The sequence below is a fragment of the Schistocerca americana genome, chromosome 9 (genome assembly GCF_021461395.2).
Source record: "Schistocerca americana isolate TAMUIC-IGC-003095 chromosome 9, iqSchAmer2.1, whole genome shotgun sequence".
Taxonomy (NCBI): domain Eukaryota; kingdom Metazoa; phylum Arthropoda; class Insecta; order Orthoptera; family Acrididae; genus Schistocerca; species Schistocerca americana.
In genome coordinates, this window is record NC_060127.1 from 59,155,150 (window position 1) to 59,227,238 (window position 72,089).

At 44.9% G+C, this 72,089-nt stretch overlaps 1 protein-coding gene across 1 annotated transcript; it reads right to left on the bottom strand.

Annotated features, from left to right (window-relative positions):
* Window positions 1-19,133: 19,133 nt before the first annotated feature.
* Window positions 19,134-42,149, bottom strand: LOC124550630 (UDP-glycosyltransferase UGT5-like). Its single transcript, XM_047125353.1, has 4 exons — window positions 41,316-42,149; window positions 32,673-32,895; window positions 30,245-30,464; window positions 19,134-19,413 (listed from the first exon to the last, which is right to left on the bottom strand). Exons 1-4 carry the CDS (start codon window positions 42,147-42,149, stop codon window positions 19,134-19,136), a joined length of 1,557 nt encoding a protein of 518 aa, XP_046981309.1.
* Between the last annotated feature and the right edge of the window lie 29,940 nt (window positions 42,150-72,089).

A 72,089-nucleotide genomic window follows, 5' to 3' on the forward strand; every position in this document is an offset into this window, starting at 1 on the left:
ATGAAATTGGAATTCTAAGCCGGCCCGAGTGGCCGAGCGGTTCTAGGCGCTACAGTCTGGAACCGCGCGACCGCTACGGTCGCAGGTTCGAATCCTGCCTCGGGCATGGATGTGTGTGATGTCCTTAGGTTAGTTAGGTTTAAGGGGGGTAGGACGTCAAACGGACCGCCTTGGAGCAGGAGAGGCACCACAGGACATTTTATTTTCTACTGTCTATACTTTTACAAATAAATTAATAAAACTTTGTCAGCATGACCAGGAAGGATTCAGGTTTCACACTCATAGCAGTGGAAGTGCAAAAACATAACAAAATAATTTTTTTACATGTGAAATTTCATCATTTTTTCACTTACTGTTGTCTGCATTTGTTGCTATAGGTACACTTTTCTTCATAAGTAGGAGACACTGTTCGATGAATTTTGCACAGCGTACAAACAATACTTGCAGGTGTCTGAAACTCTAGAATCTATTTAATTTATGAAAAAATGAATGAGCTGTTACGTTTTAAACTTTATGTTTAGAAAAAAATCAAATTTTGTAGTTAATTAATTTTTCCCACAGTTTTTAATAGATTTGGAAAATTCTTGACTTTCATACACCTGTATGTATGGTTTGTATGCTGTGCAAAATTCATCACAGAATCTCTCTTACTTGTGAAGAAAAATGTACCTATAGCAACAAATGCAGACAACAGTAAGTGAAAAAATTATGAAACTTCATATCTAAAAAAACGCATAGTTGGGAGTGAGCACGGCTCAGCACCCTGTCGTTATTCCTTCGGCACATTGCATGGACATAGGCGGGTCTCCCCGACCCCTTTCAATGTATGACCGCAATAATCCGCCAAAGGGATTTTATAACTGGTGAACAATACCAGATTTAACCAGAGCACTAACTAAAGGAAACGCAACAAGAAACCTGACACGTACAGAGGAGGTGAAGCTAACAAATAAATTTTTGCAATCAAAATCTTGGACATGGTGCAGATTCTAAACCTTCCCAAAGAGCTAGGAAGTGCTATGCTGTCAAGTGACATTAATGTGACCACCTGTCAGAAACCTGAAAAACAACCTTTTGCAGTGTGAACCACCGTGAAAATGAAGAAAGAGTGTTCGTTAGCTTCTGGGAGGTACCGGCAGGGGTGTGGAGCCTTGAGGAGCTCAGTGCCGTGCCCAGAAGCACTGGGTTTCTCGTTTGAGCAAGCCCGATCGAGGTGGTCACACAGATTCTCGATTTGGTGTAAATCCCGGGATTTTAGTGCCAATGTTGTTGTTGTGGTCTTCAGTCCTGAGACTGGTTTGATGCAGCTCTCCATGCTACTCTATCCTGTGCAAGCTTCATCATCTCCCACTACCTACTGCAGCCTACATCCTTCTGAATCTGCTTAGTGTATTCATCTCTTGGTCTCCCTCTACGAATTTCACCCTCCACCCTGCCCTCCAGTACTAAATTGGTGATCCCTTGATGCCTCAGAACATGTCCTACCAACCGATCCCTTCTTCCAGTCAAGTTGTGCCACAAACTCCTATTCTCCCCAATTCTATTCAATACCTCCTCATTAGTTACGTGATCTACCCATCTAATCTTCAGCATTCTTCCGTAGCACCACATTTCGAAAGCTTCAACTTTCCTCTTGTCCAAATGATTTATCGTTCACGTTTCATTTCCATACATGGCTACACTCCATACAAATACTTTCAGAAACGACTTCCTGACATTTAAATCTATACTCGATGTTAACAAACTCCCCTTCTTCAGAAATGCTTTCTTTGCCATTGCCAGTCTACATTTTATATCCTCTCTACTTCGACCATCATCAGTTATTTTGCTCCCCAAATAGCCAAACTCCTCTACTACTTTAAGTGTCTCATTTCCTAATCTAACTCCCTCAGCATCACCCGACTTCATTCGACTACATTCCATTATCCTCGATTTGCTTTTGTTGATGTTCATATTATACCTTCCTTTCAAGACACTGTCCATTCTGTTCAACTGATCTTCCAAGTCCTTTACTGAATTACAGTGTCATCGGCGAACCTCAAAGTTTTTATTTCTTCTCCATGGATTTTAATACCTACTCCGAACTTTTCTTTTGTTTCCTTTACTGCTTGCTCAATATACAGATTGAATAGCATCGGGGAGAGGCTACAACCCTGTCTCACTCCCTTCCCAACCACTGCTTCCGTCCCTCGACTCTTACAACTGCCATCTGCTTTCTGTACAAATTGTTCCCACTATATCTGACCTATCCATTTCCCTTTTTAAATTTTCTAACCTACCTGCCCAATTAAGGGATCTGACATTCCACGCTCCGATCCGTAGAACGCCAGTTTTCTTTCTCCTGATAACGGCGTCCTCTTGAGTAGTCCCCGCCCGGAGATCCGAATGGGGGACTATTTTACCTCCGGGATATTTTACCCAAGAGGACGCCATCATCATTTAATCATACAGTAAATCTGCATGCCCTCGAGAAAAATTACGGGTGTCGTTTCCCCTTGCTTTCAGCCGTTCCCAGTACCACAACAGCAAGGCAGTTTTGGTTAGTGTTACAAGGCCAGATAGGCCCATAGAAGTATGATTAACTAATTCTGTGGTCTTCGAACCACGCATGCACACAAAGAGCTGTGTAACACGTTTTGTTGCCCTGCTGGTACATGCTATCATACTGAGAAAAAACAAATTCCATGTAGGTGTTGGCATGGTTCCAAGAATGGCCGTATACTTGTGTTGATCCATTGTGCCTTGCAGACTGATGAGATCCCCCAGGGATTGCCCCGAAAATATTCCCCAGACCATAACTGTTGCAGGATAGTTGCTTTCAAAGGTCTCACGGCGTGCACGCCAAAGTCCATTTCTCCAGCGCAGTATAACGCGTGCTTCATTTGAAAAGGTCACCTGTCGCAGCTCATTGGACGCCCAGTTATGGTAGTGACGTGCAAATTCTAGCCTTTGTCACCAATGAAGAGCAGTCAGGATAGGTGTTGATCCAGTACGGCTCGCTATTTAATTCTTTATTTGCTTTTGAAATCACCCGCCTTCTCAGTACTCTCCGCGATCTCAATATCGAGATCGGATTGGAATCTCTGGTCGCTGCTTATCTTTGGCGAGTTGGCTTCCTGCGCGCCGCGAGGCGACAGAACGAGGAAGAAGAGAGCTGCTGTGAGTTGGCTCTGGACAGTGTATGGGTAGTTGGTTCAAATGGTTCAAATGGCTCTGAGCGCTATGGGACTTAACATCTGTGGTCATCAGTCCCCTAGAACTTAGAACTACTTAAACCTAACTAACCTAAGGACACCACACACATCCATGCCCGAGGCAGGATTCGATCCTGCGACCGTAGCAGTCGCGCGGTTCCGGACTGAGCGCCTAGAACCGCTAGACTACAGCGGCCGGCAGAACTACTTAAAACTAACGAACCTAAGAACAGCACACACATCCATGCACGAGGTAGGATTCGAACCTGCGACGGTAGCGGTCGCGCGGTTCGAGACTGTAGCGCCTAGAACCGCTCGGCCAGTCCGGCCGGCCCCATGCACGAGGGAGGACTCGAACCTCCGACCGAGGGAGCCGCGCCGACCGTGACAAGGCAACCAGACCGGGCGGCTACCCCGCGCGGCTGCAACAGTTGTCGATTTGTATCTTGTCTACCCCACCGTACTGCCGTCTGGTACGGTGCTGTAGAGTCGAAGTGTTCAGTAGTACCGCATCTACTCTCTCACACGTTTTAAGATCTGCGATCCGCGTCCATATCGAAGTATAAGACCAGTATGCAAGTTGTGTAAGTTGGTTGCGCCCTGTTAACGTTTTGTACATCGTGGTAAATCTTTCCCGTGGCGCATGTGATCCTGAAGGACGGCACGGTGCACAACAGCGCATGACGACGACGAAATCAGAAGATACGTATTTTATATTATTTTTTTAATGGATGTAACCACTGAGCTTAAGAGTTGATTTGTGTGTTTTTTATTTATTTTCAAAGGAAAAGATTTACATACCTGGTTAATTATAACATCAATGCTTAATTATTTGTCATAATTCGTTGGGCGTCGTAAGCATCACATGTAGGGAGGTTTGTGGTGTAAAGCTTTTAAAAGGAAGGAAAATATTTTGTGATACGGTCCTTATCGTAGAGGCTACGGGTTTTGAGTGTACGTTGATAGCAATCTGATTTTATTATATTTAAGTTGTTGTTTCAATTAAAATTTTGTGATCAATGTTTTATTGCCTTTAGAGATCCCAGCTGATGTCTAAGAAAATTTTGGTATTGCCATGTGACGTTAGAATCTTTTATTTAACTTTGCGTTGTGCAATTCGTATTTCTTCCTTTGCTTAAAAAGGGAGTTTGAGTTTTAAGCGTTGATTCTGAGAGCTGTTCTTTGATCTGTTATTATTCAAAAAACTGTTGGTTAAATAATGCTTCAAGAACTTTCACGAAGAAACTGTATTGAGGATCTTGCTGTTTTTGATAACGTATGTTATAAAAGTTGCAAAATTTTAAAATTAAAAAAAAACTTTATTAGAGAAACGGTGCCTACCTGTACTCTTCCTCGTATTCAAGGTATTGGCCTTCGGGCGTTGTCTGATGTTTTGCCCTCTATCCATCGCAGCTAACGCCTGCGGGGCCATGTCAGGTGCGTGAAACAGGCGCCTGCTGCGGAGGTCCATACACAGCAACATCCACCAAACCGTCGTTCAGGAGACACTATTGGTAGCCACTTGGTTCATCTGGGAGGTCAGCTGCTGAACAGTTGCCCGTCTATTCACCTGTACACATCTCTGCACCCGCCGTTCACCTGTCAGCAATGGACCGCTTTTTGGACAGCGCCATTTTGCACGAACGGTATACTTTAACCACTATGGCACACGAACCTTTTACAAACTTAGGCGTTTCGGAACTGCTTCCGCCGTTGACCCGAAAGCCAATGATCATGTCTTTGGATATCAGACAAATTGCTCCGTTTCCTCGTGTCAACAACGAATTCACTGTTATCTACATCTGCTCGACACGCTTTATACGAGGGTTGGAACTTCAATAGTGGCAAATTGTTATTTGCAGCTCGTACAAAATAGATACGTGTTTCAAAGTTTTACCGACCTTCAAAGTAGTCACAAGCCTTGTGTATAACCCGTTGCCAGCGATGTGGAAGTCGTAGGGTATTCTTTGCAATGCCAGTTGTGTTGACAGTTCGAATTTGTTGCCCGACGAATTTGTAGCGGTTCTGAAACGAATGCCGTGAAATCTAGTTGAACTCACGAGGGCTTAAGTCAGGGGAGTGCAGTAGGTGGTATAGCACTTAGCAACGCCAACACTCAAACAAATCAATAACAGCTTGCACTGTACGTGCTTGTGCATTGTCCAGCAAAATGATGGTCAGTTCCTGCAAAAAGTATCACTTCTGTCTCTATGCTGTTCATTTTTGTAACACAACCTACGACCAGCCTAGAGACAGAAGTAATGACACTTTCTGCGGGACCTGACCATCATTTTGCAGGACAATGCACAAGCACGTACAGTGCAGGCTGTTACTGATTTGTTTGAGTGTTGGCGTTGCTAAGTGCTATACCACCTACTGCACTCGCCTGACTTAAGCCCTCGTGAGTTCAACTAGATTTCTAAACTGAAGAAAACACTTCACGGCATTCGTTTCAGAACCGCTACAAATTCTTCGGGCAATAGACCGCGCCACTCGAACTGTCAACACAACTGGCATTGCAAAGAGTATCCTACGACTTCCACATCGCTGGCAACGGGTTATACACAAGGCTTGTGACTACTTTGAAGGTCGGTAAAACTTTGAAACACGTATCTATTTTGTACGAGCTGCAAATAACTATTTGCCACTATTGAGGTTCCAACTCTCGTACACCATCCACTGTTAGTGCTGCCACCAGCTGTTTCTGACAGTTTGTCGCACGTTGAGGTCGATCAAAGGCGGTGTTGACATTAGTGTGACTTGACCGTGTATAACAAAAGCAGTCCCGCGGCTGCCGAGGCGCGCATACATATTTAAGGTCTGGTTCGATAACAGTACCCATGGACCACACAAAGATTCTATCAACAGTCGGCTACATGCGAAAATGCAGAAGAGCTGCATAATAGAAAGTGCTCTCAATTCCAAACACAGAAAAGCAAAGAAACTATGTGATGCTGTAAGAGGCAACCCACTCAAGAATGTCACTTAACCGAAATTTCCGCAACACCTGGTATAACTTCTATGGCAAAATGTCACGGGACGTTTCTTACCACCAGAAGTCCGTAGCACGTGGTATAAAGCCGCAAACCTGACGATACCAGCCAAAGACAGTCTGGCAAGCGTACACCTGATCTCAGCACACGCCTGCGACAGGCAAGCTCTCGAGCACAGTTTTTTGTATTTGTATTTGAACCGTCACGAACGTTTCACAAGCTAATAAAATGTAAAATGTAAAAAATTTGAAATAAACCCATCAAACGTGAAATGTGACATGATTTGTGTCAGAAATAAAAAAGATTATACAAACATTTTACATGCCTTTGAATGATGCTCAAAATCATTTGCAAGAAATGTTCCGATTGTGAATTTACAGTTCTAATTTAAACCTGAAATTTAAGCAGTACTAGAGGATATTTGTCTAGTGGATTATGTGGACCATCCAGTATGTAGGTATGTGGTTTTATCATATTGTTGCTGTGTCAAGTCAAACAATAAGATGTATTTTACCAGCTGAAATATTATTGCTATGGAAAGTCAAGTGGTTAAATATCTAAATAAATGAGTTACTATTGGAAACAAAAAGCAAAAGGAAATCCTGCAATCAGGCCATGATAACCACGTGGCAGTCGAGTGTCCTCCGGTATCATTCTCAGTTATTCATCATGCGATGCAGCATGGAGATGCATGAAACCGCACTCCCGGCCGCTGTCGAAGTTTCGACATTGTAGCTGCTACCTCTGAGTCAAGGAGCTCCTCATTTGGCATCTCGAGGCAAAGTGCACTCCTGCCCAATCCTTGCACCAAGGAAAAATCCATGGCAGTGCCGATAATTGAACCTTGGTCCTCAACGTGAGGGAACTATAAACAGTGTTATAAGAAATGCACCAGATCAGCAGATAACGTCAGAAAATGCGAATGCGGAAAACTGACAGTTCCTTGTAAGCAGACTGAAGGTAGGAATGATGAGAGATGCGTACATGTAGGTCACCTCCAGCTTCATGACAAGGTGAGAGGTGGAATGAGCAGGGGTCTAGCACTCGAGGCCTGGACATGTCGTCCCCCATTACCAAGCAGCTGGAGATTGACAAGAAGGGACAGTCAAGAAAGAAGATAGTCAATTATAAATTTCATCGAGTGACACGGTAGGTATGGAAGAGGAGAAATGGAAAACTGAAACGTCCCCTTTGAAAAATTATACAGGACTGTGCTTAACCTGACACACAATATTTTTAGCGCAACGCAATCTGACTTTCAAAAAATCCCTATAGTGGCGCTCGCTGTATTGCAGTAGTTCGGGTAACCAAGATATATATATATATATATATATATATATAGCAGTTCATGACAAATTTCAAAACTCCGCCATCTCTCTCCCCACATCCACCACTGCTGGCGGCTCACCTCCAACTGCGCAACGCTACGCGCTGTTCACATCCAGCTGCCACTGCCCAACACTACAATGGCAGACAACAATGCAAACTAGCCACAGACTGCACGCAGCACAGCCAGTGATTTTCATACAGAGGTGGCGTTACCAATTAAAAAACCTAAACAGCATGACACTATTGAAATGAGCAGTCAATTTTTTTTAAGTTTTGAAACTATTGCAGAAAGCTACGACGTTTTTAAGATTTGACTGAGGTGTAATGATATTATTACGATGACGATGTGTATTATGCTGCTGAGGTATGTTTATGATCAATAAGATGATGCTGCCGTATATGAGTTATTCGATTATGCTACGTATCTATTGTGATGAAATATTGAATAAGTGTCGACGAATATTTATATGTGTAATAAGGTAAGGAGTAACGAATAGTGGTTAGGGACTCTGATTTGTGGAAAAGGATGTTGGAAATCAAGAATCGTACTTTAACCCTTTGTTGCCTGACGGTACTTAAAAGTACCAGTAAGTTTTGACTTTCATTATTTTCTCGTGGTGCAGTTTCGTGATCTGAGAGCCTGTCGGTACGTAACAGTAACTCTGCTCTACTGTTTCATAGATGTTATTGTGCAATACATAGACCTCTCTGGCGGTCAGAGCTTGAAATTTTTTTTCGCGCGCTGCTGTGAAAGCAGAAGATTGTATGTGCTTGTTTCCATGGTGTTGCCTGAATTTGTGCGCAATTTATTGAAACTTCAGGTGAGTTTTCCATTGTACGTACTTACCTTCTTTGTTTTTTTATAATAGTTTGAAGCATTACGTTACATGTGAATGAGATAAAGTGGAAAATATAAGGCGGACTTATTAGTACCGTCAGGTTGTGTGAACACTTTATTGTAGCAACAATGCATTACCTCTCACTAGTTGTTCTGTCCACTTTTTCTCACACAGAAATCGGTAAATACATTTGCCTGTGGAACAATTAGAACAAACAGGAAAGGTTTGCCAGGGAATTTACCTAAAGAAAAATGTCTAAATCAAATCACAGAGAATCATCTTTAGACCTAACAGTATTTCAATGGAAGGAAAATAAAGTAGTGTATTTTGCGTCAAACTTCCATGGCACTGAACAGAGCGTACTGACAAAAAATCAGAAAGATGGAACTAAGAAGACTATACCATGTCCAGTTATTGTATGTGATTACAATAAAAACATGGGTGGTGTGGATCATCCAGACAGATTACGTTCAACTTATGGTCTTGACAAGCGATGAAAGAAATGGTGGCACCGTCTCTTCTGTGGAGCAATAGAAATTGCTTTTGTCAATGCTTGCGTCATTTTCAGTGATCTACATGGGGCACTGCCACTGCTGGAATTAAGGCGTGCAGTGGCACTAGGGCTAATGAATGAACAGCAAGTGCCAAATCTCAAAAAGAGAAACTCTGGTAAAGATGAAATAACTCTCCCAAAGAGAACGAAGGATAACTTTTCTGTTCCAAAGGATGTACGTCTTGGCAACCGAGGAAACCATTTTGTAGTGTTCAGTTGTAAAAGAGGACGATGCGAAAAGTGTGCGAAAAATAAAATTCAGTCGAGACCACATTCACAATGTAGTACATGTAAAGTATATTTGTGCTGCAATGAAAAAAAGAACTGTTTCCTACGATTTCATGAGGTATCACTAAATATGTGATATGTATACACTGTCAAAAATGTATAGCTAAGTTACTATGCATTGTGAAGTTGCTCTAGAATAAATTTATGCGAAATTAAAAAAAAAAAAAATCTGAAATATCATATTTCTGTTAATTAATTTTCTAATGTAAAAATATTTAATATTTACGTGGAATAAAGTACAAGTTATAAAAATTGGAGCATTTTTCTGAGCGTGTTGTGATTCTGTCCATGGAGTCTGACGGTACTTCTGAGTACCAGGAGAGAAAAAAGTTGTGTAAAATAAAATAAAATTTTACAAAAAATTCTACCGTCATTTGAGGCCACAATAGCATAAATTCTGCAAAGAAAATGTTAAAAAGCAAATTTTTTCTTATGTCAGGAAACAAAGGGTTAAGAGTTATGAAATGTATGTAAATGCGTGAATGTATTACAATGCCGACGAAAATTTTTTTGGACACTGTTATATTTATAGGATTTTGTTTCTACAGATTTGTAACCCAAATTCTTGACCTGTGAAATATTTTTATATGAAACGTCCCCTCTGAAAAATTATACAGGACTGTGCTTAACCTGACACACAATATTTTTAGCGCAACGCAATCTGACTTTCAAAAAATCCCTATGAAAGAATGGCCCTGACTAACATTAACCTATGCATTTCACAAATCGCTTACCTCACAAAAATCTTGGTTACTCGTACTACTGCAATACAGCAAGCGCCACTACTGCCAGCTAAATAAAAGATTCAAACTACGGAAGGCACTAACTACTGATAGGGATAGTTAGCAAATGAAAGATATTAATAGAGAACAAACAATGTATTTACCTTAATATCATCATATATATAAATATATATAGCAGTTCATGACAAATTTCAAAACTCCGCCATCTCTCTCCCCACATCCACCACTGCTGGCGGCTCACCTCCAACTGCGTAACGCTACGCGCTGTTCACATCCAGCTGCCGCTGCCCAACACTACAATGGCAGACAACAATGCAAACTAGCCACAGACTGCACACAGCACAGCCAGTGATTTTCATACAGAGGTGGCGTTACCAATAAAAAAACCTAAACAGCCTACTTACAAAACAAGGACAGTGTGGTACCTGGCGCTGCACCTGCTGTAGGCCTCAAGTAACGTGATGGGGTGTTAACAGAGCACCTCGACACCAGTCGAGTTAATAGCGCCAGGCACATTCCAGCTGAGTGGGGGTTTGCGCTAAACTCCATGAAGGTAATTCACAAAAAAGGTTCTGTAGCGTGGACGTCGTTCAATCACTGTATATTCATTCTGTAGGAGGGTCTAAAAAATCCCACGACTTGTCCTCACCAACATAAAGACTATTGTCCATCCTTTGACCCAAACTACGGCATGAGTCTTGGCTGCAGGGAAACAAACGTCCTCTGGGCGAATAAAAGTCTACAGTTCAACCACAGATCGACAGACACGGAGGAAACAGGCGACCATTAGCTGCCCCATCGGTGCAGGTCAGTCGGTTGGTGTCGTCGTTCACTAAGTGACCAGTGTAGTATAAAAAAGTGTAAACTTCAGTTAGTGACGAATTTTCCACCGGAAATGTGACATCATGTGACTCGCAATGATGTCGGGAGATATGGCTGATATAGGTTACACCACACCACAATACATCCTGGTAATGAATGTTTGATCCCAACGTTGTTGCAAGGTGCACCGTGAAGTAATTGAATGTAGAAACCCTTCAGATGTGGTGGGCGTGCATATGGAAGACCAACGCTTGCCTAGCTAACGTTCACGAAAAAGATAGACAGACGCACAAATAGAGGTGCAGCTTGTCCTACCTACAGTGATGGGGAGATGGTGACCGATGTGTAAATTTCCAAGAGTTGTCATGTAGCTGAGTTCCCTGTGCCCGACCACAGCTTTTTCGTGGTGTTCACATAAAAGGGCGGACATTGGTGAGTCCAAGTCAGTCTGCCTTCCGGGCGAGGGTGAGAGTATCATATCTGACCTTAAAAATGTTACCAGCCATCAAGAAGTAGCGCAACACAGCCTGTAGGCTGCGACCAATCGCCAGTGAAATAGAATGCATCAGCGACCAAACTACATAGATAGTAAGATATTCCACATGTTTCAATGTATCAAGACAGATGTTGCCAAATTGGTTGCATGGGTGACCTATAGGCCATGCCAGAAGCTGACCATTGTAGTGCAAAGGGTGGTCGATGTAAAATCAGTACCAAGGTATTGGAAGCTCCATACACAATGTAGAGAGCCAATTCTTCTCGTGTGAGACTGCACGAAAGCAGTATCACTGTATATTTGGCAACACTCAGATCAATGCCAGTGTGTCTCTGTACTTGGAGATCACATTAAGTATGCGCGTAGTCTCTTCTCGTGGCCGTACGAGCACCAACAGGTCGTCTGCATTGACATGATAGTGGAACATGTATTGCTGCAGGTGGAGCCTGACAGTATATCGTGACTCTCGCAATAACTGTCTCCTGGCTGAGAGCACAGAGGAGCATCGACAGCAATCATCTCTGACGTAAGGAATTTCTGCTGAGTCTGGAGATTCGACAATTAGCCTGTACAAAGGAGCAGATACTGGCATAGAGTCGTCACAGAGTACCAGTCAAGGGGGCTGGAAAGCTCATGCACTCCGTGACAATGTGGAAGGGTTAACCATTCACCTCGAGATTATCGTGAATTACAAAAATGTTTTGAAAAATTTTAAACAATACTAAATTTTTTCGAAATAGAGATGCTAGGTCACGAAATTCATTATCACTGATTTTAAGTTTCTTCATTCCCTTGTATCTCAGTTTAATATAAACATTTTCAAAAAATTGAAAATCCCAACCACTAATTATTTTAAAATATCTGTCTGAGAAAATAATTTTAAATTCGTTATTCAGTTCCAAACATATTTTATCTGCTTATTATTTTCTCTCCTTGTCTCAACATTCAAATATTCACAATCAGTAATGTTACATAAAACATTTACTTGTAGATCACTAATCTTTTTAAACAAACTGGTATTGCTAGATTTATTGAGCTTCTTGAGTAGAGCCTCCGTTTAGGTGAATAAATTATTTATCATTATATTTTGAAATTTTTATACTGTCGGTAGTAATGTGTAATGTCCATCTGATGGTGTGTCTGTTCTATTTTTCAAAATAAATCTTTTCTTATCATGTGGGATAAGTGGCTTTTTATTTACATCAACTGAATAAATTTCATGCTAAATGCATCGTATTACGAGGGCTAGCCACAAAGTACATTACGTTTTGGAATAAAAAATATAATATTGGAAATTTTTTTTATTATATACAGATGAAAGCCACGCTTAAATAATACTTTTCTACATAGTTGCCATTTAAATTAAGGCGCTTATCGTAGCGATGGACGAGCTTGGAAATTCCTTCGTCGTAAAATTCGGCCGCCTGCGCCTTCAACGACGTGGTTACCTCTTCTTGAAGCAGTGCGTCGTCATCAAAACGCTGCATAGCCAACCACTTCTTCATTGCTGGGAATAAGTGGAAGTCGCTCGGTGACAGGTCGGGACTGTACGGCGGATGAGGAAACAACTCCCACTTAAAAGATTCGAGAACTTCACGAGTGGCATTTGCCGTGTGGGCCTGGGCGTTGTCGTGAATCAGTAAAATCTTTGAGCCCAACTTTCCCCTGCGCTTGTTTTGTATTGCTCTTCTGAGGTTGTGCAGAGTTTGGCAATACCTTTGAGAGTTTATTGTAGTGCCTCTTTCCAGGAAATCCACAAAAATCACACCTTTTCTGTCCCAAAAGACAGTCGCCATCACCTTCCTTGCCGACATTGTCTGCATGCGTCTCTTGAGTTTTTGGGGGGAATTTGTGTGCCTTCACTGCATTGACTGCAATTTTGTCTCGCAGTTCACATACTTAACCCATGTTTCGCCACCAGTAACGATGCGATCGAGTAATGAGTCGTCATCTTTCTCGTAAGCGTCCAAAAACTTTAACGCTGCAGCCATTCGCTGATTTTTGTGAATCTCTGTCAAGATTTTTGGTATCCATCTTGCACAAAACTTGTGGTAACCAAGCTTTTCGGTAATGGTTTCGTGCAACAAACTTCGTGAAATTTGTGGAAAACTCATAGAGAGTTCCGTTATTGTGAAATTACGGTTTTCACTGACCGCGGCATCGACTTTTTCGACAAGTTCGGCAGCCACTATGCTGGGTCTTCCACTTCGCTCTCCGTCGTGAACGTTAGTTCGGCCATTTTAAAAATGGCCCATTGACGCACTCCACCTTCAGTGATTATGTTGTCCCATACACTTCACAAAGCTGCCGATAGATTTCTATCGGTGTACAGTTTTTTGCAGTCAGAAACCTTATTATAGCACGCACTTCACACGTCGCGGCATTTTCAATTAACGCTGACATTTCAAACTGTCACAGTAACTCAACGGAGTACAGCACGAACCTCTCACTAGCACGGCAGGATGCCGACTGAGCTGCGGAATGCCATGACACCAAGATGGCCGCGCTAGCCCCACCCCTAACGGACACAAACGAAAATGTACTTTGTGGATAGCCCTCGTACATTCATAGTTGTTTACTGCAACCTTCTGATAAATAAAACAGTCTTTATAATCTTCTACAATCTGCTACATCTACCTTTCTCCAGAAAGTGACGTACCGCACCGCGTACTGGCTGCACTAGCTTTCCAACTACCCACACCTTTTACACTTCTGGTTGATTTTAATGCCTATAACCCTTTGAGGAGTAGAGCTGAGATAACTGGCTGTGATTAAGATATCGAGAATCTACTAACTAAACTCGACCTTTGCCTCGTAAATACAAGTGTCCCTACTCATTTCAGTGTAGCACGTGGCACATACCTGCCTGTTGATCTCTCGATTTTAGTGTGTTGCAGAGCGACTGGATCATCCTTTATTATTCTTGCAATAAGCCAGCTAAGGTCATTTGCTGTATTATTTTAATACCTTTATGTTATTACAAATATTTTGAATGGGGGGAAATGGAGAGAGTATTTTGCTGTTAACTATGATACCTGATGTTTTAGAAGATGTCGCTTTTGAGCCTTGTGCGACTACGTCGGATTTCGATATAAGCACAACTTGTTCCGTGCAATGACGTGTCAGGTACTTGAAAGAAGAGAGCAATAATTTTGCTACACTTTTCTGGGAAACAAAAACGGGGATTGTAATCAAATTTTCGCCGGATAGCTTCTGATCCTGGATTTCAGAAAGATTATCGAAGATCCTACATTTGGAAATAAAGTACAGCGAATTACCATTCAGTGACGAATAGTAGTTTGCTGATTATGTCAACTTCTTTCAAGTTCCTTCGTCCTGTGGAACCGTCGATGATTTCTCTGAACATTTGTACTAAAATGAAAATTAAACATTTATGAACATAGGGAAAGAGAAATTGACTGGTGATTGCTATTTAAATAATCAAGTCAAATAACTGCATTCAGTTTAGAATTAATTTTTAATAAGCTAAAGAGGAACTTACTTTAAACATTTTTTCACACATTATCGTGGCTGACAATGCCACATAAATCAGCTTTTGTGCTAATAATTACAATTCCTCAGAAACAGGCAAATATACATTGCTTTTTATATGTCGTACTTCTTGATATATTGAGACCTTTCACATCGAAACTATTGACATTACATATTTTTAATTATAAATTACAATGAACTGTAATAACGTGCGTCTGCACATACAGACAGACAAAACAAGAGTGGTATAGGATTTAGTATACATTTTGTTTTCACATTCTATCTCATATTTTGTTTCACCGCGGTCGGGCTTAAAAAATGTCTTTGACCACTTTGAGTATATCGGATCGCAATAGCAATCTTTGGCGCTCTGCGTCAGAACAGGTCACGTTGTATCACGCGACTTCTACAATTTCACTCAGTCTTTCATTCTCTGGAGAACTTATTCAGCTAAACTCGGTCTATGGACGCACATAATATTACACCTTCCACCGATTTTTTCCTTTTAGTGCACGTTTCCCCCTTTACAGTCACATCTTGACCATGGGAGCACGGCATATGGTTCAGCATCGCCCTCCGCGTTGTGGATAATGGATCCTATACGCCACTGTGGACTTAGTCTTGCAACAGGAGCTTTCTGAATAAGCCCAGTGAACAGCCTACTCATGGAAGCTGGAGTTCCTCCATTGTGGAGCAGGCGACAACAACTGCTTGCCAATTACACTGCACATATTTGCAGCTTGCTTAAACACCCAGGGTATCGTCTCCTTTTCCCGACTGCAGGGATCCACCCCCTCCAACGGCGGCCCCGATCGGAGAATTCCAATTGGATTCCATGTCTGGTCCCTTCTTACTGAACCCGTGACTTTCCCTCTACCACTTTTCTGCGGGTCCCCTCACGTACACCTCCATGGTCCATGCCGTGACCACAGATTCGTCTCGACCTAATGCAATTCCCAAAAGCCTCAGTTCTTACTCACGCCCTCAGCCACCAGTTTTTCTCTATTTTCGGTTAATTCCAGGGCTCAGAAATAGCCTACACAGATAGCTTGGTGGTCGACGGTGACGTTGGCTTCGCCTCCACTCACGCTGGGTATACTGAACAGCACTTCTTGTCAGATGGCTGCAGTGTTTCCACAGCAGAGTTGGTAGCCATTTCTCACGTTCTTGAATACATCTTCTGTAGTCATCATCTGACCACAATCTATTGGTTATGAACTGTAGATTAAAACAGAAGAAACTGCAAAAAGATGATAAATTGAGGAGATGGGACCTGGATAAACTGAAAGAACCAGAGGTTGAAGAGAGCTTCAGGGAGAGCACTAGGGAACGATTGACAAGAATGGGGGAGAGAAATACAGTAGAAGAAGAATGGATAGCTTTGAGAGACGAAATGGTGAAGTTAGCAAAGGATCAAGTAGGTAAAAAGACGACGGCTAACAGAAATCCTAGGGTAACAGAAGAGATATAGAATTTAATTGATGAAAGGAGAACGTATAAAAATGCAGTAAATGAAGCAGGCAAAAAGGAATACAAACGTCTCAAAAATAAGATCGACAGGAAGTGCAAAATGGCTAAGCAGGGATGGCTAGAGGAAAAATGTAAGGATGTAGAAGCTTATCTCACTAGGGGTAAGATAGATACTGCTTACAGGAAAATTAAAGAGACCTTTGGAGAAAGGAGAACCACTTGCATGAATATCAAGAGCTTTGATGTAAATCCAGTAATAAGCAAAGAAGGGAAAGCAGAAAGGTGGAAGGAGTATACAGAGTGTCTATACAAGGGCAATGTTCTTGAGGACAATATTATGGAAATGGAAGAGAACATAGATGAAGATGAAATAGGAGATATGATACTGCGTGAAGAGTTGGACAGAGCACTGTAAGACCTAAGTCGAAACAAGGCCCCGGGAGTAGACAACATTCCATTAGAACTTATGACAGCCTTCAGAGAGCCAGGCCTAACAAAACTCTACCATCTTGTGAGGAAGATGTATGAGACAGGCAAATACCTTCAGACTTCAAGAAGAATTTAATAATTCCAATCCCAAAGAAAGCAGCTGTTGTCATATGTGAAAATTACCGAACTATCAGTTTAATAAGCCACGGCGGCAAAATACTAACATGAATTCTTTACATACGAATGGAAAAACTGGTAGAAGCTGACCTCGCGGAAGATCAGTTTGGATTCCGTAGAAACGTTGGAACACGTGAGGCAATACTGACCCTACGACTTATCTTAGATAATAGATTAAGGGAAGGCAAACCTACATTTCTAGCATTTGTAGATTTAGAGAAAGCTTTTGACAATGTTGACTGGAAGACTCTCTTTCAAATTCTGTAAGTGGCAGGGGTAAAATACAGGGAGCGAAAGGCTATTTACAATTTGTACAGAAACCAGATGGCAATTATGAGTCGAGGGGCATGAAAGGGAATCAGTGGTTGGGAAGGGAGTGAGACAGGGTTGTAGCCTCTCCCCGGTGTCATTCAATCTGTATATTGAGCAAGCAGTAAAGGAAACAAAAGAAAAATTCGGAGTAGGAATTAAATTCCATGGAGAAGAAATAAAAACTCTGAGGTTCGCCGATGACATTGTATTCTGTCAGACAGCAAAGGACCTGGAAGAGCAGCTGAACGGAATGGACAGTGTCTTGAGAGGAGGGTATAAGATGAAGATTAACAGAAACAAAACGAGGATAATGGAATGTAGACGAATTAATTTGGGTGATGCTGAGGGAATTAGATTAGCAAATGAGACACTTAAAGTAGTAAGGGAGTTTTGCTATTTGGAGAGTAAAATAACTGATGATGGTCCAAGTAGAGAGGATATAAAATGTAGACTGGCAATGGGAAAGAAAGCATTTCTGAAGGAGAGAAATTTGTTAACATCGAGTATAGATTTAAGTGTCAGGAAGTCGTTTCTGAAAGTATTTGTATAGAGTGTACCCATGTATGGAAATGAAACGTGGACGATAAATAGTTTAGACAAGAAGAGAATAGAAGCTTTCTAAATGTGGTGCTACAAAAGAATGCTGAAGATTAGATGGGTAGATCACATAACTAATGAGGAGGTATTGAACAGAAATGGAGAGAAGAGAAATTTGTGACACAACTTGACTAGAAGAGGGGATCGGTTGGTAGGTCATATTTTGAGGCATCAAGAGATCACCAATTTAGTATTGGAGGGCAGCGTGGAGGGTAAAAATCGTAGAGGGAGACCAAGAGATGAATACTGCAAACAAATTCAGAAGGATGTAGGTTGCAGTAGGTACTGGGAGATGAAGAAGCTTGCACAGGATAGAGTAGCACGGAGAGCTGCATCAAACCAGTCACTGAACTGAAGACCACAACAACAACAAATATTCCAGTGCCTGCTTTCTTCTGCATTTCTAAATTATGCCCTTTTTGTTCTTCTAATTCTTTATCATCTTTTTCTTTTCTATTACTATTTTTGCAGTACCAGCTGCTCCACCAGCTGGTGAACCAATGGTTGCAAGATCTGTTAACACTGCCAGTAACAAAGGAAGAAATTCTCCTTCATTTTTTGTTAGTCCTGAACCTTCTTTCTTTTTCGTTAGGTATTCGATAATTTTTTTCACAACAGACAAACCTATTGTTATGAGTAAATTCCCACAGTTTGTAATTCTTGTTTTTATTTGTGCATCAGTTAAAAATTATCAGTACTACTTAATTATTCATTATTGGGTTTAATTATAATTGATTTTGGTTTAATTTTGCCACTAGGTAACTAAGTGTAATCAATGCTGTAGTTATTCAATTATAAAGACCAAAATGTTTATAACATTGGTTTTTTTATAGTACCTCACCACTATCATCAAGTTCAATACCGATTCCTAATATTCTCTTTCCATACATTATTCCTCTAACTGTTGTAGTAGCTAATTTTTCTCTGACTGATGCAACAGAAGCATGCATTCATTCTTTTGAAGCTAACAGAAGTTGTTCATCTGCTTCATGTCTTTTCTATAAATCTTTATTATATTCGTATGCAATATCAGGTTCTTTATAAGCTCTATCTATTGGTTTTATTCTTTGATCTCCTGCAGCTAATCTATCATCTAATTTGGTCCACAGACCACAAAACCTATAGCCAGATGGATGAATTTAAAAAGGTAGTTTATTAATTAAGGTCTTATGTAATCCTTTTCCATAACATTTATTTTGCTGGATGTGTCTATTAAGTTATTAAAAAACTTAATCATATATGGAATTCCTAGAAATCTAAGACAGTGAAGCAGGGGAATGGGACAAGGTTCAAATGGGGTGCTGTATGTGCCACGTAGTTCCTGATTCTGATACACGTATTGTTTGATCCTGAGTTTCCCGTAAAGTGATGATGAGAGTCCCACATGGTCACCCACCTATCAGGTGGTCTTGAGCTTTCTGCCCTTGGCCTGGAGCGCAGAGAGAAGTCTCCTCACTATAAGGTAGGCAGCGGTGCAGCCAATGATGGCGACCACCAGGACGAGTGCGGTGACGTCGAGCAGCCAGCGCTGGAACCAGTGGAGGTCCAGCGAGGCGCAGCGCAGGTGTGGCGCCCCCTGGTGCCTCAGGGCGTACTCCGTCCACCAGACGGCCGACTCCAGGGCTGTCTGCGGCCGGTCCCGGTAGATGGCCGACAGCCGCTTCATGCGGTCTCTGTAACTAAACATGGATACATGTCTTATTACCCACTCCCGACCGAGCTAAGCTGCTCCTCATGTGGAGGTACCATCTCACCATCAAACATAGGAAATCTCATACAGTGACTCTTTTAACGGTTCTGTTATGATGAGTTCCAATAATTTTTCAACAACTATCCTCATTTCATACACTGAAACATATCAAAGGGATACCAACAAGGAAAGGTTCCAGTATTTTATGCAGTACACACCGAAATGGCTGAGCAGTATTCAAAAAGCAACAAGAAAGCTGCATTAGGAGGCAATTAAAAATGAGGCATTTCCTTTATTATGTAAAACCTTTCCGCTATTACCCATTATAAATAGTAAATAGACAAGTCACCCACTTCACCCCGCCCTCCTCCCCTCGTTGGGGTCCTTAAGGAATCCAGGTGTCATATAGAAACAGCTGTGAACGTCAGATTACCTCTCAAATGCGTTAACACGTTACATTTTTGACGTTAAGCACCTGAAACCCTTATGGTTCAAGACATTGTAGTTTTTCGCACAGCACAATGCCTATGATGTCACATCTCCTGAACTATGTGTCGTACAATGTCTGCAAAATGAATAACTACTAGCATTAATTACAATAAATAATAAATTAAAACGTCACGGTTGATGTCAGAGTTAACTGCAGGAACAAGGAACATTTAGCGAGAGATAAAACTGTTTTCTTTTCATTATTTTGTGCGTTGTAAGTAAGAAAACGTTTACAACACGATAGAAATCATGTTTAAAGTTTATCTCAAGTCTCTAAAATCTCTCATTTATCAACCACTGTATGAGTGTAGTCTGGGTAATTTGCAATCTGCTTTAAGAGAACCTTGTCTTTCATTCTGCTCAGTGTTTACAACGTCATATCATCTGAACTAGGCGTGGTAGAATGATATAATTTTTCAAATACATTCACAGGTATATGTGGATACTGACTGGAAAGCATGTTATGGATAGAATTAGTAGTAAAGAAATAATGAAAATAGTGAAAATGTTGTTCCAGATGCAGATGTTTCCTCTCCATCAAAAGCGAACATGAAGTAAGCGGTAAACTTTTTCCATTTCATTACTTTGTTGAATGTCAGCTATAATAAGTTTGTAAACTGTTTGAAATTATGTGTAATGTTTGTTGGAAGTCGCTAATAGGTCTCGTTCTTAAATACTTGATGAATATGGCTTGGGTAATTTGACCACTTGAGTTATGCTGCCTTAAAAACGTATATACAGTTAGTCATACAGCAAGATCCACTTTGGCCCACTTTGTTTACATTTTTGACATCACATGACAGTGATGTCATCATCATCATCAGCATTTATATATGAGGCGCTCAGTGCACAATCGAATCAAATCACATTAAGAAAGTTCTGTGAAAAATAAACATAAAGTGTGTGCTGAATCACTAATAACAGGAACAAGTTTAAAAAAATCTGAATGGTAGAAAATATTCCGTATACTGTCTTTTCATATTAAAGTAGGACTAATTTAACTGCTGTTATATGGTATTTCGAACAGGAAATATAATTTCGGACTTGAGTCTTTTGTGCACAGTATGTATTTTACTTGTAGCTTCCTCTTTATTCCAGAGCTCAGCTTCTATTACCGAAACAGTAAGGAAAACACATATTTGATTATGTAATTATATTCACTGTGTTTGGTTATAACAAATATTTCCGAACAGGAAGTTATGCAACTTGGACTCGAAGGAAAATATATTCACTTCTATCTGCTTGCTTTTGCGAAAGCTGGGGAAGCTCTTGTGGCATTTTCACGTGGAAGGCTCTTGAAAACACTTTCGTTACTGGTCAATGTTTGGTAGAACGAGGGCCCTGAAAAATTTTACGTAAGTATGTCTTGGGATGGCTCGACTTCTTTCTTAAGTCAGCTTCTTAAACTTCCACATCAGGGTTCAGAGACTGCTTAAACATTATGGTAAAGGAACATCCCCTCCCCTCCTCTCCCCCTTATCTCCTGCCACAATTAAAATCAACCAACCAATCAAAAATTCGAGATGGCGGAAATACCCTAATATTTTGCTTTATGCACCATATGTGCTCCATCGAGGTGTAAAAAGAGTGTCAAGTTACATTTTTTCTGAAAGATATTTGCGGCTGTCGTAAAAATTGTGTCAAGTTGCAGCTTAAAAAGGTTATTAGGTTACATTATTCTGAAGGATAACTGCATACTTCTGTCTTAAATCATTCTTCTATTAAAATCATGCATAAAATGGATGCCTGCTTTTATGGCTTCGATACCACGTTTTCTTGTTGCTGTCATTTGCATCACAGATGTGTGGTTCTGGAATTCCAGCCTGAACCGACATTCCCCCGCTTCTGGAACGCCCTTCGCTTTGTTTCGGCGCTGACGGGCTCTCGAGAGCAACATTCAGATCTGCAGTGAGGTTTGCAGCTCTCACTCTCTTATGTGCCGTCACAATCTTCTTCAATGATCGTTTGTCACGATCACTAAAGACACACGTGTTGTGACTCAGCGCCTCTCGTTTTCCCGCTTTCCCTCTATTCGCCACTAATCTCTTCAAACAGCAAGAAATAATATGAATTGAAAGCCGCTTGTCTGACTTTGACGAATAAATACGGCACTGCAACTATTGTGTTGTTCAGAAGTACGATGCATCGTCCTTCCATCCAACACAGACACTGCGGTATCGTATTTATAAACCGAAACCGGGCAAGTGACTCTAAATTAATGTGTCTCCCCTGTACAGACATATACATAATGGATGTAGGAGTTCAGGTTGCAGACACATGGTTTACAACATACGGCAGTTTGAATCTGGCCTTGAGTCGTGCACGGATAGCCTAACGGTGAGGGGACCGCTCGTGATAGGCGGGAAACCCGGGTTCGAGTCCCGAACCGCACAAATTTTCACCGTTACACACCTTATGGTTGCCTGTATTCGCAACTGTGAATACATTTCCCACGTACTTCATTGACTTGTAACTTTTGATCTTGTCTACTGGGACAGCGGTTTCCAAATGTGCTCCTCATGGGATGTAGCGCTAGCAAAAATACCTCATGAGCGGTCTGATGGGGAAGCGGTGAAGATAGCGGATGGAATAGGCAGCACCAGGACGCGAAGCCAGGGCCATGCAACACCAACCATTACGATCCGCGATTGCCCCCCCCCCCCCCCCCAAACCAGAGACCACGATACCACTTCCGGAACGAGCGATTGGCCCAGCTGTTGCAGAGGAGCCCGCAGTGCGGCCTCTATAAAGATACGAAATTGACAAGAACCCGACATGTCGCCTGAAGGTGACGAGTAGGAATCTTGTCGAAACGTTGCCGCAGAACGACGCCTTGACTCGGGTGATAATCGGACAAGACTTCATCATCGAGAATGGCTGGCAGCTGGTGGCCTAGTGGCTCAGTGTCGCCTTGCGCGTCCAGTGAGCAGGTCGTAGTTAACTTCCGGTTGTGCCGCAACGCCGCTTGTGTAGAAACTACTCAGTCTTGTTGGTGTATCGACCGATGTCACACCGTAGTTGCGCAGCGGAGTTGGTTGTCGTTGTCCTCTTGGAGGCGGTGTTTTCTGCCCGAGCCATGGTGTCTCTCGAGTCTCCTAAATCTGTTCCTCGTCGAGCTACTGTTCGTTTCAGTTTTGACAAGAATATGCGTCGTGTTCAACCCGGCTCCTTACCAACGCCTGGTTGGCTGATGTTATCCGTGTTACACATGATCAGGTAGATACTGCTTACTTTCATTCTCATTTGTATGCATTCGTTGTCAAGTTTTATGATCCCCTTCAAGTAGAACGGCTTCTCACTTGGGTTGGTTCTAAAGTGTTGTTTACAAATCGAAATGGTTCCGTTAGTCAAGTCCTCCTTGGAAATGCGACAATAGAGTATACTCGTTTCTTAAAACAGCGTTGCTTCCGTTTGGAGTAATACGGCATATCCGATCGGAACGCTGGTCAGCACAACATCACTTCCAGTGTTATAATGGTATCCGGACTGTAGACATGTGCGTTAAAAAGAATATTCCTTCCCACTGTTTGTGATTACCGGATCCATGTTACGTATGCAGGGCAAGAAGGAACACGTTTTGTCTGTAACAAAAGCGGTCATCTCAGATCCGACTGTCCGCGCCGTACTACTGTTCTGACGTGGTCTTATCAAAAACGTCTTCCTTTAATATTAGTAGACGTAGTGTCATCGCAGTCAGCTGTCAGTCAGTCTCCAGCTCTAAGCGATGTAGGGGCAACATTACCCCCTACTTCTTGCGTATTTACACCGTTACCGGAGCGTCCCAGTGTGGGACGACGGCTCCTGCAGCGCACGTCAAACGCCGGCGGACTGAGGACGGTACAGATTTCGAGGACGCCCCACTCCAGTCTCGGTCTTCTGACACGGTGTTGACAGAGGTAATGGCGGTAATGAATTGTCTACTGAAGTTAACTGTGATTCCAGTATTACCAGACATGATGTCGCTGCTTCTGTTCATGTTCAAATGTGTGTTTGCGCCCCCCCACTTCACTTGTAGAAGCCACGGTTCCCGTGAGTTCAGATGTTCCCGCTGAGACGTTGCCTGCTGGCCAGTCTTAACAGTGTTTCAATGAAATACCACCCCTCCTGCATGCTGAGACGGTGGAACAAAAGGACTCTACGGGTTCTCTTCCTGGTGATCAGGAAATGTCACCTGACACCTGTCTCTTCTCTACCTGATGTTGCTGTCGGTCGTTCTGAGATGTGCTCCCCGATTTCCGATGAATGCAGTGGCGATGGCTCCTCTGTCAAATCGGAGCTTGACGTGCCCCCAACACTTCCACATCAAGAGTGTATATTTCCACGGAGTTGTGTAAAACAGCGTTTTCAACCTGCAAGCGCAGCGGCAAGCCGTAAAAAGAAAAACGAGCATTCCTCAGCTTCCAGTGGGGAGGATTAGAATAATACCTACTTTCCACCGCCTCCGGACGTTGAGGAGAGAAGGGCGTGATGAGTGCATTTTGCTTTGTGTTGTTTCATTGACCTTACATGTGCTAACGGATGCAGGCGTATACATTTATAAGCCTCAATGTTAATAGGGTACGTTCCCACTTACGGCTTGCTGCGTTACGCCAGTGTATTTACGATTCCCAAGCCGATATTGTGTGTTTACAAGAGGTATTATTTGATGTGTTTTGTCTTCCTGGATACTCGATGTTTTTCAATGTCGCGCCTGGAAATTCTACCGGTATGGCTTTGCTTTATCGAGATGGAATCCCGCGGACGGTCTTAGAAACGCTATATGATCGTCGCGGTACAGGATGTAGTTTTTATGACCTCACCTTAATTTTTCTTTACGCTCCGTCTGGATCCGGTCGTTCATCCGATCGCGTGCGGCTGTATACAAGGAGGAGGTTGTTTATTTACTCCCACGGAACCAGCGCAAGATTTTGTTGGTGGTGGGGGGGGGGGGGGGGGGGGGGGAGGAGGAGAGGGCGATTTTAACTGCGTCTTATGTCGTGCAGATCAGGCTCACAATTATGCATATTGTCGGGAAGTTAATGATATGGTGACGTCTTTGCATCTCCGAGATATTTGGGTTTCCAGATATCCTACATTGGTGGGGTTTGCGTTTTTTTTACAGCTACTTCAAGTAGCCGATTGGACCGCTGTTATTTATCTGCCCCCATATGTAGTCAGCTTCTATCGATTGATGTAATTCCTGCCAGTTTCACTGATCACTGTGCTGTTTCAATGACTTTTAACCACGTCTCGCAGCGGGTCCATCTTTCGCGCCCTTTACGGAAGCTGAACACTCTACTTCTCACGGACCACCCTCTGGAAGGCATCATCGCAGACGTATGGCAGACGACAACCCAGTCCCAAGCGCGTTATCCCTCACTTCTAGAATGGTGGGTTACTTTTGCTAAACCCCGGATTCGAAATGCATTCAAGCATTTCAGCGCTGAAAAATTGGCTGAAATAAGGCGGACTAGGGACTTTAATTATGTTGTTCTTCGCGATCTTTACGATGATGGTCGTGATGACCCATTGAGAGTTGTCGACGCCCACCGTGTGAAGGCGAAACTTATACAACTCAAACTTAGGCAAATGGATGGGGTCCGACTGCGTTCCCAGCCTCGTTCAATCGCACAGGAAGAGCTGACCTCTCTCTATCATCTTCTCCGGCTTCACAAGCGATCTCAAAGGACGTGTCTTTCTACCATTCGTTCTCTAGATGGGTGTGAGTGGTCCTCCCAAGCTGATACCATGCACGAACTTTACCAGTACATTTTCGAACTCTATACCGAACTGGATTGAGACGGTCCACCGTCTGTTGACTTTACCTCCTTCCTTGATAGTCTTGTTACGCCAGCTCTCCAGGAAGAGTTTTTCTCTGTATTCCGTCGCGACGATATGCTTGATATTGCGGCTCGTTCTAAAAAAATGGTTCAAATGGCTCTGAGCACTATGGGACTTAACATCTATGGTCATCAGTCCCCTAGAACTTAGAACTACTTAAACCTAACTAACCTAAGGACATCACACAACACCCAGTCATCATGAGGCAGAGAAAATCCCTGAACCCGCCGGGAATCGAACCCGGGAACCCGGGTGCGGGAAGCGAGAACGCTACCGCACGACCACGAGCTGCGAACTACGGCTCGTTCCCCTAACACAAATCGCCTGACTTCAATGGCCTTCCCAAAGAATTTTATATTCGATTATGGCCCCTAATACGAGATACGATCGGGTTCGATTCCCGGCGGGGTCAGGGATTTTCTCTGCCTCGTGATGGCTGGGTGTTGTGTGCTGTCCTTAGGTTAGTTAGGTTTAAGTAGTTCTAAGTTCTAGGGGACTGATGACCATAGATGTTAAGTCCCATAATGCTCAGAGCCATTTGAACCATTTTTGAACGAGATACGACAACTTCCATGTTGAATGAAGTGATCCACGGAGGCCTTCTCCCGCCCAGCTTTAAGGTTGGTAAAACTGTCCTGATCCCCAAAACAGCGGGGACGTTTGCGTGTGGATCAGGTCCGTCCGATAACCCTCTTCAACTATGATTATAAAATAGTAGCGCGAGCGGTAAATAGCCGACTATCGGTATTGTTGGCTACCATCATCGCGAGCCATCAAAGTTGTCTTCCGGGTCGTATTCGCCTGACTCCCGTTGCTGAACGTCGTGATTTAATTTCGATTGCTTCCACCATTCCCGTGCCTGGGGCTTTGCTTTTCATTGATTTGCACCGCGTTCATCGTGGATTCCTTACGCGAGTATTGACGACTGTTGGTTTTAACGATGCTGCACGACGGCTGTTTAGCTCTCTAATTACTGGTATTCGGGCGTCCATTGACGTAAATGGCCATCTTACTTCCCCCATCGCAGGGTGTCAGGGCGTCCTTCCAGGGAGTCCATTATCTGTGTTGCTCTACGTGCTGTTTCTGGAACCTTTATTGCGATCTATAGCTGATCGTTTGGGTGGCTGGTCGCTGTTGGGAAAAAGGTTTAACAGTTCGTGCATATGCTGATGACGTTATGGTTCTTCTCCGTAGGCATGATGGTATACCACTGCTGAAGGAAGTTTTGGATGCCTTTTGTCGTCTCATGGGAGCGCGAGTTAATGACCTGAAATGTCGCTTACTCAGTCTGCGAGGATTTGACGCTGTTGAAATTCCATGGGCTTTGAAGGTCACCCTATATCGATCGTTAGTTGTTATAATTGACAGTTTACCGCTAAAGATGGCTACTGTAAACTGGAAGTCTGTCACGGATAAGATTCAGGGAGCAATCATTGAACACGAGCGTCGCTCTTTCTCACTTCTTCATAAGGTCCGGCCATGGAAACGCATGTGTTAAGTAAGGCTTATTTTATTGCACAAATCTTTCCACTTCCTGCGATGATGTACCGCAAATTTCAAAGTTTAACTGGCAGGTTTATATGACGCAACTCTATATTTCGCATGCATTATGGGGTCATGGCGCGCCCCCGTCTGCTAGGAGGTTTGGGCCTCCCTGACATTCGGGTTAAGGCTTCTGACTTATTCATCCGTGGCACCGTTTTAACATCACTTACAGCTCGCCTTCATGACTGTATCGGACCGGCGAGTTTAACACCTCCAGTAGATATTGGTAGGATTAGTTATAAACTACGGCACGTTAAGGATTTCTTTCTTGAAGTCAGTTATTTAGGAGTAGATATCCTATCCCAAGAGAATCTCTCCCTAAAAATGCTGTTAAGTCGCTGGCCAATTCCACATTCCCTCTGTGGAAGCCCTGTCGTTAGAAAGGAAATGGAAGATTGTTTGGTCTAAAGTTAGCCTCCCGATTTTCCCGATGGAAGTGGCGTTCTCGTGGTACCAAGTTGTTCATGATATTGTACCTACCAACGTGCGACTTTTTCGTATTGGCCTCAATGTGACGGATCAAATGGTTCAAATGGATCTGAGCACTATGTGACTTAACGTATGAGGTCATCAGTCCCCTAGAACTTAGAACTACTTAAACCTAACTAACTTAAGGACATCACTCACAGCCGTGCCCGAGGCAGGATTCGAGCCTGCGACCATAGAGGCCGCGCGGTTCCAGACTGTAGCGCCTAGAACCGCACGGTCACCCCGGGCGGCGTGAAGGATCGCTGCAATCGTTGCCATGAAACTGATACATTGTATCATCCATTGACCTCCTGTGGTCATGGCCATTGGAGATGGCTTCGTCGACAACTGGCTTTTCTCCTCAGGACGTCGGAGGCGGCTATCTCGGGGGAGATTCTCATGCGTCCCGATTCATCCTTCTTTCCTCGATCGAAGAACAATACCATCATGTGGCTTGTTTGACTTTATGTCCACTACATGATGGTGAGTGGATATGACGCAGATCCGTGTGCCCTTTTCCAATATATGGCCACAGCCCATTGGACGAGGCTCAGGATGCCAAGTTATCGTGAGCTTTTTTCTAGTATGCTGTGTCTTTGTTTTTCATCGACAAGGAGTTGGATGAGTTGTAATCCCCCCCCCCCTTTTTTTGTGGACACTCTTGTTTGGATTTAAATGTTACACGATGTAGAAGTGACGGCGGAAAGAAGGTGCTGGCACGTTAAAATTAAAGCCATATTCGTTCATACTTTCTCATTTAACCCTTTTGTTTTTGTCGAAATGACTTCTTTTGTTTTATTTTAAATTGATTGCCTTAAATAAGTGCTTTCGAGGAAAAAAATATGATTGGCGTTTGTGCAGTGCACGAGAGTCGTGGGCGAGGCAAAGGCTCTAATCCTGCTATAACTAACTTTTTAATTTATATTTTTTGCTTCACTGGTCACATTATTTGAAAAAAAAAGTGGCTAGCGTTGCTGCCTCTGGATCACGGGGTCGCGGGTTCGATTCCCGGCCGGATCGGGTATTTAATAAAAAAAGGTGATGCAGGGATTGGCACATTTGCCTAGTAAGGAGGAAACTCAGATTCAAGTCCTGACCATGGTACAAATTTTGATTCATTGCTTCAGTCTCTATCTTTATCGAAGACAAACTAGTTGTTAGACCGTTTCTGAATACGTATTAAACATTAAAATAAATTTACAGCACTCTTTGCAGTAGGTTTATCATGTATAAATAGAACAAAATGCACTGCTAACCGATCAGTCGTTATCCACAGTACTACACGAATATAAGTCACAGTTCAACGTTACTACCATATATCGAGAAAATATCTAGATAGATTTACTTCAGATTTTTACACCATACGCTGATAAACGTTCGGGTGGACATAGGTTATAAATATATGGGAAAGCTTTTTAGCAAAAATCTTGGAAACTTCTTGAGCAATTTACTTCAGCTTTTTACACAATTAATAAACGATTGGAGAGACATAGGTAGCATATTTGTAATATATACAGACACACACACACACACACACACACACACACACATATACACACATACACACACACACACACACACACACACACACACACACACACACACACACAGCAAAGGCTCTAATCCTGCTATAACTATAACACACACGCACACACACACACACATGCACACACTTACAAATGAAGACGGTCACAGTTTAATGGTGTTATCAAAAATTTTCTAAAGTTCTTGACCAATTAAAAAGAAAAGTGGCTAGCGTTGATGCCTCTGGATCACGGGGTTCCTGGTTCGATTCCCGGCCGGGTTGGAGATTTGCTGTGCCTGGGATGGGTGTTTGTGTGATCCTTATCATTTTATCATCATCATCATTCGTGACAGTGGCAAAACTGGACTGTGAAAAAATTGGGCCTTTGTATGGGCGCTGATTACCGCGAGTTGGGCGCCTCACAAACTAAACATCACGATCATCGAAAATCGCCGAGGTAGCCTGCGTTTCCATACATCCAGATGTTGTTTCCAGGCTACGTTGTAATGAAGACCACCACAGTTCATCCTACCAGCCCGCTGATTGACGCACACTGTCTTTTCCCATGCGTCAACTGCCTCGCTTTGTGGGGGCCGGTCACGTTTGGCGCTATAGTCAAGCTGGCATCACGGGTCACGTTGACGTCCAGGTTTGAGTGGACGTAACAACTTCCCGACCTTGATATGAGGGGAGAGATTGGAGAGAGCCGCGTAAACGGAGTGTGAAGAGTGACTGCCCTGCACACACACACACACACACACACACACACACACACACACACACGAACAGAATAACAGCTTCCATCCACTTGAATAATGAGAAATTCGTCTCATTAATAAAAAAGGAGCGTCTCGGTGTGTAATATTGTTCAGGCAATTATAGTAATCTGATGAGCAAATCAGGAGGTCTGATAGTACAAGAGCAGCCTGAACCAAGTGTTCGGGTTGGAGTCAGCCTCAGAATGGTACCTTACCTGGGATCGATGAGCACTTGAGTCAGCGCCTTGAGCACAGACTCCTTGGTGAGGTTCAGACTGTCCAACTGTAGCGCCCCGCCGCGCGCCACAACCCTTCGCAGGTTGACGTACTGGTCCGCGAAGAAGGGCACGCCCACCACCGGCACCCCGTGCTGCACCGCCTCAGACGTGCTCAGCATGCCGCCGTGGCTGACGAACGCCTTCACGTTGGGGTGCGCTGCAAACAGTGGGCGCAAGGAGGGCGGCCGTGAAAACCACGCGCTGTGGGGTCCCGGAAACCAGAGTTTCGAGATACTACAATGATATATCACATCCAGTGTTCCTAATTTCTGTCTTATATGACTCGTTTTTGGACAAGTAATCGTCTTTGGGGCTACATCAGCAGTTTTAAAAAAAATGGTTTAGTGCACAGAGGATTACTTATGGATAGGGCAATGAGCGATTTCCAGAGGGAAGTTCAGTCATAGGATTATTACCACCAGAAACGAACCGAACCAATGGCTGTCCCTGTCTTCGTCGATTGCTGCGAATCTCTGGCTGACAAAAAAAAAGAAAAAAAAAGGAATGAAAAGAAAAGCACAATTAAGATTTGTAATATGAGGGGCCTTCAATAACTAATGCAACACCTTTTTTGTTTTGGACAATTTCGGTAGAAAAAATGCAGAGTTTTTTGTGGGATGTCATGGAGTATTCCGCTTCATCCACTACAGTTTCATCAAGTTCCGATATGTCGCGGCGCTATGCATTGTCAGCCTCGAAAATAGCTTGTGTAAAGGAGATGCGTTCCAGGCACAGAGTTGTCATTGAGTTTCTTTTGGTAGAAAACTAGAGGACCGCCGATATTCTTAGGTGCCTGAAAGTGTCTACGGAGACCTAGCAGTAAACAAAAGCACGGTGAGTCGTTGAGCGAAGCGTCCGTCATCATCGCAAAACGTGGCGCAAACCTGTCTGTTCTCCAGCGTGCCGACTGGCAGCACACAGCTGTGACTCCTGCAGTGCTGGAACGTGTGGACGCTCTACTTCGAGGTGATCATCGGATCACAATCAAACACCTCGCTGCAGAATTGGACGTCTGGGTTCCTCGCCGCCAAATACACACATCAAAAAATGTTTTGTAACACCCCGTTCCCAGAACTCCTGAAGATAGACGTTGACTATGCATATTGTATCACTGACACAGTCCCTTTGACTGTTCAGAGATGTCACTAAACCTATCCAAAGATGTGAACAACCATGCATGAGTAGTGCCTATTTGACGGAGGGGGTCGGACAGCCAATCAGTTCCAGTCATTCCACCAAGAAAGAGGTACACGGCTTGTGTTGTCTGTAGTTCAACCATGCCTAGACAGTCAACACTGCGTTTTGATCGCGTCCGCATTGTTACTTTGTGCCATGAAGGGCTCCGAACAAAGAAAGTGTCCAGCCGTCTAGGAGTGAACCAAAGCGTCAACGGACAGTGAGTGACTTGGAGTGACAAATCGCGCTGTATTCCCTGTGGCAATCCGAAAGCAGCGTTTGTTTTGGCAAATTCCTGGGGAATGTTGTGTTCCAGCTTGTGAAGCGGCAATGATGAAGCACAGAGAAGACGTTGTTCAGGTATGCGGTTGTTTTCTGAAGGTTAGGGTGGGGGTACCCTTCTTGGGAGTAAGAAAACGCTAAATGCGGTAAAAGATGAACATGTTGTGCAGAATTGTGTACTGAGAACACCAGAGGAGCGGTTTGGAGACGTGGTTGTATCAGGATCACAATGCACTCTGTCATAATGCTGCATCTGTGAGGTAATGGTCTGCAGGCAAGAACATTCCTGAACTGGACTGTCAAGGTCATTTGAAATGAGCTAGAACGTCGACTTCGCTTCAGAGTCCACCCTCACTACCTTCTGTGGTCTCTTCTAGTAATGATGAATGGCCTGTGATTCTACAGACACTGACACGTCACTGAAAGTCTCCCTGGCACAGTTAAAGTCGTCATGAGGGTGAAGTGTGGACACATCCCATATTAATGTCCATTAATAGGTGTCCGGGTACTTTGGGTCAGATAGTGCACCTGCACACCGTTTGTACACTCTTTTGGCCGAACTGAGGGCATTATCAATTTTAGCTGCAATGTTACCACAGTATTGGTGTGTTATCAAATCCTCCTAGGTCCTCTCTAGAGTGCTGTCCCTCTCCTATGTCTACACCCATTACTATTCTGATTCCGTACAACCGAGCGGCACAAAGAAAAGACTTCACTCCCATTAGCCATGTCATGGTTGGTGGACCACTTCACCGCCAGGTACCAGCTCTGCACCGACAGTACCCTCAAATGAACACTTTTCTCTTTCAACGGAGTGAATAATATTTTGTCCGGTGAGTGTATTTGCTTGTTGTCGTGTAAGCACGTTAAAGCGTAGTACGAAAAGTTCTCAAATAATATATCTTACCGAGAATATCGTTCTGGGGAGCCCACTTGATGATCTTGACGTTGGGCGGCTGCCCTGGCAGGGAGTCTGACTCCCACTTCCAGAGCACCTTCTGGGGCAGCTCCCGGAAGGCCTCCAGGAAGGCTCGCAGCTGGTTCTCCCCCAACTCGTCGCTTCGCACATTCGTGCCCAAGCACATGTATATGACGCCCTGGGGAGCAGAGTCCAGGTAACCTTGTAGGTCCTAGAGGGTAGGAACGCACAAAAATGAGGATGGCCCTTCACCTGTAGTTATCAACAAAGAAGTTTGTTGTAAAGAACTTACATAATTACAATTCACTTCCAAAGTATCGGTACATTCCCAAATAGGTTATATCGGAATATCGAATTCATTGACATTACACAGTAATGTAAACGTTGTCATAGTTACAATTAATATAATTTGTACACTCCTGGAAATGGAAAAAAGAACACATTGACACCGGTGTGTCAGACCCACCATACTTGCTCCGGACACTGCGAGAGGGCTGTACAAGCAATGATCACACGCACGGCACAGCGGACACACCAGGAACCGCGGTGTTGGCCGTCGCATGGCGCTAGCTGCGCAGCATTTGTGCACCGCCGCCGTCAGTGTCAGCCAGTTTGCCGTGGCATACGGAGCTCCATCGCAGTCTTTAACACTGGTAGCATGCCGCGACAGCGTGGACGTGAACCGTATGTGCAGTTGACGGACTTTGAGCGAGGGCGTATAGTGGGCATGCGGGAGGCCGGGTGGACGTACCGCCGAATTGCTCAACACGTGGGGCGTGAGGTCTCCACAGTACATCGATGTTGTCGCCAGTGGTCGGCGGAAAGTGCACGTGCCCGTCGACCTGGGACCGGACCGCAGCGACGCACGGATGCACGCCAAGACCGTAGGATCCTACGCAGTGCCGTAGGGGACCGCACCGCCACTTCCCAGCAAATTAGGGACACTGTTGCTCCTGAGGTATCGGCGAGGACCATTCGCAACCGTCTCCATGAAGCTGGGCTACGGTCCCGCACACCGTTAGGCCGTCTTCCGCTCACGCCCCAACATCGTGCAGCCCGCCTCCAGTGGTGTCGCGACAGGCGTGAATGGAGGGACGAATGGAGACGTGTCGTCTTCAGCGATGAGAGTCGCTTCTGCCTTGGTGCCAATGATGGTCGTATGCGTGTTTGGCGCCGTGCAGGTGAGCGCCACAATCAGGACTGCATACGACCGAGGCACACAGGGCCAACACCCGGCATCATGGTGTGGGGAGCGATCTCCTACACTGGCCGTACACCACTGGTGATCGTCGATGGGACACTGAATAGTGCACGGTACATCCAAACCGTCATCGAACCCATCGTTCTACCATTCCTAGACCGGCAAGGGAACTTGCTGTTCTAACAGGACAATGCACGTCCGCATGTATCCTGGTGCCACCCAACGTGCTCTAGAAGGTGTAAGTCAACTACCCTGGCCAGCAAGATCTCCGGATCTGTCCCCCATTGAGCATGTTTGGGACTGGATGAAGCGTCGTCTCACGCGGTCTGCACGTCCAGCACGAACGCTGGTCCAACTGAGGCGCCAGGTGGACATGGCATGGCAAGCCGTTCCACAGGACTACATCCAGCATCTCTACGATCGTCTCCATGGGAGAATAGCAGGCTGCATTGCTGCGAAAGGTGGATATACACTGTACTAGTGCCGACATTGTGCATGCTCTGTTGCCTGTGTCTATGTGCCTGTGGTTCTGTCAGTGTGATCATGTGATGTATCTGACCCCAGGAATGCGTCAATAAAGCTTCCCTTTCCTGGGACAATGAATTCACGGTGTTCTTATTTCAATTTCCAGGAGTGTATTTTATGCAGATCTAAGAATTTTTAATACATGTGTGAAAAAGAAGAAGTGAACACATTTTCTCCATTCAACTAGTGGTTATGACGCGACTGTTGTAATAAACACCATACGATATCTCAACTAAGCCAATGCATAGATATTTCTTAGCAAAGCTAAAGGACAAGTACAGGGTGTCCAATGAGGTATGGTCAATATCGCGAACACTCGAACCAAAGAAGTCTAGTTAACATGGGTGGTGAAATACGTACCTTAGCGCTACGATAACTTCTTTTTCTTCGACTACACCCACGAACTCTCTTCTACTGAAATCTCGTTGCTCTCCGTATTTCGGAAGGATGTAGCAGGGACCAAATTAAGAAAAACTGTATACTAAACCTGGGCTCTAAAATATATACCTTAAGAGCTTTGAGGGCTTGTTCAGTAGAAGAGAAGTGTTTCACAGCACAGAAGATGAAAAAGAACTCATAGCTCTTAAGGTATTCGTTTTGTAGCTCATATTTACCAGAATTTATGCTTCTAATGACTGTCCCTGACATATCCGTGATTATTGACCAATCCTCCTGGGACTCCCTGTAGAATAAGCAGCATGCGTCATTACATTACGACACAGAACCAACAATGACAGCACTAGAAATTCCAATTTATTTCTTCCAGTGACTTTAGAAACATCAGTCAGAGATAATGATTGAATTCTGATAGGTACTGCCAGTGACATCAAGCTATGAATGTAGGATACTACCTACAGGGCATGAAACAGAAACCATAAAGATGAGTTTTCTTTTTTCTGGACAGGAAGAGAATTGAACATAGTTTTGTGGACTGGCAAGACAGCCAATCCAATAGGACGGGAGGCCGAAGGGCACGCGTTTAAGCTCACGCAGGCTGGCGTGAGGTCTGGAACAGTTAAAGGAGTTGAGTCTAGTAAAAAAAGTGCGGAGCTTCTGGAATACTTAACTTTAATCCATAATTGGTGAACATCGGTCTGACGGTACACGCATCACAAGATAAATAGCAAATGATAATGGCGCCTTGCTAGGTCGTAGCAAATGACGTAGCTGAAGGCTATGCTAACTATCGTCTCGGCAAATGAGAGCGTAATTTGTCAGTGAACCATCGCTAGCAAAGTCGGCTGTACATTGGGGCGAGTGCTAGGACGTCTCTCTAGACCTGCCGTGTGGCGGCGCTCGGTCTGCAATCACTGATAGTGGCGACACGCGGGTCCGACGTATACTACCGGACCGCGGCCGATTTAAAGGCTACCACCTAGCAAGTGTGGTGTCTGGCGGTGACACCACACATAGCACACTAGAAGCAAAGAATTAAACATCAAAGAGCAAACAGGAGAAGTGTAGAAACAAAAGTCAAAAGATAATTCACAAGAATAGATGGCAGCAGAATGAGACACGGCTGACTTTTTAAGTAGACAAAGAGCTTACTGAAAAGAAACAGAATATGTTTTAATCCACGATGATATTGCTGATATTGACAGCGTATTTTAGAGAGAAACTGTTATACTTAAGTGTGGAAGCTGAAATGATGGTAAAAAACATGGTAGCACTAGGTGCTATGTTGTCTGTAGAGACGTATGACAGACAGAAATTGTGTGCCCTGAGGATGCATGATCCTAAACTGAGTGGCCGAAAGTGACTGGAAGGACTGTCCCATTTGAAGAGGTACTGAGCGTGACGTGCCAATGTTGTGGCTAGATGCGTGGTGTGGGGAAGTGTAGACACGTACCGTAGCAGTCTGTTAGTTGCAGACACGTGACACGTGAGGGCAGCACGTCCCAAGACAACCGACCTTGAACGTGAGGTAGTAATCGATAGGAAACATGTGCGTGATAGCAGCTCAGAGATTTCACGATAGCTTGTTTCCCGAGGTCGCAAGTGTCTAGGACGCATCATCGGTATGGTTCCACGCGAATAAACCGCTGCACACGGCGAACACAAGCGTCTGACGAATGGACATCGTGTCGCCTACGAAGAGAGAGACATGGAGATGAAATGCTACTACGTTGGCACTAACTGAGGGTGATAGTGGTGAAATGAAACTTCCAGGCAGATTAAAACTGTGTGCTGGATCGAGACTCGAACTCTGGACTTTTGCCGCTCGCGGGCAAGTCCTCTACCATCTGAGATGACCCAAGCACGACTAACGGCCCGTCATCACAGATTCAGTTCTGCCACACCTCGTCTTTTACCTTTCAAACTTCACAGAAGAACTAGCAAGTTTGGAAGGTAGGAGACGAGGTACTAGCAGAAGTGGAACTGTAACGATGGGTCCTGAGTCGTGCTTGCATTATCTCAGATGGTAGAGGACTTGCCCGCAGAAGCCACAGGTCCCAAGATCTCCGTCCGGCAAACAGTTTTAATCTGCCACGAAGTTTCATATCAGTGCAGAGCCCGCCTCAGAGTGAATATTTCATTCTGGATCGAAGTAGTGTGCTCAGGAAGTATATTGAAATCAATTCTGGCGCCAAGATCCAATGGCCAATAGGTCTGTATTCAAAATAAAATGAGTTTTCTCACAGAAAGCATAAATTACATCCAGAAATGATCGTTAAAACTGAGACATCTTCTTATGCATGGCTCACGAGGATATCTTTTTTATCCCCTTGTAGTATGTGTGTGGTGCCTTCAAAACAGACAATCTGCTGTCTGCAGTTTACAAAAAAAAAGTGTTCAAGTTTAAAACTGATTGCACCTCTAGCATCACAAAGTTAGAGACAACTGCTGCAACAAATATACAGCAAATAATGTGACTGTCTGTCTTAAAGGAAACCAAGTAATACACTTTTTACGATTACATTATGTGAATAATGTGCTACCAATGCCAACATGGGCTATAATTCAAGTCAAATCATGTTAATTTTTCATTTTATTACATTAATTTACTTACTTGCGCGAGATATCGCTTCTATTTAGAAAATAAATTCGAAGTCGGTTCCATGTACGTGCAGTATGGTCCTCCGCCTCGAAATTTATCACCCCACTTTCGTGGAAAACTCTGTACTCATTTCTCAGTAAATAAAACTTTTGAAGGTATCAACCTGCGGTCCAGATCGCAAAAAATACCTCCCGTCAGTAATGTACACTAGCATGCAGTCTAGAACCAATTACAAGGCAAATCTTTACGGTCTTAAACAAGTGTTTTCAGTCACGGTTTCATTATTTCTTTAGAGCCACAGAAGTTCTAAATCATTGTTTTTTCTTTTGAGTCATCAGTCTTCTAACTGGTTTGATGATGCCCGGCATGAATTCCTCTCCTGTGCCAACCTCTTCGTCTCAGAGTAGCACTTGCAACCTGCGTCCTCAGTTATTTGCTGGATGCATTCTGATCTCTGTCTTCCTATACAGTTTTTGCCCTCTGCAGCTCCCTCTAGTAGCATGGAACCCACTCCTTGACGTCTTAACAGATATCCTATCATCCTGTCTGTTGTCCTTGTCATTGTTTTCCACATATTCCTTTCCTCTTAGATTCTGCGCAGAAACTCCCCTTTCCTTACCCTATCAGTCCATCTAATTTTCAACATTCGTCTCTAGCTCGACATTTCAAATGTTTCGATTCTCTTCCGTTCTGGTTTTCCCACAGTCTATGTTTCATTACCATACAATGCTGTACTCCAGACGTACACTCTCAGAAATTTCTTCCTCAAATTAAGGCCTATGTCTCACACCAGTAGATCTATCTGCCAGGAATGGCCTTTCTGCCATTGCTAGTGTGCTTTTGAAGTCCCCCTTCCTCCGTCCGTCATGGCTTACTTTGCTGCCTAGGTAAGAGAATTGTTTTCTTCGTGACCATCAATCCTAAGAAGTTCCTCGCTGTTATAATTTCTGCTACTTCTCATTACTTCCGTCTTTCTTTGATACACTCTCAGTCCACATTCTTTACTCATTAGACTGCTCATTCCACTCAGCAGATCATGTAATTATTCCTCACTATCACCCAAAATAGCAACGTCATCAGCGAATCTTATCATTGATATTCTTTCATCTTGAATTTCATTCCACTCTTGGACCTTTCTTTTGTTCCCATCGTTGCTTCTTCGACGTACAGATTGAACACTAGTGACGGAAGATTACATTTCTGTCTTACACCCTTTTTAATCAGAGCACTTCCTTCTTGGTCGTCCACTCTTATTATTCCCTCTTGGCTCTTGAACATATTGTGTATTACCCGTCTCTCCGCCGGCCGGTGTGGCCGAGCGGTTTTAGGCGCTACAGTCTGGAAGCGAGTGACCGCTACGGTCGCAGGTTCGAATCCTACATCGGGTGTGGATGTGTGTGATGTTCTTAGGTTAGTTAGGTTTAAGTAGTTCTAAGTTCTAGGGGACTGATGACCTCAGAAGTTAAGTCCCATAGTGCTCAGAGCCATTTGAACCCGCCTATCCCTACAGATTACCCATATTTTACTCAGAATCTCGAACATCTAGCACCATTTGGCATTGTGGAACGATTTTTCCAGACCGTCAAGTCCTATGAACGTGTCTTGATTTTCCTTTAGTCTTCCTTCCATTATCAACCGCAACGTCAGAATTGCCTCTCTTGTGCATTTACCTTTTCTAAAGCCAAACTGATCGTCATCTAACACCCCTTCAGTATTCTTTCCCATTCTGCTGCATATTATTCTTGTCAGCAGCTGGGATGGATCAGCTGTTAAGCTGCTTGTGCGCTAATTCACACACCTGTCAACTCTTACAGTCCAACTTCTGTAATGGCTCTTTTTAGAGACGCCCTTTCCTCTTCAACTGCACTATCTACTGAAACATTTCTTATTGCTGTATCTATAGCCTTAGAGAAGCTCAAGCTTATCTCCTCATTCCTTAGTGCTTCTGCATCCCACTTCTCTATGTGTTGTTGTGTGTTCATGCTGGCCAATCTCTTAAACTTAAGATTACTCTTCATTACATAGTAGTCTGAGTCTATATCTGCTCCTGGATACCCCTTCCAATCCAGTATCGGATTTCGCAATCTCTGACCATTTTTAATATAACTGAAATCTCCACGTATCACCGGCCTGTTCCAGGTATACCTTCTCCTCTTGTGATTCTTGAACAGAGTACTCGCTGCTACTAGCTGAAATTTATTACAAACTCAGTTAGTCTTTCTCCTCATTCCTTGCTCCAAGCCCATATTAATCTGTAACCTTTTTTTCTACTCCATCCCCTTCCACTGCATTCCAGACCCCATGACTATTAGATTTTCATCTCCTTTTACATACTGTATTACCCGATTAGTATCCTCATCTACACTACTGACCATTAAAATTGCTACACCAAGAAGAAATGTAAATGATAAATGGGTATTCATTGGACAAATATATTATACTAGAACTGACACGTGATTACATTTTCACGCAATTTGGGTGCATAGGTCCTGAGAAATCAGTACCCAGAACAACCACCTCTGGCCGTAATAACGGCCTTGATACTCCTGGTCATTGAGTCAAACAGAGCTTGGATGGCGTGTACAGGTACAGCTGCCCATGCATCTTCAATACGATACCACAGTTCATCAAGAGAAGATTGTGACGAGCCAGTTGCTCGGCCACCATTGACCAGACGTTTTCAATTGGTGAAATATCTGGAGAATGTGCTGGCCAGGGCAGCAGTCGAACACTTTCTGTATCCAGAAAGGCCCGTACAGGACCTGGAACATGCGGTCGTGCATTATCCTGCTCAAATGTAGGGAACACCATCGCAGGCGCTCCTGTCTGTGATGCAGCGTCAAGTGTAACCGCAGACATGGTCTCCGAGCTGATAGTCTATGCTGCTGCAAACGTCGTCGAACTGTTCGTGCAGATGGTTGTTGTCTTGCAATCGTCCCCATCTGTTGACTCAGGGAGTGAGACGTGACTGCACGATCCGTTACAGCCATGCCTGTCATCTCGACTGCTAGTGATACAAGGCCGTTGGAATCCAGCACGGCGTTCCGTATTACCCTCCTGAACCCACCGATTCCATATTCGGCAAACTGTCATTGGATCTCGACCAACACAAGCAGCAATGTCGCGATACGATAAACCGAAATAACGATAGTCTACAATTCGACCTTTATGAAAGTCTGAAACGTGGTAGTACGCATTTCTCCTCCTTACACGAGGCATCACAACAACGTTTCACCAGGCAACGCCGGTCAACTGGTGTTTGTGTATGAGAAATCGGTTTTAAACTTTCCTCATGTCAGCACGTTGTAGGCGTCGCCACCGGCGCCAGCCTTGTGTGAATGCTCTGAAAAGCTAATCATTTGCATATCACAGCATCTTCTTCCTGTCGGTTAAATTTCGCGTATGTAGTACGTCATCTTCGTGATGTAGCAAGGTATTTGATAATTATCTGTTGATCATCTCGAAGGAGAGTGTCTGCGCGTCCCAACACTGCAGAAGTCACAGCCGTGTGCGACTAGCCGAGACGCGACCGATGGGACAGGTATGCACGATCTTCTTGCGATGATAACAGACGCCATGTCCAACGACTCACCCTGCTTTTGTTCACTGTCAGGTCTTTGTGGCCATTCTGCCAGCACCTATGAATATTTGCGACCCTCTGGTTTTCCGCCAAAAGAAACTCCATGACAGGTCTTCGTTTGGGAAGTACCTGCCTTACAGACACCATTTTACAGGCTATGTAGATCGCCGCCACCTATCGAATCTTCATGGCAGTGCGCGGACTGGAGCCGGAATATTTCACGATGTCCCACAACAAATTCAGCATTTTTTTTCAACAGAAATCAGCCGAGGAAAAAGTGCTGCATTACTTATTGATCGCCCCTCGTATATTGCGATGTTGCCTTACCTTTGGGAGTGGTTGAGGTGGTCTGATCTGCATACCACCCACTGGTACGACGGCCGGGACATGAGGCTGAGGGTAGTGTGTACCCAGGTACGCGTTCACCAAAACTAAACTCATGTTCTTCTCGATCTCGCTGGGCAGTGGTACAGACTCACCGAAGAACTGACGGCTGATTCGATCTTGCATTGGCATGTACACGTAATTCCGACAGTACCAGACGAACATGTCGAGCAGGAAATTCGTCAGTCTCTGCAGAAACGTCATGTGGTAGGAGTAGGGCAGGTTGAAGGTGTTCACAAAGGACGGGTTCTGATAGTTTCCCACCAGGTCGTTAGCCCAGGGAGGGATGCCATACGCTGTGATACGGACAATTGGAGGGTTTCCGAATTTGGATACGAATGGAAGAAGGCACTCCTGCACCATAACTTCGGCGATTATCAAGTCGAAGGTCTCGTTTTCGGTCAGCTTCATCAACTGGCGCGCACCGTCTGATTTCAGGGCCTTGTCGCAATTCGCTAGACCCCACTCGAAGAACTCGACCACTTCCTGAGAGTAGCTGAGGTGAGGGACGACCTCGTAGCTGTACTCTTCCTCGTACGCCCCGTCCAACACGATGTCCCTGTGGTTGGGCACGGGACGGTCCTCGGGGTCTGGGCTGAAGACGGTAACGTAGTGCCCCCTGGCTGCCAGCTCCAGCATGAGGGCGCGGTTGAAGATGTGGTGGCTGCGAGAAGGCGTGCTCAGCAGGCCCAGGATCCTCGCCGAGTCGCAGGGACTGGCCGACAGCAGCAGCAGTGGCAGCAGCAACGAAGGGATCCAGACGAGGCTTTCACTCATTCTGAAACCGTGAGACCAAACCAACAGTCACAGCTGTCTATCTACAGAGGCCAGGCAAGTAAATATCCTCATCTGTAAAATGAGACGAAAGATGTGTGGCCTGAGATGGAGACTTCACCGCGGTGACGTATACTATCTGATCACCCTCCAAGAACTGAGGAATTGGTGACTAGGGGTCACGATAGGCGTGCAGGCAATATACACTACTGGCCATTAATATTGCTATACCTAGAAGAAATGCAGATGATAAACGGCTATTCATTGGACATATACACTCCTGGAAATTGAAATAAACACTGTGAATTCATTGTCCCAGGAAGGGGAAACTTTATTGACACATTCCTGGGGTCAGATACATCACATGATCACACTGACAGAACCACAGGCACATAGCCACAGGCAACAGAGCATGCACAATGTCGGCACTAGTACAGTGTATATCCACCTTTCGCAGCAATGCAGGCTGCTATTCTCCCATGGAGACGATCGTAGAGATGCTGGATGTAGTCCTGTGGAACGGCTTGCCATGCCATTTCCACCTGGCGCCTCAGTTGGACCAGCGTTCATGCTGGACGTGCAGACCGCGTGAGACGACGCTTCATCCAGTCCCAAACATGCTCAATGGGGGACAGATCCGGAGATCTTGCTGGCCAGGGTAGTTGACTTACACCTTCTAGAGCACGTTGGGTGGCACCAGGATACATGCGGACGTGCATTGTCCTGTTGGAACAGCAAGTTCCCTTGCCGGTCTAGGAATGGTAGAACGATGGGTTCGATGACGGTTTGGATGTACCGTGCACTATTCAGTGTCCCCTCGACGATCACCAGTGGTGTACGGCCAGTGTAGGAGATCGCTCCCCACACCATGATGCCGGGTGTTGGCCCTGTGTGCCTCGGTCGTATGCAGTCCTGATTGTGGCGCTCACCTGCACGGCGCCAAACACGCATACGACCATCATTGGCACCAAGGCAGAAGCGACTCTCATCGCTGAAGACGACACGTCTCCATTCGTCCCTCCATTCACGCCTGTCGCGACACCACTGGAGGCGGGCTGCACGATGTTGGGGCGTGAGCGGAAGACGGCCCAACGGTGTGCAGGACCGTAGCCCAGCTTCATGGAGACGGTTGCGAATGGTCCTCGCCGATACCCCAGGAGCAACAGTGTCCCTAATTTGCTGGGAAGTGGCGGTGCGGTCCCCTACGGCACTGCGTAGGATCCTACGGTCTTGGCGTGCATCCGTGCGTCGCTGCGGTCCGGTCCCAGGTCGACGGGCACGTGCACCTTCCGCCGACCACTGGCGACAACATCGATGTACTGTGGAGACCTCACGCCCCACGTGTTGAGCAATTCGGCGGTACGTCCACCCGGCCTCCCGCATGCCCACTATACGCCCTCGCTCAAAGTCCGTCAACTGCACATACGGTTCACGTCCACGCTGTCGCGGCATGCTACCAGTGTTAAAGACTGCGATGGAGCTCCGTATGCCACGGCAAACTGGCTGACACTGACGGCGGCGGTGCACAAATGCTGCGCAGCTAGCGCCATGCGACGGCCAACACCGCGGTTCCTGGTGTGTCCGCTGTGCCGTGCGTGTGATCATTGCTTGTACAGCCCTCTCGCAGTGTCCGGAGCAAGTATGGTGGGTCTGACACACCGGTGTCAATGTGTTCTTTTTTCCATTTCCAGGAGTGTATATTATACTACAACTGACAGGTGATTACATTTTCACGCAATTTGGGTGCATAGACCCTGAGAAAGCAGTACGCAGAACAACCACCTGTGGCCGTAATAACGGCCTTGATACGCCTGGGCAATGAGTCAAACAGAGCTTGGATGGCGTGTACAGGTACAGCTGGCCATGCAGCTTCAACACGATACCACAATTCATCAAGAGTAGTGACTGGCGTATTGTGACGAGCCAGTTGCTCGGCCACTATTGACCAGACGTTTTCAGTTGGTGAGAGATCTGGAGAATGTTCTGGCCAGGGCAGCGGTCGAACAGTTTCTGTATCCAGAAAGGCCCGTACAGGACTGCAACATGCGGTCGTGCATTATCCTGCTGAAATGTAGGGTTTCACAGGGATCGAATGAAGGGTAGAGTCACGGGTCTAACACATCTTAAATGCAACGTCCACTGTTCAAAGTGCCGTCAATGTACACAAGAGGTGACCGACACGTGTAACCGATGGCACCCCATACCATCACGCCGGGTGATACGCCAGTATGGCGATGACGAATACACGCTTCCAATGTGCGTTCACCGAGATGTTGCCAAACATGGATGCGACCATAATGATGCTGTAAACAGAATCTGGATTCATCCGAAATACGACGTTCTGCCATTCGTGTACCCAGGTTCGTCGTTGAGTACATCATCGCAGGCGCTTATGTCTGTGATGCAGCGTCAACGTTAACCCCAGCCGTGGTCTCCGAGCTGATAGTCCATGCTGCTGCAAACGTCGTCGAACTGTTCGCGCAGACCGTTGTTGTCTTCCAAACGTCCCCATCTGTTGACTCAGGGATCGAGACGTGGCTGCATGATCCGTTACAGCCATGCGGATAAGATGCCTGTCATCTCGACTGCTAGTGATACGAGGCCATTGGGATCCAGCACGGCGTTCCATATTACCCTCCCGTATCCACCGATTCCATATTCTGTTAACAGTCATTAGATCTCGGCCAATGCGAGTAGGAATGTCGCGATATGATAAACAGCAGTCGCGATAGTCTACAATCCGACCTTTATCAAAGTCGAAAACGTGATGGTACGCATTTCTCCTCCTTAGACGAGGCATCACAACAACGTTTCACCAGGCAACGTCGGTCAACTGCTCTTTGTGTATGAGAAATCGGTTGGAAACTTTCCTCATGTCAGCAAGTTGTAGGTGTCGCCACCGTCGCCAACGTTGTGTGAATGCTCTGAAAAGCTAATCATTTGCATACCACAGAATCTTCTTCCTGTCGGTTAAATTTGGCGTCTGTAGCACGTCATCTTCGTGGTGTAGCAATTTTAATGGCCAGTAGTGTAGAAGGAAGTGAGTAAGATTGTGTTGTCACTAAAGAAGTGGGTGTTGTGTAGCGCTTCATACACACACTAAGGAGATGTAGGTTACAGAGTGGTGTGGCAACTGTAGGAAAGCTGAACAGCAGCTGGGAATGATTAGCGAACAAATTAACAATGAAGAGGTTTTGAGTGCAAGTGGGCTGAGTCGCTGCCACCAGCCATCCTATATTGCGGTGGCAGAGAGCGCTCGAAGTACAGAGCTGTTGGAGCTGTGGCTCAGTGGATGCACGGCATTGGTTCCTCCAGATCTCGCGCGACCACTTTCGTCGTCAGACGGAAACTTAGAATTCCGTTGCTATGACGACGCGGCGGGGGGGGGGGGGGGGGGGGGGGGGGGCTTGGGCCTTGTATCCCTGGAAGGCGGCACGTGGCACGTGGGTCTGCTCCTGCAAACTGAAAGGTAGGTCGAATGTGGGAAGCTAGGAGCAGCAGGTGAGGTAGAAGACTTCATACTGCAATTAAAATTGGTTTTACTATGTACTTAACTTTGAGTGAGTTGAGCATGTAGGTGCGAAGCTGTACATCAAGTTGTAAAGTTACAAGTAGTGGCTCGCCCACTATAAAATAGGAACAATGTTGCTTCGTCGTCCGCTCGGCATCAAATCGGGTGAAGCCGGAGCGACGTTCGTAGAGCTGCACGGCGTCGGCTAGAGGTCGGTGTCGTAGTGCCAACGTAGCAGAGCGCACCTACGTTGTGGCACCGTAGGGGGAGGGGGGGGGGGTACTGAAACGTGATACCGAAGAACAGCAGAATTATCGTCCAGTAGAGCTAAGTGACATCGAATATGAACAGGTCGCCAAATATCACCTGAGTAACACATCCATTGGGGACATTGCAGTCATAAGACCGCTGCAGTGGGACTGTTGGTGATGTGATGGTGAAGTGAAAGCGCTAAGGTTGACCACAGCTAAGCCGAGACAGACCTGTTGTACTGACAGGGATCCCTGACCACTGCAGAGGATGGTCGCAAAAATTTCCATGAAATCAGTGGAAGGAATCACTCGTGGGTTTCCAAAGTGCTACCAGCTGCACAGCTAGCAAGTTACTGTGCACAGAGAGATAAAGAGAATGGGATATAGTGTTCGAGCAGCTACTTGTAAGCCAGACACTTTTGTTGCCAATGCTAAGACACACTTGTGGTAATGTAAGAGCGACGCCACTGGGCAGACGATGACGGGAATGAGTGATTTGGAGGGTCACATCACGAAGTGCCCTGTGGCAGTCCGATGGAAGGGTCTCAGTTTGGCGACAGGGCAGGGCGTGGCTGACTCCCAGCTGAGCGGCCTTGATGACCGAGCAGCGGCGTCGGCATTAAGAGGAGTTGCCGAGCCGGCTGGAATTGCGGAACAGCACTGTGGGCGGCGCGCCGACACTATGCTGCACCCACCCAACGGTGTGTGGCGAAGGGCACTTTACGTCCCACTGTCATGACCTCCCTTTCCTGTTCCAGTCGCGTATGGTTCGCGGGAAGAACGACTGCCGGAAAGCCTCCGTGCGCGCTCGAATCTCTCTAATTTTACATTCGTGATCTCCTCGGGAGGTATAAGTAGGGGGAAGCAATATATTCGATACCTCATCCAGAAACGCACCCTCTCGAAACCTGGACAGCAAGCTACACCGCAATGCAGAGCGCCTCTCTTGCAGAGTCTGCTACTTGAGTTTGCTAAACATCTCCGTAACGCTATCACGCTTACCAAACAACCCCGTGACGAAACGCGCCGCTCTTCTTTGGATCTTCTCTATCTCCTCTGTCAACCCGACCTGGTACGGATCCCACACTGACGAGCAATACTCAAGTATAGGTCGAATGAGTGTTTTGTAAGTCACGTCATTTGTTGATGGACTACATGTTCTAAGGGCTCTCCCAATAAATCTCAACCTGGCACCCGCCTTACCAACAATTAATTTTATATGATCATTCCACTTAAAATCGTTCCGTACGCATACTCCCAGATATTTTACAGAAGTAACTGCTACCAGTGTTGGTTCCGCTATCGTATAATCATACAATAAAGCATCCTTCTTTCTATGTATTCGAAATACATTACATACTTCTGAGTACCGCTGTATCACTCTGCACTGCCCCTGCTATTGAATTTGATCGGCCTCCTGAGGAGAAGCGGAGCCGTGGGCCCCAGCTTCAGCTCAGCTATCTGGAGTCCAGGGTTCGACCAGCGACACCCCACAACAAAGGGTACGCCGTTATCTCTTCCGTTTCCTCGGCGACCGTTGCTTGCTAATATGTTGTTCCATGTCGGATGGAGGGCGGCTATCGTCTGACACGTGGCCAGATGGCAGAAAGGTGGAGGTAGGTAGAGCTCCATGATCAACAAGTGTGGGGTCGGGACTGACAGCTTGTGCCTGCTGACGGTCTTCATTTGTATTGCCTCTGGCAAGGGTGTAGGAGACATAGGCGAAATGTCCATCGCGTCAGCGAAAGGAGTCTACGACGGGTTAGGCTGATTCAGCGTGGGCGCAGCAGGTAGCCGTGTTCCAGACGCGTAAGGTAGAGCCACCGTGGCCGTCACAGGAAGAGTAACGTCTCTGATCGACGTGTGAACCAGCCGGAGACATTCAGAGCGGACATGGCCATCCTGGCTTTCTATCAGTTGTAGAATTTTGGAACACGTATTATGTTCGAGTATAATGACTTTTCTGGAGACTAGAAATCTACTCACCAGGAATCAGCATGGGTTTCGAAAAACACGATCGTGTGAAACCCAGCTCGCGCTATTCGTCCACGAGACTTAGAGGGCCGCAGACACGGGTTTCCAGCTAGATTCCGTGTTTCTTGATTTCCGCAAGGCGTTCGATACAGTTCCCCACAGTCGTTTAATGAACAAAGTAAGAGCATATGGACTATCAGAGCAATTGTGTGATTGGATAGAAGAGTTCCTAGATAACAGAACGCAGCATGTCATTCTCAGTGGAGAGAAGTCTTCCGAAGTGCCACAGGGGAGTGTCGTAAGAACCGTTGCTATTCACAATATACATAAATGACCTTGTGGATAACATCGGAAGTTCTCTGAGGCTTTTTGCGGATGATGCTGTAGGTTGTAACAATGGACAACTCTACTGAAATGCAGGAGGATCTGCAACGTATTGACGCATGGTGCAGGGAATGGCGATTGAATCTCAATGTAGACAAGTGCAATGTGTGCGAATACATAGAAGGAAAGATCCCTTATCATTTAGCTGCAATATAGCAGGTCAGCAACTGGAAGCAGTTAATTCCATAAATTATCTGGGAGTAGGCATTAGGAGTGATTTAAAATGGAATGATCATATAAAGTTGATTGTCGGTAAAGCAGATGCCAGACTGAGATTCATTGGAAGAATCCTAAGGAAATGCAATCCGAAAACAAAGGAAGTAGGTTACAGTACGCTTGTTCGCCTACCACTTGAATACTGCTCAGCAGTGTGGGATTCGTACCAGATGGGGTTGATAGAAGAGATAGAGAAGATCCAACGGAGAGCAGCGCGCTTCGTTACAGGATCATTCAGTAATCGCGAAAGCGTTACGGAGATGATAGATAAACTCCAGTGGAAGACTCTGCAGGAGAGACTCTCAGTAGCTCGGTACTGGCTTTTGTTGAAGTTTCGAGAAAATACCTTCACCGAAGAGTCAAGCAGTATATTGCTAAAAAAAAAAAGGCTCTGATCGCTATGGGACTTAACAGCTCAGGTCATCAGTCCATCAGTCCCCTAGAACTTGGAACTAGTTAAATCTAACTAATCTAAGGACATCACACACATCCATGCCCGAGGCAGGATTCGAACCTGCGACCGTAGCGGTCGCGCGGTTCCAGACTGTAGCGGCTAGAACCGCTCGGCCACACCGGCCGGCCCAAACAATTTGTGACACACAAAAAGTGGTGTCGTCCCGTATTATAATATATCTATTCGTACATTTACGTAGACAACATTTGAGTCAATTTACTAAAACGGCTAATATGGAAGGACTACGGCCGGCAACGGTGGTCTTGAGGTTCTAGGCGCTACAGTCCGGAACCGCGGGACTGCTACGGTCGCAGGTTCGAATCCTGCCGCGGGCATGGATGTGTGTGATGTCCTTAGGTTAGTTAGGTTTAAGTAGTTCTAAGTTCTAGGGGACTGATGGCGTAAGATGTTCAGTCCCATAGTGCTCAGAGCCATTTGACCCATTTGAAGGACTACAAGGCCCTCTACTCCTTGTGGTGAGGAAGCCGTTGCCATGGATTGTACAACGTACATCAGGCGCCCTCTAGTCTGTGTAGCAAGGACGCCGTCGTCATCGTAGCAGCTGGTGTGTTCGTATGGTGTAAACGCCCTGAAGATGACCCCTACATCGGGTTGAAACCGGTTGGCGCTATAATAATAATAAATGCGATTAAGACTGTTTTTGAATAATTGTGTTACCGTGTGTGCTGCTGTCAGATAAAAATATTGACTTTTAGTTCACGTACAAAATAATGTTCATCTGTCTTCATCTTGGCCGGCCGGAGTGGCCGAGCGGTTCTAGGCGCTACAGTCTTGAACCGCGCGACCGCTACGGTCGCAGGTTCGAATCCTGCCTCGGGCATGGATGTGTGTGATGTCCTTAGGTTAGTTAGGTTTAAGTAGTTCTAAGTTCTAGGGGACTGATGACCTCAGAAGTTAAGTCCCATTGTGCTCAGACCCATTTGAACCATCTACATCTGTTCGTGTTTGCGGCTACTAGATGGCATTATTGGTGCAATATTCACCTGTCCGCTATTGATAACGCGGGCACCTCAGTCTGCTGCTACCGCAGCCCGAAGCTTGTGAGCAGTCCACAGTGGCATGCCTTCTACGTATTCTGTTTTAAAAATTTTGTGGTTAAAGCTTTATCGCTTGATATTTGGTTTTATACGTGACATGTAAGTACTGTTTCTTTTCATACCACTAGTTAGTACTTACACTTAAAAAATTTTTCCTATAATTTTGTAATGATGGTATAGGTCAGTATGAGTGCTTTACGTCTGATGAAGGCATAGCAGTGCCGAAACCTAGGTCAAAAGACTCCTTTCTACGACCGAGCACTGCTGTACCTTTAATTTCTCTTTGTAAACGGTCGCTGACCACGCAGCCATGTTCAGTGCTTTAAGTTTCAATTTCTCTTTTGTTTCTGACAGCATAGTCAAACTACACGCAAATTTACGAATTCATGTATCATAAAGGTCGACCTGATTTATATTCAGAAAGTCGATGAAATCAATCCATACTAAATATGACCGGCAGTCAGATATCACCGAAGACTTGCCTAACCCGTCGACTATTATGTCATGGGGGCGGACTATTCCTCCGAGCCATGGCTAAAATATTCCTCGTAATTTGCAGTGCGGCGGACAGCCACAAAGACTGATCGAGCCGTTTACTTTCAACTCCAGAGCGCGGCTTGTTTAAGGCGGAGGGACACCAGCCTCTTCGTCCCTTTTCGCTGAACTTCCGCGACTACATCTACATCTCCATCTTCATGGATACTGTGCGAATCACATTTAAGTGCCGGCAGAGGGTCAAGGGTTCATCGGACCACCTTATTATTCCAAACTCATATAGTGCGCGGAAATAATGAACACATATATCTTTCCGTACGAGCTCTGATTTCGCTTATTTTATCGTGGTGATCGTTCCGCCCTATGTAGGTAGGTGTAAACAAAATATTTTCGCATTCGGAGGAGAAAGTTGGTGATTGGAATTTCGTGAGAAGATTCCGTCGCAACAAAAAACGCCTGTCTTTTAATGATTTCCAGCCCAAATCCTGTATCATTTCTGTGACACTCTCTCTCATATTTCGCGACAATACAAAACGTGCTACCATTCTTTGAACTTTTTCAATGTACGTCAGTCCTGTCTGGTAAGGAACCCACACCACGCAGCAGTATTCTAAAAGAGGACGAACGAGCGTAGTGTAGGCAGTCTCCTTAGTAGGTCTGTTACATTTTCTAAGTGTCCTGCCAAATAAACCCCTTTCCCACAACATTTTCTATGTGTTCTTTCCAGTTTAAGTTGTTCGTAATTGTAATACCTAGGTATTTAGACTGCTACGGTCGCTTGTTCGAATCCTGCCTCGGGCATGGATGTGTGTGATGTCCTTAGGTTAGTTAGGATTAAGTAGTTCTAAGTTCTAGGGGACTGATGACCACAGATGTTAAGTCCCATAGTGCTCAGAGCCATTTGAACCATTTTTAGCATAGATATTTAGTTGAATTTACGGCTCTTAGATAAGACTGATTTATCATGTAACCGAAGTTTAACGAGTTCCTTTTAGTACTCCTGTGGATGACCTCACACTTTTCTTTATTTAAGGTCAACTGCCACTTTTCGCACCATTCAGATATTTTTTCTAAATCGTTTTGCAGTTTGTTTTGACCTTCTGATGACTATCAGTCTATAAATGACAGTGTCGTCTGCAAACAACCGAAGACGGCTGCTTAAATTGTCTCCCAAATCGTTTATATAGATAAGGAACAGCAAAGGGCCTATAACACTACCTTGGGGAACGCCTGAAATCACTTCTGTTTTACTCGATGACTTTCCGTCAATTACTACGAACTGTGACCTCTGTGACAGGAAATCGCAATTCCAGTCACGTAACTGACACGATATTCCATAAGCACGCAATTTTACTACGAGCCGCTTATGCGGTACAGTGTCAAAAGTCTTCCGGAAATCCAGGAATACGGAATCGATCTGAAATCCCTTGTCAATAGCACTCAGCACTTCATGTGAATAAAGAGATAGTTGTGTTGCACAGGAACGATGTTTTCTAAATCCATGTTGACTGTGTGTGTACAGGGAACCCAACTTCGGAACCGTCAGACCAGGTCCTGCGGGCCGGAACAAATCTTAACCGCCACTCTGGTTAGGTTCGCTACGAGCTCCTCTTCTGCTGGCGGCCGCTCTCTGCGTCGCGACTCTCTCGTTAACAAAACTGGCGGGAGAGCCATTTGCTTGCAGTGGTTAGTCGGAGAAGGTCAGTGGAGTTCAGTAGTGCAGGAGCTGCCGTTATTTGTATGTCTTTGTGCTTGCTTACGATTCTCAGTAGCAGCCATGCACCTTACAATTCCGGGTCCAACTGCGTCGCATTAGAGGTAACGCAATCGCGATTATTTCGGTCGTAAACCATCATAAATGAACGGTTTGCGTATCGGTCGATAGGCGCTATGTAATGCCCCTGCCTGCCCTTCAGTTTATTCTTTCTCTTGGATAATAACAATCATTACAATTTATCTTTCAGTATACTCTCTCTCTCTCTCTCTCTCTCTCTTATGAAGGGCTGGATGAGTTAACAGGACGCTCGTTTACGTTGCAAGATTTTCCCTCTCTCTTGTTCTTCAGTAAGACGTTTGCTGTGTCCAGATAGTAGTATTCATGTGAGTATAATACCCGATATTTTAATTGTAACAGGCAACATCAGATTTGTTTATTAAAATACATGCCGATTTCTGATAAGCAGAGTCCCCCTTTTGTCTCACATAAACCCTTAAGGAGAGCTTTACTACACTTCTGGCCGTTACAATTGCTACACCATGAAGATGACTTGCTACAGACGCGAAATTTAACCGACAGGAAGAAGATGCACTGATATGCAAATGATTAGCTTTTCAGAGGATTCACACAAGGTTGGCGCCGGTGGCGACATCTACAACGTGCTGACATGAGAAAAGTTTCCAACCGATTTCTCATACACAAACTGCAGTTGACGGCGGCGTTGCCTGTCGAAACGTTGTTGAGATGCCTCGTGTAAGGAGGAGAAATGCGTACCATCACGTTTCCGACTTTAATAAAGGTCGGATTGTAGCCTATCGCGATTGCGGTTTATCGTATCGCGACACTGCTGCTCGCGTTGGTCGAGATCCAATGACTGTTAGCAGAATATGGAATCGGTGGGTTCAGGAGGGTAATACGGAACGCCGTGCTGGATCCCAACGGCCTCGTATCACTAGCAGTCGAGATGACAGGCATCTTATCCGCATGGCTGTAACGGAACGTGCAGCCACGTCTCGATCCCTGAGTCAGCAGATGGGGACGTTCGCAATACAACGACCATCTGCACGAACAGTTCGACGACGTTTGCAGCAGCATGGACTATCAGCTCGGAGACCACGGCTGCAGTTACTCTTGACGCTGCATCACGGACAGGAGGGCCTGCGATGGTGTACTCGACGACGAACCTGGGCGCACGAATGGCAAAACTTCATTTTTTCGGATGAATCCAGGTTCTGTTTACAGCACCATGATGGTCGCATCCGTGTTTGGCGACATCGAGGAGAACTCACATTGGAAGCGTGTATTCGTCATCGCCATACTGGCGTATCACACGGCGTTATGGTATGGGGTGCCATTGGTTACACGTCTCGGTCACCTCTTGTTCCCATTGACGGCTCTTTGAACAGTGGAAGTTACATTTCAGATGTGTTACGACCCGTGCCTCTACCCTTCATTCGATTATCCCTGCAAATCCCTAAATTTCATCAGGATAATGCGCGACCGCATGTTGCAGGTCCTGTACGGGCCTTTCTGGATACAGAAAATGTTCGTGTGCTGCCCTGGCCAGCACATTCTCCAGATCTCTCACCAACTGAAAACGTCTGGTCAATGGTGGCCGAGCAACTGGCTCGTCACAATACGCCAGTCACTACTCTTGATGAACTGTGGTATCGTGTTGAAACTGCTGGGCAGCTGTACCTGTACACGCCATCCAAGCTCTGTTTGACTGAATGCACAAGCGTATGAAGGCCGTTATTGCGGCCAGAGGTAGTTGTTCTCGGTACTGATTTCTCAGGATCGATGCACCCAAATTGCGTGAAAACGTAATCATATGGCAGTTCTAGTATAATATATTTGTCCAATGAATACCCATTTCTCATCTGCATTTCTTCTTGGTGTAGCTATTTTAATGGCCAGTAGTGTATGTTTGGTCGGGCAAAGCATGTTCTTTGAAGATTTTTTGCTGAGGATGTGTTATAGATACCAATGTCAAATTTAGTCATATTTCCTCTACATACTGGAATTTTTTCGACCGGAAATGTCGAAGAGCAAAGGCGGAAGTGCCGTCGGAACTAAACAACATTTCGATGTGACCTCGACGCGTGGCACGTCACAGGTCAGCCGGCTCGTCTGAAATCAAAATTGAGTTGACGTTAGCCAAGTATCTAAAAGATTCTTTAGGAGTTGTACCTCGATTAGCTTATTTAGGCCATAGGAAACAAAATGGAGGCCATTTGAAAAAAAATTGGGTTTTTTATTCATCGAGTTTTCGACTTCGTCGGCCAAGAAAAAATATTTGTAGTTGCTGTATCGGAATAAAAGTGGTACAACTCCTAGAAAATTTAGTTAGCTTCGTCGGAAACCAAGAATAATGCCAATCGGTTCAGTAGATTTGAAATTACCATACCGCGCGATAGAAAAACGCGTTTGAAGTTTTGACTACGTATACATGCAATATTATGCAACGTACGTTCAATCTGCTATTCCGGGTCCATAAACTAGCCCTTCCTCTTCCTCATAGAGGGCGTTCTGCTCGATCTGGGCCATCCTGCGCTGCTCCAGAGCCGCTCGTACGGCCGGTGACAAGCGGTTTTCCGGCCGCTTGAATCCGGTTGTCGTCCGAATGCTTGGCGAACTGCATCGAATAGTGTCCCAGGGTGAGGTGCTTCGTTGTCATGGTCTTCAGAATTGCTGAATACCCTTAATTGAAGCTATTCACTGCCAGGAAAGTCAAATCTCCACAGTCTTCGCACCAGAAAGCAAATGCTTGTGGGCTAACTTCCAAACACACGCGTTCGAACTTTAATTTGAATTTTGTGTGTTTCCTTCCAAGCACCGGTACAATAACTCGTCCTCCGAAACAAAACAAAAAACTGGTGCGTGAAAAAGGCCGATTTTAGGCAGGTACATTTTTTTGTTCAAATGGTTCAAATGGCCGTGAGCACTATGGGACTTAACTTCTGAGGTCATCAGTTCCCTAGAACTTAGAGCTACTTAAACGTAACTAACCTAAGGACATGACACACATCCATGCCTAAGGCAGGATTCGAACCTACGACCGTAGCAGTCACGCGGTTCCAGACTGTAGCGCCTAGAACCCCTCGGCCACTCCGGCCAACATTTTTTTTTGTTTCTTTTTTTAATTGTTCAACCGCGAACAACAAACATTCCCGTTCCGTATTCGGTGAAACCGTTTCAGAGGTAGATTCTAAACACTTTTATGGATCCAAAAATGCAATTTTTAAAGATCGATTTTTTGAACGAAGAGATAGTAAACCTGCCCTTAATTAATATTTAGAAAACCCTGCTAAAAGAGACGTATTGTGTATTGTTTATTTAAACCAGGGCTCTAGAAACGACGGAGAGGCTTCGTCCTGCCATAACCCTCAGTGGTTCACAACCCCACAACAGGCCACAGCAGTCCACCCACCCCACCGCCGCCCCACACCGAACCCAGGGTTATTGTGCAGTTCGATCCCCACTGTACCCCTCCGGGAACGTCTCATACAAGACGAGTGTAACTCCAAATGTTTGCGTGGTAGAGTAGTTTGGTGGACGCGTACGTGGAGACAGTGTTTGCGTAGTAATCGCCGACATAGTGTAACTGAGGCGGAACAAGGATAAGCAGCCCGCATTCGCCGAGGTAGATGGAAAACCATCCACAAGCTGGTTGGCACACCGGACCTCGACACTAATCCCCGGGTGGATTCGTGCCGGGGACCAGCACGCCTTCCCGCTCGGGAAGCAACACGTTTGATTGCGCGGCTAACCGGACGGGCAAAAGAGATGTAGCTCGAAGGTGGCCACGGTCAAGACTGCAGAAGGCTAGCGGGTAACGCCAAAAGTACCTGTTATTTTGGACTCGGAAGTCAGGCATTTAAATTACTACCGCTCCTACTGCCAAGTTCGTTCTTTTAAAACAGAACCGAAGAAAGCCACAAGATCTACAGCGTTGCGCATATTCTATTTCAATAACTACTTCAATATCATTCTCAGGAGCTGAACCGTCATTTATACTTTTAGAGCCACTGGCAGTAAAAATTGTAAATATTGGCGAACACCAGTATCCTGCGAGACTGCAGTTCGAACGATACCAGGTCCGACAGATCGCCAAGACATCTTGCAGATAGTGATGGTGGAAGCAACTGTGTGTTCCCATTCAGCTCTGGATCAGATGATAGTTGCAGCTGCTCTGTTAATTCTGTGGCATAGTCGGACGACGCCAGATATGCTGTGTGGGCTGTGGCTGTAAGCGAGGATGTATCTTGGATTCTGTGAAAGAGGGGATTCAATTTGTTAAACAGGACCTTTAATAGATTCATGTTTTCCATTTTATTCTGGAAACACATCTATATATTGAATAATTGTATGTACATATGAGGTTCGTTCAATAATTAATGCCCCACATTTTTTTCCTCAGTTCTTATTTATTGTTAAGAGTCACGAGTTGGTGACAACATGCATCAACCTGTCTTGCCTATTTCCTATGTCCTAGGTACGTTTGACATTTTATTTCGGCTGTTCAATTGTGATACATGTACCTTTGTAATCTTATCACTTCTGAGAACGCATGCTGTTACAAAGTGATTACCTGTAAATACCACATTAATGCAATAAATGCTCAAAATGACAACCTCAATGCATTTGGCAATACGTGTAACGAGATTCCTCTCAACAGCGAGTAGTTCGCCTTCCGTAATGCTCGCACATTCATTGACAATGCATGTTGTCAGGCGTTGTCCGTGGATCACGATAGCAAATATCCTTCAACTTTCCCCACAGAATGAAATCCGGGGACGTCAGGTCCGGCGAACGTGCGGCCCATGGTATGGTGCTTCGAAGACCAATCCACCTGTCATGAAATATTCTATTCAATACCGCTTCACTACCACACGCGAGCTATGTGCCGGACATCCATCACGTTGCAAGTATATACTGTCATGCGGTGAAACATCTTGTAGTAACATCGGTAGAACTTTACGTAGGAATTCAGCAAACATTGCACCATTTAGATTGCCATCGATAAAATGAGGGCCAATTATCCTTCCTCCCATAATGCTGCACCATACATACATTAACCCGCCAAGGTCGCTGATGTTCCACTTGTTGCAGCCATCGTGGATTTTCCGTTGCCCAATAGAGCATATTATTCCGATTTACGTTACCGCTGTTGGTGAATGACGCTTCGTCGCTAAATAGAACACGTGCAAAAAATCTGTGCCCAGTGGCAGAACTGTACACGACGTTCAAAGTCGTCGCCATGCAATTCCTGGTGCATAGAAATATGGTACGGGTGCAATCGACGTTGATGTAGCATTCTCAACACCGAAGTTTTTGAGATTCCCGATTCTCGCGCAGTTTGTCTGCTATTGACGTACGGATTAGCTGCCAGAGCAGCTAAAACACCTACTTGGGCGTCATCATTTGTTGCACGTCGTGGTTGACGTTTCACATGCGGCTGAACACTTCCTGTTTCCTTAAATAACTTAGCTATCCGGCGAACGGTCCGGACACTTGGATGATGTCGTCCAGGATACCGAGCAGCATACATAGCACACGCCCGTTGGGCATTTTGATCACAGTATCCACACATCAACACGATATCGACCATTTCCGCAATTGGCAAACGGTCCATTTTAGCACGGGTAATGTATCACGAAGCAAATACCGTCCGCACTGGCGGAATGTTACGTGATACCACGTACTTATACGTTTATGACTATTACAGCGCCATCTATCACAAAGCGAAAAAAGTGGTCCAACTAAAACATTCATATTTATTTACGTACTACACGAATATGTAATAAAAATGGGGGTTCCTATTTAGAAAAACGCAATTGATATCCGTTTGACCTATGGCAGCGCCATCTAGCGGGCCAACCATAGCGCCATCTGGTTTCCCCCTTCAAGCTAGACGAGTACATATATATATATATATGTATTGGGTGTCTCACCCAACTCTGCACCTGAAATATCTCTGGAACAACAGTAGGTATTCAAAAACGGTTTTCACCAGCAGTGGCTTAGGAAACCAAATACTACGCGAAATTTTAAAACGTAAACAAATACTATCTTCTACAAAAACTTGTGTATTTTTAAATGAACACCCCCTGTTATTTCGTATGCAATCAATAGCATAAAAAATCACAAACGTAGTTGGGTTGGTTCCATCGCAATACGTCAATTACATCCCGAGAAATAGCGAAGCGAAGTTGATGCTTGAAATAAATGAAGAGCACAGCTAGCGCACGTCCTGAGACTCGAGCGTGCACCTCACGCTGCCGGTAATCGTGATGTGATTGACGTACTACGTCAGTAGACTGTTGATGTATGGTGTGGTATTGTATGACAACACATCATTGGCCCATGTTTCATTGATGGCACTCCTAAATGAAGATATTTTAGCCCCATCTTAAGCTTTACCTTACTTGAACCGGTCCACCTCTTATAATGTGTCAAATAATGCAATATCTGAATGATGGATGTCCTGCACATAGTGTTTATTGTTGCGAAATGACAACTAGAGGTACAATTAGTGGTAACACTCTTGGTTTCACGTTTCTAAAACTAATAAGTTCTGAAATATGAGGCTTGTGAAGCATAGGAACGGCATCACAGTTTGTGACGTAATGCATCGCATGTAGTGCTGTGCTCAGAGCAGGGGTTGCCTGCACTGGCGCCTGTATCCTGCCGTAAACATACCAGTATCACCACAGCACGCTCTAACTTCAGTGTACAAGTGTCTCCTAATCTGGTCTACTGAACTGCTCTCATACCGTAACGTAATTCACATTAAAACCTGTTTTCTTGTGGCTTGTTACATTTGCCGTCATCCAGTCGGTATGCCGGCCTTCAGTAATGAAGAAAAACTAGATATTATTTTAATTTATGGCGAATGTCACAGAAATGCAACTGCAGGACTGTATGCTGAACGCTACCCAGATCGGCGGTATCCGTCACGTCTAACCATTGGCAACATCTGCAAGACGCTCACGGAAACAGATATCTAGGCTGCCATAAAACGTCGACATACAACGCCAGCGACTGTCAATGGAAATAAAATAGCTGTTCTGGCTGCTGTAGCGCACAATCCTCAGGTGGGTGTACGAGACATTGCACGAGGTGTAGGAATAAGCCACAGTAGCGTGCGCAGAATCTTGCATTGGCACAGGTTTCTTCCGTTCCATATCTCACTGCACCAAGAACTGTACGGGAATGACTTTGAATCCAGCATTGAGTTCTGTCGTTTGCACTTCAGCAGTTGCAAGGTAATCCACTATTCTTAAGCCATGGGTTGTTTACGGTTGAGGATTCACATGCACTACTGGTCAGTGTTAAGTTCCCACTGGATTCGCCAATTTGCTCATCAACGATAGTGGAGTGTGAATATTTGGTGCGGTATCATTGCCAACTATATTGTAGGTCCCTATTTTTACCGTGGAACATTGAATGGACAACGATATGCATCATTTCTTCAACACACACTAGCACTCCTCGTGGAGGATCTAGGATTGGAAACTCGTCTATAAATGTGGTTCCAGCAGTTTGGACGTCGCGCACACAATGCAAAAGTTGCCAGAGACGTTCAAGATGCGACATTTCCAAATAGATGGATTGGACGGGGAGGTACTGTGCGATGGCCAGCACGGTCCACCGACTTGACGCCATTAGACGTCTTTCTCTGGGGCGCAGTGAGGGGCAGAGTGTATCAAGAACCCGCGACGACAGTAGAGGATATCATCATCATCATTTAATACTGATTATGCCTTTCAGCGTTGAGTCTGGAGCATAGTCCCCCTAATGAAATTCCTCCATAGTCCCCTGCTCAGTGCTAAAATTGGTGCCTCTTCTGATGTTAGGCCTATTACTTCAAAATCATTCTTAACCGAATACAGGTACCTTCTCCTCGGTCTACCCTGACTCCTCCTACCCTCTACTGCTGAAACCATGAGTCTCTTGGGTAACCTTGCTTCTCCCATGCGTGTAACATGACCCCACCATCTAAGCCTGTTCGCCCTGACTGCTACATCTATAGAGATCATTCCCAGTTTTTCTTCGATTTCCTCATTGTGGACACCCTCCTGCCATTGTTCCCATCTACTAGTACCTGCAATCATCCTAGCTACTTTCTTATCCGTAACCTCAACCTTACTGATAAGGTAACCTGAATCCACCCAGCTTTCGCTCCCATACAACAAAGGATATGCCACATCGAATTACTGCGGCGTGTGCGGCAATACCTGCGCAACACTCTCTCGTTACCCGTCTGCAAACGTGTATTGATGCAAACGGAGGGCACTTCCAACGTATGTTGATGTGACACAGTTTCATTGGTCAATATGTGGGAGTATTTTCTATGCAGCATGTAATGCACAATAATATAGTTTCTGTGGGCGACGGGGCACTATTAAATATGTTTAGCAAAGTGAATTTGAGTGTGTTATCTCTAATTGTAGCTCTAGTTCTCACTTTGCTAGAATAAACAAACATTTACGATTTGAAAAACGTAACTTTGAGATGGACGTTTACTTGTTTATTTTTGTGGATTGTGCATACCTTCCCATTGTGTGAGCCCCTGACAAAGGTAGCGTGCTTGAGGCCGGCCAGGGTGGCCGAGCGGTTCTAGGCGCTACAGTCTGGAACCGCGCGACCTCTACGGTCGCAGGTTCGAATCCTGCCTAGGGCGCGGATGTGTGTGTTGTCCTTTTTCAGAGCATTTACATAAGGTGGGCGCCGGTGGCGACACCTCCAACGTGCTGACATGAGGAAAGTTTCCAACCGATTTTTCATACACAAACAGCATGACGGGCGTTGCCTGGTGAAACGTTGTTGTGATGCCTCGTGTAAGGAGGAGAAATTCGTACCATCACGTTTCCGTCTTTGATAAAGGACGGATTGTAGCCTATCGCGATTGCGGTTTATCGTACCGCGACATTGCTGCTCGCGTTGGTCGAGAGACAATGACAGTTAGCAGAATGTGGAATCGGTGGGTTAAGGAGGGTAATACGGAACGACGTGTATCACTTGCAGTCGAGATGACGGGCATCTTATCCGCATGGCTGTAACGGATCGTGCAGCCACGTCACGATCCCTGAGGCAACAGATGGGGACGTTTGCAAGACGACAACCGTCTGCGCGAACAGTTCGACGACGTTTGCAGCAGCATGGACTATCAGCTCGGAGACCGTGGCTGCGGTTATCCTTGACGCTACACTGCGACAGTGTACTCAATGCCGAACCTGGGTGCACGAATGGCAAAACGTCATTTTTTCGGATGAATCCAGGTTCTTTTTACAGCATCATGATGGTCGCATCCGTGTTTGGCGACATCGCCGTGAACGCACATTGGAAGCATGTATCCGTCATCGCCATATTGGCGTATCACCCGGCGTGATGGTATGGGATGCCATTGGTTACACGTCTCGGTCACCTCTTGTTCGCATTGACGGCAGTTTGAACAGTGGAAGTTACGTTTCAGATGTGTTACGATCCGTGGTTCTATCCTTCATTCGATTCCTGTGAAACCCTAGATTTCAGCAGGATAATGCACGACCTCATGTTGCAGGTCCTGTACGGGCCTTTCTGGATACAGAAAATGTTCGACTGCTGCCCTGGCCAGCACATTCTCCAGATCTCTCACCAAATGAAAACGTCTGTTCAATGGTAGCCGAGCAACTGGCTCGTCACAATACGCCAGTCACTACTCTTGATGAACTGTGGTATCGTGTTGAAGCTGCATGGGCAGCTGCACCTGTACACGCCATCCAAGATCTGTTTGACGCAATGGCCAGGCGTATCAAGGCCGTTATTGCGGCCAGTGGTGGTTGTTCTGGGTACTGATTTCTCAGGATCTATGAACCTAAATTGCGTGAAACTGTAATCACATGTCAGTTCTAGTATAATATATTTGTCCAATGAATACCCGTTTATCATCTGCATTTCTTCTTGGTGTAGCAATTTCAATGGCCAGTAGTGTATAAATGGCCATGCAGAGTTCCCGTTTGAGCTTCTTACTGCAGCGTCTATGCAACATAGTGTGAGTTCAATGCGGATATATAACCACTGACATGAAAGTAAGGAAGTAATGTGAAATTCGTGTCTTTCCGACGTGTGTGCGGTAAATGTGGAAACGTGAACTACAGCGAAGCCATTACCAAATGCGTCGATACGGAACCAACGTGCTGTTATTCTTTTCTTGGCTGCCGAAGGGCAAACACTGACAGACATGCAGCGAAGAATGGGTATGGGGCAGCATGTTTGTCAAAAACGCTCAGGAAACTGCGACAATGGACGGACGCTGCTGATTCATGATAACACGAGTCCCCTCATGTCGTACGGCGGTGGCAGCTCTGGTGGGACGCACTCGAGCACCCGCCTTGTAGTCCTCACTTCGCACTATACGATTATCACGCCCTTGGTCCTTTAAAAAAGGTCTTGAAGGGTCGACGACTCCCGTCAATGTTTATCAGCCACTTAGGACCTTTTCATGCAGCAGGAGGCGTTGTTTTACCAGACGGGTGTCTTCAGCCTGGCGCGTCTGTGGAATGATGGCCTCAATGCCAACGGCGATCTTGCCAGAGTTGCATACCGATTCTCGACTGTACTGATCGACCGCTACATTCTGATTTCCAGTCATACGACGAAAAAGGGGTGTGCACTAACGATTGTCGACAAAGCTTTCGATAGATTTAAACTGTCGATATATTGATAGCATCTAACTCGAATCCTGCCTCGGCCATGAATGTGTGTGATGTCCTTAGGATAGTTAGGTTTAAGTAGTTCCACGTTCTAGGGGACTGATGTCCTCAGATTTTAAGTCCCTTAGTGCTCAGAGCAATTTGAACCATTTTGAACTAAGCGTAAAAGTAACTTCAAGAAACGCAAATTCGCGTTCAGCAGATATTTAAGACCTGCATTTTCCTCCGAAGTACTTGAAAACACGTGTGCTAGCCGTGAAGGAAACCACGATAATGTTTCTGAAGTGAGTACGTCCCCTAGTGCATCGAAAAGGAAAGTAACTTTAGAAATGGGTGACATTCTCTTCCTTTGGCAGTAATGGAGGCAATCAAACATATTTACAGAGGTTTGGCAAATCCTGAGCTACTAAAGAAGTGTTTACATGGGAAGACCCAGAATGTGAATGAGTACTTCAATAACGTTGTGTGGTGCCGGGTGCCTAAATATGTATTTGTTGGCCTTATGACTCTAAAGTTACTAGTGTCTGGTGCTGTAATAACTTTTGATGGTGGAAACTATGAAAGACTTAAGGTTCTGGAGAGAACACAGCTAAAGGACTGTGGGAACTGGATGAGCTTCGTGCTCAGCAAATGACAAAAGAAGCAAGAAAGAAAAGGAAGAGGCAAGCACTGGGCTGTTGTGACACTGAAGAAGACACAGACTATGGGCCAGGGCAATTCTAGTGCATAAAGGAAGCCTGTAAAAGAATTTGTAATAAAAAAGGTTTAAACATCAATATCTCTGAACTACATTGTTTGCAATAAATGACCCATTTTCTAAAAAGATACTTGTGGTAGGCATGAAAGTTTCACAGCATGCCAAGTGTGAGATTGAACACATATGGAACTAGAATAATTAAAATATCTTGAGTTGTTTTGTTTTTATGATCATTTATTTACAAAATTCCATCAAAAAGTTGAGTGTTTGAAAAAAAAAAGATAACATGCCCCAAAATACAATTTTAGTAATAATTCTAGTTCAGTGTATCTAGAAAGGTGCATTCAATAACCATGGAAAATTGTAAGTTGGTGTCTTAAAATGATTCCAAGATAATTTGTCACAAAATTCGATAATTTAACATTGGCAGCATAGGGAATACAAAGTCCCCTTAATTTATTTACTTAAAATCTCTTAATTGCTGTTGATACTATTTCTTCAATTTCAAGACACATCTGGTCTGCACTTAGTTTGTTAATTTGGAGGGTGTGACGATTGTCTCAGAGGAGGGCTTCAAGTGAATTTGTACCTGCTTTTTTGAATACAATTAGTTTTCGTTAATTCTCGGAGGATTTGCAAGTTACAGTATTTGGTCTCGCTACGACAACTCTGTGTTCGCTAATCACTGTCTTGATACTCATTATTAGGTCAGGATTATATGTTGCTAAGAAGTCAACCGTTCTTTCACAACCATTTACTATTCGAGTGGGCCTACAAACTAACTTATCGAAATAATTTCCTGACATTGTGATTCACACAATTTTGGATGATGTTTAATGCATACGTCCGGATTTGATCAAGTTTTTTAGTCAACATATCGAAGATGTTGAACCTCCAACTATAACTGTATAAGTTGGGTACGTGTTTGAAACTAGACTCAAGTTTTCTTCGAATCTTTTAGCAATTTTATCAACTGAATTCGCAGGTTAGTAAAAGGATTCGATTATTATTTTATTCCGGTTGTCAAGAATGACCTCTATTTATACTAACTCACAGGAACTGACTACTTCAGTTTTGCTACAATACAAACTACTTCTAACAGCAACGAATATACTATAGCCAACAGTATTTATCCTATCCTTTTCTGAACACTTCGCAAAAATTTCGGTAGAACTTATCTCCAGTTTTAGCCAGCTTTCAGTGCCTATGACGATTTGAACATCACTGCCTTCTGTTAGCGTTTGGAGCTCTGGTACTTTCCCAGAGCAGTTGCGACAGTGTGCTGCTGTTATAGCGATGTTTCCTAGATCTACGTTCTTCCAGTGCTCGACCTGCACCCTTTGAGACTGAAGCCCTTTCTGTGTTTCCCAGTGACCCTCTAACATAGAAAAACCGCCCTGCCCACGCCACACGGTCCCCGCTAACCCTGTAGCCACCTCCAGTGTGTAATGGACTCCTGACCTACTTAGCGGAAATCGAAACCCCACCACCCCTTTGTCGTTTTGAGACACGTTTGCTTTGATAACATCAACCCACGTCACCCGCGCTGCTTTTTTCCAGATAAGAACTGTTGTCGCTTTTCAGTTTAGTCGAGTCACAGCAGGCGCCCAGGAGTCAGTGGTCAGAATAAACTTCGCTCACACTTTCCTGTTCTTCAAAATATTCTGGTAAAAATCTTGAACACCTGATTTGGACGTGTTGCTCCACTGCGATTTTTTGACACCACAGCGTCAACAGGTTGCGACCCCACGTCCACTACTTAACACTGCCAGCTCACCATCCGAGTGCACAATTGTTACTTCAGGCTGCTACCGTAATTACTGCGCTCGCACCGCCTATACGCCAGAAACAAAAACAGTCTCGGAAGATTTTGGCTGGATGTATGAGACCCTTGGGCAAAAATAACTGAATTAGGGATATAATAACTTTTGAATTATCCGTTAAAAATACTTCTCTTATACACTTCCATGCGGATCTACCGCTGCTCAAAGAGGTCCCATGCTTAACCTAAAGCGACTCGAAAGACGTCTGGTTCTTGGTCACTTTCGAACAAACTTTCCGCAAGTGAAGACGTTCATGTAAAATCTGCCGAACTGTTTTGCTGTCGCTTCTAACAACATCAGCAATCACTTGAATCCTCAAACTGTTGGCTCTTCGGTTTAAATCTCCAACTTTTTGTATGTTTCCGTTCGCTGTAGACGTTGAGGGTCGCTCTGGATGTGACTCGTCTGCAGTCTGCTTGTCCTCCTTCGAATCGCTTGAACCAATTAAAAAAAAAAAAAACAATAGAAAACTTAAGTGTGTGGAATACATTGATCGTAGTACCCTCCTTTCGATAAAGAATCGGCCTGTGTGGGAGACTCCTCTATGAATTTCACATTAATGTTTTTGCTCATTCAGAACACTAAACATTGCTTCCATGGGACGCGAGTACACGGCCTGACACAATCGAAGGCCACGGCCCGACAGAAAGGTCGGCAGGTAAGCGTGAAGCGGGAACGTTTGTCTTTCAAACCAGCAGTCCTGTTATTTCGCAGCAAATCGTCGTATACTATAGTTCCTCCCGAACAGATCACGAAGACACTTTGAACCTAAATATCGCAGCCTAGAGGCAGTTTTTCAATCAATCTTCCTACGCTCTGTACGCGAATGGAACTGGAAGGGCCTCTCATGCACTTCCAACTGGTTTACTGGGCGGATGTAGTTGCGGATGTAGACCAAGATAGCTCCTTCTACTGCCTGGTCTATAGTTCCCGTCGTCAAACAACTATCAGTAGTAAGTGAAGCATCGGCAGGAAGAATCACTGGGCAAAGACTTGGAATGCTGAAGGACTAGGGAATGATAAGGGGCGTATGGAATTCTTTAAGCCCGTATATATGGTGCTGATGAATAGCAGAATGGGCAATTCAGTTGACGAGGAAATTACAGTTACAAAAACGGCGATCTTTGAAGTTGAACAGAAGAATATAGCTAGAAGGAACGTAATTGTTAACGAATCTTGCGTAGTAGAAGATATCAACTGAGCTATGAGAGGAGGAAGTGCAAAAATGTTCAGGAAAAGATAGGAATAGAGCAGTATTAAGTCACTCATCAACGCTTTAAGAAGGAAGTGCAGAGAACGCAAAGTGAAATGGCTGTTGCAATAATGTAACGCGAAATCAAAAAGAAATGGTCAATGGAATGCCAGGTGTGGCATATAGAAAGTCCAAAACTACCTTGAAATACAAGCAAAGAAGAATTAATAGTGTTAAACCCAGAAGGGAGAGCGATTCGGTAGAAGGTGTGCACTGAAGACCTCTGTAAAGGGGAGGGATTGTCTGATGAGGTGATAGGAGCAGAAACGAGAGTCGATATGCAAGACAACCGGATTCCAATATTAAAGTTTAACAGAGGTTTGAAAGGCAGGAGATGAAATAACGTGCAAGACATTTATAACTTTCCTTAGTAGCTTTCAAACTCACCAGGGGAAGTGGTATCGAAACGAGTTTTGTATTTGGTCTATAGCCTATATGAGTCTAGAAAGATAGCATCAGACTTCGGAAAAATATCGTTTACACAATCTGAGGTCATCAGTCCCCTAGACTTAGAACTACTTAAACCTAACTAACCTAAGGACATCACACACACCCATGCCCGAGGCAGGATTCGAACCTGCGACCGTAGCGGTTGCGCGGTTCCAGACTGTAGCGCCTAGAACCGCTCGGCCACTCCGGCCGGCGTACTGAAAAAGGGTACAGAACACTGAATAATACCTGTCAGATGACGATCCGTTTGTAAGAATGCAAAGTACCTCAGCGGTGACATTGAATAAAAAGTTCTCGGGTTTCCAGCCGCAGCAAGTAATTGAAATTGCACGAGCTTTCGGCCAAGTACTTCTCGGCCTTTGTCAAGTGGTCTGACTGCCGGTGGACTGCTGGCACGCCCTCCATAGACACTAGCGGCCGGCTGTGACGTCACTGGTGCCTGCGGCATCGCCATATACGCCATATGTTGACTCTGCGTTCGATACTCCCGCTTCAACTGTGTGATCGCTGGATCCCTCGCAGTGCTGAACTCCAGACCACCGTCTATACTCACTGTGTTACTGGCGATTTTTATTTCAATCGCTACCTCAGTTACACAATCTCAGAAGCGGGCCACTACGGATGTTCCTAAGACACGCTCAGCTCAAGCAGATTTCTCGGGGTTGCGTAGGCGACGAAACCTCTCATACTGCTTCCTGCATTGTTCCACAGTGCGCACTGTTTGTGCGACATAAGATTGGCCACACTCTCAAGGTATCTTATAGACCCCAGGTGTTCTGAGACCTACTACTGGGTCTCAGTAATTGACAGATTTTCGTTGGAGGCCTAAAGATCGATTTGATCTTCTGTCATTCCCGCAGGTGGCTTATCTTGGTCGACACGGAGCCACAGAACCGCTAGAAAACAATTACTGAGAGCAATTAAGGACGTAGTAGGTCTCAGAACACCTGAGATCTGCAAGATACCTTGCGAGTGTGGCCAGTCTTAAGTTCGACAAACAATACGCACTGTGGAACAACGCAGGAAGGAACATGTGAGGTTTTCTCGCCGACGCTAGCCCGGGAAACCTTTGGCAGAGCATACTGTAGAAAACGGACACCGGATAAAATATAGTGAAGCATCCGCCGAGGCTTGCACAAACGGCTTCTGGGACTGTGTAATTAAAGGAACCATTGAAATAAAATCTTGGCATTATGAAAGACAAAGAAACCGGAGAGAGAATATTCGGAAATTTGTGGTAAGTTCCTATGGGACCAAACTGCTGAGGTCATCGGTCTCTAGGCTTACACGGTACTTAATCTAACTTAAAGTATGACACACGCCCATGCGCGAGGGACTCAGACTCCGACGTGGGCAGGGGCGCGAGAACTAGAGAACTGTGGCAAGGCGCCTCAGACCGCGCGGCGCCGGAGAGGGAATTCTAACGTCTCGCTTGATATTGGTAGCAAGACGTAAGAAAAATCAAGGTGGTAGGTTTTTAGGATTTTTCGATCTACAAAAAACGGTTTGACAGTGTAAAATGGTGCAACATACTAGAAACTATCTGGAAGATATGTATAAGCCATTGGGAGAGGTATATGCAAGAACCAAGACGGAGTATGGCAGGAATGGCAAGATCCAACAGTTCCAGTTGAATGGGCATAAGACAGGGATGTCGTAAATTAGATGCACTGATAATGATTGAGGAGGTTCTCGGGAGAGTCGGTGAATAAAGGAATATAAATTATAGTGATCTTTGAGAAGAAAGGATATGCTGTATTATGACATCAACTAATATCTTCCATAGTACGAGGTGCATTCAAGTTCTTTCTCCGGACTGGAAAGAGATAGAAACATGTGCATTGTTTTAAAATGAGGCCGCGTTCATTGTCAATACGACCCAGAGATGGCAGCACCGTACGGCAGATGGAATTTTACCGCCAGCGGCGAGAATGAGAACTGTTTTAAATACTTAAAATGGCGACGTTTTCCTTACTTGAACAGCGTGCAATCATTCGTTTTCTCAATTTGCGTGGTGTGAAACCAATTGAAATTCATTGACAGTTGAAGGAGACATGTGGTGATGGAGTTATGGATGTGTCGAAAGTGCGTTCGTGTGTGCGACAGTTTAATGAAGGCAGAACATCGTGTGACAACAAACTGAAACAACCTCAGGCTCGCACAAGCCGGTCTGGCGACATGATCGAGAAAGTGGAGAGAATTGTTTTGGGGGATCGCCGAATGACTGTTGAACATATCGCCATTTCTGTGGGTTCTGTGCACACAATCCTGCATGACGACCTGAAAATGCGAAAAGTGTCATCCAGGTGGGTGCCACGAATGCTGACGGACGACCACACGGCTGCCCTTGTGGCATGTTGCCAAGCAATGTTGACGCGCAACGACAGCATGAATGGGACTTTGTTTTCGTCGGTTGTGACAATGGATGAGACGTGGATGCCATTTTTCAAACCAGAAACAAAGCGCCAGTCAGCTCAATGGAAGGACACAGATTCACCGCCACCAAAAAAATTTCGGGTAACCGCCAGTGCTGAAAAAATGATGGTGTCCATGTTCTGGGACAGCGAGGGCGTAATCCTTACCCATTGCGTTCCAAAGGGCACTACGGTAACAGGTGCATCCTACGAAAATGTTTTGAAGAACAAATTCCTTCCTGCACTGCAACAAAAACGTCCGGGAAGGGCTGCGCGTGTGCTGTTTCACCAAGACAACGCACCCGCACATCGAGCTAACGTTACGCAACAGTTTCTTCGTGAAGACAACTTTGAAGTGATTCCTCATGCTCCCTACTCACCTGACCTGGCTCCTAGTGAGTTTTGGCTTTTTCCAACAATGAAAGACACTCTCCGTGGCCGCACATTCACCAGCCGTGCTGCTATTGCCTCAGCGATTTTCCAGTGGTCAAAACAGACTCCTAAAGAAGCCTTCGCCGCTGCCATGGAATCATGGCGTCAGCGTTGTGAAAAATGTGTACGTCTGCAGGACGATTACGTCGAGAAGTAACGCCAGTTTCATCGATTTCGGGTGAGTAGTTAATTAGAAAAAAAAATCGGAGGCCTTAGAACTTGAATGCACCTCGTACCTACGGTGCCCGAGGGAGCTGAGGAGGGTAAAAACTGAAGGCTAAAATTGCAGGGAAAGGCAGAGATTGAGGACGACGAGCGTGAGTATGATATGAACAGATTGTACAGTAGGGGTGACGGTTATCTCTGAAACAATCGGTTTTCGGTTGTATCGGTTTATTTCGGTGCCAATTGGCTGAATTCGTCGCCGTTCTAAACAAACAGTGTATAAAACCATCGAGAACATCGAGTTCGCCACAACAGCAGGTGACAAGAAGAATCGCATTCCAGTGAAGAGTTTTGCTGCTACTGCACTTGTCGACGGACCTTGTGTTTTCTGTGGTTGCAGACTTAATTTTAGTATTGACATTAACGATACTTTCGATCATGGTAATGGTTGGCTCACTGTAGCCATTGTACGTGGAGGTACAGGAGTACCTAGTGTTCCTGGACTTGAAAGTTTTGTTGATAGAGACATTATTGCCTATCGTACCTACCATATGGCAGAACTTGCAAATAAAGACTTTGGTCAGTTAAAAACCGCTAAAAGTAATTAGTTTCTGAAATAACCTGTTCTCTGTTCTTATTTACTGTAATACACGTAGAGTCTGAACAAAGACTGAAAAATGTTGACCTTTTTCAAGATAAATAGAATCAAACTATGATATTAAATAGGCAAATAAAAGAAAATGTAGTCCACTTCGTAAGTGGCAGGTGACTGAGTGCTACGGAAAATCACTGGTATTCTGCTGTTGAGTCCAATGTTTTGAAACCCCGCTAAAAATAGATGATCGTACCACTGCTACGGCATTGCTAAACGGTGAAGAACTCTTTTCTTTAGCGTTAATTTGTCCGTTTTCGAGAGCTAGAAGCAGATAAAGCCATATTATGTATAAACTGGCATCAGATCAACTACTTTCTATTTTTTATTGTAAACTGTGAATGAAGATTTAAGTTACAAGCTTTCTATTTATATTGTGTAGGAAGTTTGTTGTTCCTCCTTCAGTTTTTTAATCTTTTAAAGCAATTGGAGAATTACGCTTCATTGAAAGAGCACTTCGTACAGTACTTGCAGGCTACAACTGATGTCGGGCGAAGGCAGCGAGAAGCTACCGCATAGACCAGAAGGGGGAATTATTGCACACTACACGACACACCTGCCGTCTAATAGGCGAGATCACATGGTAACAGGTACATTATTGTCTCGCCTCTTCCGTACCAATTTATGTGCCATGCATCTGTCGCTCGTTTTTGTCAGCATTGTTATTAAAATAGCACTGATCGCTTCCCCTATTTTCTATAATAGCGCAATATTTCAAAACAATGGAAATTTTGTAAATAATAGATTTCAGCTATCAGTCGTACTTTTGAAGTTTTATTGGCAGATCTAGATTTCAGCTAGAAACTAGCCACTACTAGTATTCAATGAACTGTGGATGATGCCATGAGGCCGAGCAACAGGCATTACATACATTGATCAAAAATGGTAGTGCACTGAGAATGGCTAGTTTCTAGCCGAAATCTAGATCTGACCACAAAATTTCAAAAGGACGACTGATAACTGAAATCTATTATTTACAAGTCAATAAGAGTCGCTGCGTGCTACAGCCTCTGAATGTAGGGTAACCTAACTGAAATTTTACGAATAAAAGTTACTCGTTTTTAAAAAATAGTTATCTTAAAAATCAGAAATCTATATTTCGGTTTTTTACAGGGTTAATAACAGAAAGTTTCTGTATATAGCCTTTGAAAGAGACTACTCCAGTCAACATTGTCAAAAGTTTTCTCTAAGTCTACAAATGCTAGAAACGTAGGTTTGCCTTTCCTTAATCTATTTTATAAGATAAAGTCGTAGGGTCAGTATTGCCTCACGTGTTCCAATATTTCTACGGAATCTAAACT

Excerpts from the sequence above, each read along its gene's own strand:
- LOC124550630 (XM_047125353.1), bottom strand. The coding sequence starts at position 42,149 with ATGAGTGAAAGCCTCGTCTGGATCCCTTCGTTGCTGCTGCCACTGCTG. Across the intron at positions 32,896-41,315 it reads CACCTCAACCACTCCCAAAG|GACCTACAAGGTTACCTGGA; the intron begins GTAAGGCAACAT and ends CCTACCCTCTAG. Across the intron at positions 30,465-32,672 it reads TCCCCAGAACGATATTCTCG|CGCACCCCAACGTGAAGGCG; the intron begins GTAAGATATATT and ends CACTGTTTGCAG.